At 41.9% G+C, this 72,089-nt stretch overlaps 2 long non-coding RNA genes across 3 annotated transcripts in view; both read left to right on the forward strand.

The window, feature by feature from the left end:
• Positions 1 to 20,721: 20,721 nt before the first annotated feature.
• On the forward strand, positions 20,722 to 44,085 carry LOC137859783 (uncharacterized). The gene is made up of 3 exons (XR_011098541.1): positions 20,722 to 21,741; positions 23,026 to 25,045; positions 42,763 to 44,085. It is a non-coding gene; the product is annotated as an uncharacterized lncRNA (long non-coding RNA).
• An 18,465-nt stretch (positions 44,086 to 62,550) lies between these two features.
• The window catches only part of LOC137859784 (uncharacterized), a 20,998-nt gene continuing 11,459 nt past the window's right edge, over positions 62,551 to 72,089 (forward strand). Inside the window, exons 1-3 of one of the 2 annotated variants that reach the window (XR_011098543.1) lie at positions 62,551 to 62,689; positions 62,988 to 63,350; positions 64,155 to 64,628. This is a non-coding gene — a long non-coding RNA (uncharacterized lncRNA). The remainder of the gene's footprint in view (positions 62,690 to 62,987; positions 63,351 to 64,154; positions 64,629 to 72,089) is intronic. The other variant, XR_011098542.1, reaches the window with a different exon arrangement.

Raw genomic sequence — 72,089 nt, forward strand, 5'->3', positions numbered from 1 at the left:
CGTGTTTTCTCTCCCCAAAATAAGGCAACTTAGTGAAGGCTGATTAGCCAAGGGAGCTATGTGACTTGAAGCAATGAACTTCGAGGAATGGCAGTTGATGTTGTTTCTGGGCCATAATTTGCATAATAGAAAAAAAAAATAGAAGATTTGGTTTAAATTTCTTCTTGGAAATATTTTTTTTTCCTGTTAGATTTCACAAAGAGCCATGCACTGGATGCTGACACGAGAGTAATGCCTTTCCTGGCAATGCGCTTGCCTTCTATTAGATAATCAATTAGTCTCAGAACATTAAAAAGCAAAATGCTGCAACAGGATTTTCCACCAAATTCAAAAATATTTGCTAAAGGATTTCACCGCTCGGGTTTATTTCCATCTAAGTGCACCGGCCACGGCCATACAACATAACCGCCGTTGTTTTGGCACCAAGACAGCTTTGCAGCCCAGGCCCTGGAGGACATCTGGAGTCTTCTGGGTCACGGTGGTTCCTTTTCGCAGAAATTTGCTTGCCTCAAATAATGAATGAGCCCATTTTCACTTTGACTGTGGCCTGCAGTCTACAAGAGACATTAGGAGCAATTTGTAGTCAACGTGCAGGTCTGTTCCATCTAAAATATTATCAATGAGCTTGTCAACCCGAGCCTTAACCTTCTTTGTTATTTTCATCTGCTCCTCTCTCAGATGTCTCTCCTCGTACCCATAACCTCTGAAGACTAGCAACAGGATGTCATACACCTGTTTTGCTCAAGGCTGGGACTTGGAGCCCTGCGCGATATTGTGTAGGCATTGGCTCGCTTGCTGCTTTGCTCAACGTATATGTCAGAATGTCAGATGATAGTTGTTGTATCTGCAGCTGTTGCATGAGCAGAGTGCCAGGGGCACAACTTTCCTGCAGTGAGCTTTAATTTGCTCTCCCCTCCCCGAAGAGCTCCCGCGCTTCACCTTGCTGCTGCCGCTGCAGCTGGAGCAGCGCCGCCCGCGTGCGGTGGGGCTCGCCCGCGGCCGGGACGCTGCCCGCGAGCACGTGGGGCACGGGCTGGGGTGCTGCAGGCTGCTCTCGCATCCTTGCTCAATGAGGCATTTTAGTAATTGTTTGCGGGAAGGTATTGTAAACGCTGAGGGATTTATATTCGTGCGAGTCAATCTGCAGTATATTTGGATGCTGTTCCAGGAGAGCTACTTGTAGCCTAAATAAGCCATAACCTGCCAAGATATTCATGGGAGATCTGACTAGGTTTTTGACTGCTCTCAGAATTAGGTTGACAATCAAAACAGATGTAGAATGAGACTGCAACTGGATTGCCAAAGGCAAAAAACTCCTGTCAAATTCTTTAAAGGAGGAAGCTGATAAACCACTGTAATACACGGGAATAGTGGACATTAGTAACTAGACAAGGACACATATGTCCACCTTCGGATTTGTTCGGGACTGCGGATTTGTTTTATAAATTAGGTAGCAAGGGCATTGGAAATAATGCTTTAAAATACACAGTCAGGGCAACTTTAAAAAGACAGCATTACTGCATGAATATTACAAGATGTTTCTCAGGGTTTTTTTTTTAAATACGTGCTCTTGCAGAACTGCTGCATTTCGACGTGACATATTGGGATAGCACACATCATCTGTAATTTAAAATAAGAAGCAATAGAGAGTTTGATTTAAAAGTAACGCAGTTCTCTATTACTGGAAATTGCTTTGGTTGTATCTATTATTTAAGAAGACATGAGGCATTTTGTCTTTCACTTGAAATTTTAACTAAATCAAGGCTAAATATGTACAATGGGGCTTCATCTTTCATAAGGAGGACAGGTGCAGTGGCCTAACGTACATCTGTATCTTGTCTAAGAGTTGCAACTCATAATTCTTGCATCTAGGTCTTCATAGCAGACAGAAAAGGAGGGGTTTTGTGGGATGAGGCACAAGCGTGAAAGACACTGGTGGGAGAAAAATCTGACAACTGGATTACAGCTGCCTGCTGGGCAAATTGCTGGCTGAAAGGACATCGCTGGCTATACAGATGCATCAGCATCTACACGTGCTGTGTGGTAGGTCTTCATAGGTTTCAGGTTAAATCTGACTGACAAATATTTAATGAAACCTTCACTTGGGGAAAATGCTGATTCATTCAAAAGGGAACGGCGCACGGGGAAGGGTTGGTTTCAATGAGCATCCTAATTTGAAAAATCTTAGGAGAGAAAGTCATCATCATTTTCACATACTTTTTACTAATTGAAGAAAAGAAAAGCTTATTGAAATGACTTTTGCTCTTATAATATTTGTAGTTTTTTTTCTTTTTTTCTTTTTTTTTTTTTTTCTTTCCAAAAATAGGTACAATCTTCAGAATTATAGCAATTCAATAACATTTTAACCTGTTTATTTTTAAATGATATTTGCTTTCCGGAAGGGTGCTTGCTCTGTCTTCTGTCTGGAACAGCTGCAAAGGGGGCAGAATGGCAAAAGAAACATACTGCAGCGCCCCCAAAGACACCTCCTAAATACTTCCACCCTCCCAACAGAAGACACAAATATTCAAAACACAACCTGGATGGTGCTGGCTGTCCTTGCGGTGCCAGAAATGGGTTTCAGCAGGGGCTGTGTGCCGGCAGGGAAGCCGCACGGTGGTGCCTGGAAGCCGTGGAGCTGCTGGCTGCTAGCGGCTGCCTGCGAGTTGGCTTGGGGGTCACTTGGCACGCGCGGCCCATGGCACCGAATTCAACAGCGCCGCGCAGTTGAGCGTTGGAGGACCCGGTCCCTGCTGGCAAAATTGTTCTCCCCGCTCCGTCGATGAAGATGGATTGGTCCAAGCGGAACATCAGGTCTTTGAGCCCAAAATAAGCTGGGAATGTGAGCTCCGGCTCCTTTGGCACCCACGCCAAGGGCTCCTTGGGTGGGGCAGGATGTGCTCTGGCCCGCGGGGACCTCAGAGCACCTCTGGGCATGCAGAGCACAGAAGCCCCCAGAACAAAACAGCCGTGCTGCTTTTTTTGGCTTGGCTCCCCTTTCTCTTCTTTCCAGGAGGATGCCCTCCGATATTAATACTTCTCTAATCTTTTTAATTAAAATTAAATCTATTTTGATACCTTTCCATCAGACCCAACACTGTAATCCCGAGCAAAGGACAGATTCTCTTCGCTGCAATGCAAGGAAATGCCATTTCTTGCACCATATTTCCAGGCAAGTTAGGCAATGTTTACTTTTTTTTTTTTTTTTTTTTTTTTTTTTTTTTAATCTTCTTACTCAGAATTCAATGCTTTCATATCCTGGTTAGATCTTGATAGGAAAATATAAAAACATGTCAGGAGAGTGGTTCAGTTACAAATGGAGTGCAAAAATTATTTTGGAGAAAGCCCATTTGTGTGTGATTTCTAGCCTAATTCTGCAAACCCTGGTGGTTTGGAGAGTTTAGCATCCAGAGGTTTTGGTTACGTGCCCAAACTAACCCTAAAATGCAAACCTTTGGAAGCTTGCCTTTCAGTTCAGCGCGCGATATAAATAGCTCTGCTAGGAGCAAAACAAAGGAGGTATTGCATCGAGCAGCCAAGAGAGACTACATGAAGCACTTGATCAGGCCGCGTGTTGGTCTTCTGCCGTAGCAGCACCGCAGCTGGAGGCACGCCGCTGCTGCTGCTCACTGTGAATGCTGCCGTGCCAGGGTGGCACAGGGCGGTGGAGCTCCAGCACCTTTATTCTCACCAGGTATCTGCGCGGTGAGGACTGACCACTGACCCCCAGAAATCTAATTTAGAAAATACTCAGTGAAGTCCTTCTTGTGGTGGCGTTGGTGGCTTCGCTGCAGCCGCAGGTGGTGGATTATTGATCGCCTTGCTCAGCCTTGCGAGGAGCAGACAGGTTGGGAGCCCCCTCACCTCCACACCCTGCTTCAGGTGCAGTGAGGTTTGCTAAGCCACATTTCACAGCATCCTTCTTTTTTTTTCTTAGATCAGTTCCCAGGATTGCCCGAATTGTTAAATGTATCTATCCAGACACATTTTCAGTCCTGAACAGGTTAACAGCCTGGAACAAATCAGCTGCCTGATGAATTAAAAGAATACGGTCTTGCTACGGCACCCTTAGCACCTGCTGCTGTAGCTTGGGCTACTTTGTTCTTCTAAAAGTCAGATCTTTGCATGAGGAAGCAATTCTAAGGATGGAGGCTGAAACAAGGCAGAAACACCAGTTTTTGATTGAAAGGCAGAACTTCCAGGGAAGCCAAGCAAAATCTCATAACCCCAGGGAAACCCTAGAGCCTCCTCGCAGCTCAGCTGACATCCAGATATTTATGGGCCATGTAAGAAGAATCAGGCCACCATCCCCATTCCCATATTCCTCTTCCTTTTATTTTTGGTGGCTGCTCATCTTTGATGACAATTTGCTGTAAAACTGCCACTCACTCAGCCCTTTTTTTTTTTTTTTATCCCCGTATGCCTCCTCTGACCCCCTCTCTTCACGTTTGGCAGAGCTGAGCCACCAGAGCACGAAATCCCGTAGCCTGCAGGAGGCTGGGGCACAGTGCCTCGCCTGGCCTCCGGCTGCTGGGCGTCCTCAGCTCCTGTTTTTCTTCTTCCTGCAGAGATGGGGCTGCCTCGTGCTGCCCAGAGCCAAGGACTGGGCTGCTAACAGAGAGCGCTGATGGATGGCAGAAGGGCTTTTCCATAACTCTCTATTACTAATCAATGAGCGTGTTTGACATCCCAGCAGCGCAGCGTTTCGGAACAGCTGTCAATAGAGCTTTCCTGTGACAAAGGGAAATGGGAAATTGTAATACTGGCATTACATCACGGGCGGTGGTTGGTTATTGATGTCATCGTTGCTGTCACTCACCTGATATATACAGCCCGCAGTGACTTACCTCTAATCTACGGGGGCATGGGTTTGAAAATAAACATCACTAACTTTAAAATCACGGCACAATTGAGATGATGCGAACTCAAAGGGGTGATGAATCTGGGATTTTCTCTTGCCTATTTCTATATTTCACTCCTATAAAGGGTACGTGTGGTCACTTGTCTTTGCCGTTGAGATATATTAGAAACTCAATCTGCAGTGAGAGTCTGAATAACTCGTGCGTTACTCTCGATTTGTCATATGGATGAATGTATGTTTTGTGTGCATAAAAAAAGCCCCTAATTGTATGTTGTCTGTTTACTTCAATGAAACTCTTATACCTGATTGCATCAAGCTTAAGTATAGCACAGAGCATCTTTCAGGAGACGATTCTGCCTTGCAATCCTTTATTCCGTGCATGTGCGTGGCTTGATCTGAAAACTGAGAGCTGGAGCCGCGGACGGCGTCCCTTGTCTTTTCTTCGAGGCTGGCTCCTGGAGGTCTGGCTTCCAGTTAGCAGCGGAGGCGAGCAGCAGCACCTGTGTCCCCGCGCCAGACAGCTGGCACGCTCTCTGCGTGCCACCGCGCGCCATCTGTGCCGCGCGCCACGTGCCAGTTACGTGACCGGGGAAGTCGGGAGGAAGAAAGCAAGTTCGTACCATGGCAGAGGTGGGGTTGGGTTTGTGTGCTGCAGCCTGCGCTAGGCTCGAGCCTTTCCTTTCTTTCCCCGCTCTTTCGCTGTCGGTCGTACAAGGATGGTGAAATCACGGCAGCCGTTTTGGGTGAATTTAAGCTCATAATGTGCAGGGGCATCAAGCACAGAGGGGATTTTGTTTCTATAGGGTCTGTAAGGAATTGTTGGGGGGGGTTGAAAGCAGTAGGTATTTTTCAGCACATAAAGAGATTATTTTTCCAATAGAGACTGTACTCAACTGAAGAAAGAGACCATTCACAAATAAAATGGTCCCTTACATTGTGTGGAAGAGCTCACGCCCCCACGAAAGGAGGAACCCCCCATCCCCAGCGATGCTGCAAGCCGGCAGCCTGCCAGGTCACAGCCAGCCACGTCTTCTGCTCCAAGCTGGAGTCCTGGGAGCACCTCATCGTGCCGAAGGGGAGCCCAGACATGACTCAAAGTGGTCATTTCTCACGGGGTGCTGTTATTCCTGCAAAAACAGACTTTACTGATGGGGGGAGACACCACTGAGCCCTCGTTGTTTCCTGTGGGTACGCACTGTGCCTTGAGACGACCAAGGGGAGAAGCTCTCTGGCACAGTCCAAAGGTGGGAAAAAGGAACTTTTTTCTCCACTCTTTCCTGTGCCTTTCGTTCAGATACAGTGGGCTGGGGCTGTGGGGCACCAGAAGGACGTTTCGAAGCTGCTCCCGGGCCTGTGTGGTGAATGCTATTGCTGTCAGTCCCCACGGGGACGAAGGGAAACGAGCTCCAAACAAATGCTTCCGCATAGGTGCAATGCACATAAGTGCATTTTTGGATCATAGTCCAAAGTCTGCATCCTTTGTGAGACGGTGAATGTGCCAGGATGACTTGCCTTTTCTCAGTCCGGCACTTCTCCGTCGAGCACAGGCAGAGTTGGGAGCGCTGCACATCAAGGAAAGGGGAATTAATGAATGAGAAAACCTTGACATTTACACAATTTAGGCATGTTACTTTTATTTAAGTTTTTTGTATGTGTGTGGAAAGGGTGCAGAACCCTTAGTGAATAGACCTGTTAATGCCTCTTGCTTTTTGTGTTTATATGTGCCAGTTCTAATAATTGTCACGTCGACCTAAGTGAGAAACATCCAGACATGTTTATGGAGGAAGCCGTAGGGCTTTAGTTCAAGTGACTTCTGTTACTCCTGGGTGGGGAAGGAGGGGAGGGCGATAAACAACAGAAGTTTGTTGGTTTCCCAGCACTAGGATTTATCACGTGTAAATATGTAGGACTTTGGAAGCCATTCATTATACATAAAGTCAATAACCTATCTTAATAGAACTTAAAGGGACAAAAGCGATGACATTTAAGAAATAAGCCTCCCCTTACTGTAGGTCCATGACCATCAGGGAAAGGAAAAAGGTAGGAAACATGTTCTGGGTATGCAGGAATTGGCACTGCCGTTTTCTGATTTCATTAGAGAAAACAGCTTTCCGTGTAGTTATATCTGGAAAGGGAGAAATTTTGGATCACAGAGGTCAGGTCTGTGTCCGCATTGCCAGTTAGCAGCAGAGGAAGTCTAGGGAAAAAAAAAAAAAAAGAAGAAAAAAGTGGGAGAATTTGCTTTGTGATATCAACCAATTTTTAAAAATACTTAAAAGTTCATGTTGTATCTGCAGTTTCATTTCTCCCCCAGGTAACTCAAGCAGAAACATAGTGGATCATTAGGAGAATAAGAATGCTAATAGTAATAATAATTCCACGGCACTGCTGCTGATTTCCAGAGACTGCAATCCAATCAAATCTGGCAATACATTAGTCATCTGAATTTGGACTTGAATTTTACTTTAGTAAAAATTATTAAAAAAAATACATATCCATGAAAATCCAATCTTTAAAAGAAGTTTTAGTGCCCCGTTTTGAAATTTATTCTAATGTGATGATCTCATGCAAATCAGGAAGGTTGCTATGAAATCATCACTATTTTATGCTGGTACAGCACAGTTTATCCCCTTTACTTTGTACCTTATTTTTCTTGTGGAAGATCAAGAATCAATTCTTGGCCATTATTCTTGACAGAAACCATTTGAAATGAGCCAGACATGTGAGGGAAGCAAGGCAAGGCCCACACATGAATAAGGGATGCCAGGTTCTGGCCATTTTTTTCAACTGCCTAATTGAGGAAATATATTTTTTTCTTTTTTTTTCCTTCTTTTTTTTTTTTTTTGCTCTTTGTTTGGAGGGGTGGGTTGGTTTGTTTGCTTGTTTCCTCAGGAGCGGGATTTTTGTCAGTTCTTGCCCTTGTTCCAGTTTGCAGGAGCAGGCGTTTGGGTTGTTAGCAAGTGACATGCCCAGGAATATAAAAGAGCACTACATCTTTGGAGCTGTTTTGTGGTATTCCCCAGCACACTTGTTTGTTACAATTTGAAAGAAGCTATTGAACTGAAAGGAGGGACAAACAATCTACAGGCGGACAAAGCCAGTGAGAGCTAGGAGCGTCCAAATTTCCATGAAACACTCTTGTTTCAATTCATATTTAAATGGGCTCCAAGCAGCTGGACAACCTTTCTGCGGCCGGCCACAGCTGATATTTTCAGCCAATGAGAAATCAAATGCAGTTTGCTGACAGCACATGAAAAATGTGTATTTTAGTCTTTTCAATGTAAGAGAATAAACACTAAACTACCCGAGCATGTCAAGATGTTGAGGGGAGTTTAGGCACAATGGAGCAGATTCTCAGCACTGTGAATTGGCGCAATCTTTTTGAAGGCATTCAGTTTGTGCTGGGTTCTTACAACAGTCAAAGACGGGTGTTTCTGCAACTAACTTTGGCGTTTTTTTTTTGATTTTTGATTTCTTTGGTTTATGGTCAAAGAAATGATCATATGACCAAAGGAAATGATTGTTTGATGATTCGCGGGAAATTATTATTTCTTACAAATGTGCTTAGGCAACAATAACTACTTAATTTTGAAGGGCCAAATCGTACAGCCCTGAGTAAATTAAAATTGCTATGGTAGACCTAAAGAAAGAGAAAGACTAGGTCAAAACTGCCTTTTGCATAACTTGTCCTGATCTCAGGCAACTTCAGTCCTTAGTCAATCTTGAGTTAAGGTAAATAGCCCCAATTCTCTCTGTCTTGCACACTGGCCATAAGGGCCTTGAAGGTGCTTTTGCAGTCCCCTTTCCCCACTCTTTGCTCTGCTTGAGGTGCGAGGGGTCTGCACCTCCTTTGTCCCAGGGTTTGCTCTTCCAGGGGCTGTGCTGACAGCTTTGAGGACATTTGGTTTGGAACCGCCTGGCAGAGAGCAGCCCTCCCGCAGAGAGAAATGGCTTTCTCAGGCTCCAAAAGAAGTTTTCTATAGTACAAATAGCCTCTGGCTATAATTTGTCAAGTGGTGCTTCTTCAGGTTTACTGTGAATTTTTATTATTATTTGCTTTAAATATGGCTTAACGTGCTAGTTGCTTTACGGGCACAATGTATTCTATCTCCTTGAGTAAAGGAAAACAGAAATTACCAAGAACTTTTAAAAACAACTTCTTACAGGAGCTCTCTCAGATTAAAGATGTGTTTTTCTTCCATAACCTTCTTCATTTATTGCCATTTTGTTTCATGGATATATTGGCTATAGAAAGTGAGCAGGATTTGGTTAGTTTTCTTTCCCCCCAACTGGATCTTTTCTAAACCTTCTCTCCCCCATTTGAGTTTCTTTTCAAGTCATATTTGCAGAAGCACATGCATTTATTGGGCAGGAGATTGGCACTTCCCTCTGCTTTTTGCTCAGCCTGGAGGATGATGTCTGTGGTGGCAGAAAGAGCAGCTGGATGCTGATAGTTCCCATGGCACTAGAAATAACAAAAGAAGAATCAAATACTGGAAATGCTTGACTTGCAGCAGTTTTACACCCCTGTACCATGTACAAAGCAGAAGTTTTCCTGGATTTTCTTTTGTCGCTGTGAGAGGCAGGACAAGGTGCGAGCTTCCAGCTCAGTCCCCATGCTCCCTGCAGCCATCACCTGCCTGAGGCTCTGCAATAAAGACAAGGAAGGCAGATGTATTGGGCCTTACAAATTACTCAGAAATGCATTTTTTCCTTACCTAGGTTAAATCAGATGGATAAATCAGCCGATTTCATTGTCCAAGATGTTAAGTGCTTATACGTAACTTCTATATTCACTGTTTTCACTGAAAAAGCACTGCTACAGACTCTTAATTATCAGCCCATAAAACATTTCCATGTATGATTATCAGACATTCACTCTAAATCTTCTCCCTTTCTATTGACAAATTATATTTTGTTGACTTCCCTTCTACTAATTGTGATACTAAAAGACTTGAGAGTTATTCAAGTAATGACTAAGAAAGTAAAATTTCCTCTGCTAATTTTGAAGTTCAGCTGGCACATTTATAGATCTGTGGTGAGCGGAACAATCTGAAGTAACTGTTCTTCAATATAATGCTTGAAGATAAAATTAGATAAATGAGCTGTTGCCTTCTGCATACATGAAAAGGTGTTTACGTAACCAAGTCAACACTGCTGATGCTTTTTGACTGGTGATAATGATCATCAGAAAACATCCAGTTCTCAGTGGATCACAACCCCAAATTCCAGTCTTTGGGAACGAAATCTGATCAGCTGTTTCATTGCATAATGTCTATTTCTCCAGCAGGAGCACAACTCTGCTAAGTGTGGGCCATGCATGCTCTGGGCAATGAGGTTAGCACCTACTCGTGGAAGTGATGGCAGCACGCAATGGGCAGAGTGGAGCTGCGGGGAAAAAGGCAAAAACTCAGCCTGTGCCTCACAAAGCAGAATTTGGCTCCCCCAGCTGCAGCAGTAGTTAAATGGACCCTGATGCCTACAGCTGTTTTCTGTTGCTAATATTTTATCTTGATTTTCTTTGGAGAGTGAAGTAGAACTGAAGTGGCAAGTTGTCTCTGCAGAATTCTGATGAGGTTAAAATGCAGTATCTCAAGTTTTAAGCTTTATTAATGACCAGTTCTGTAGCCAGAAACATATCTGTAGAGAAAAATAAAAGAAGTAAAAAAAAAAAAAAAAGCCAAGCCAGACTATGAGGAATAAAAAAAAAAAAAAAAAAAAAAAAAAAAAAAAAAAGATGCAAAAGGCTTTTTGAGAATGTGTTCTTCCAAGGTCCAAATCAGTAAAAACTACCATTGGCTTCCACAGCTTTCCAGAGACTTCCACGGAGAAAACTGACTTCAGGGAATGCATATTGAGTCAATTTAATTTGGTTTTACACAAGAAAGATATTGTGTGAATGTCAGCTTACGAGAATTGGACCAAATGGCTGAATGGAAAACAAAACTCTTCACATTTTTTTAATATTTTTAATAAATAAAATTCTTTACATGAGAAAGGAAGTGATCTGGATTTGTGCAAATAATTAAACAAAAGAGAGAAATTACTAAGCAAGGCCTTCTTTTTTTTTTCTTTTTTTTTTCTTTTTTTTTCTTTTTTTTCTTTTTTTTTTTTCTTTTGATAGACAAATGAAGAACAAACATCTGAGCAAGATGGCGAACTTGCATAGAATTTCATATTTAAATACTTCCTAGTTTCATATTGAGGAAATATAGCATTTACTGCATTTCCAGCATAAGCAATTGCATGATGGAAATAACGTCACTGAAATTGGCACAATTTACTTTATAAAGCCACTATAAATACTGCATTGCCTGAATTGCCTAAGGGGTTTTCCTTAAAAGATGCATTTGCTAAACTTTGAACATCACCAAAAAGTCAACTTTAGACCAGAGCTCATCTAAATGTATGCTGGGAACAAACATCAATACCACAGGAACTTGTCAGTGATTAATGTGACACTGTTATCCAGCTATGTTACTTCCCAGTAACACATATTAGTGTGGTTTCACTGGTGTCACCAATGCTAAGACAATTTACACCAGCTGAAGGTCTGACCTGAGGAAAAATCGGTGCTAAGCCTTGGACTTCAATGAGGTTTTAAAAGAGATAGTCGCTGTGGGCATCTGAATTTTTACAGTGGAAAAAATATGGGGAAGTATTACAGCATCAAGCAAATTTCTGTTCTTGTTCTGTTCTGTCTCTAACCTTACTTAGATGCCCTTGCAACTGCATCTCGGCCGCATCTGACAGGACAATAACTCACGCCAGGTGACCTTGTCCAAACAGGTGGCCATAACTTCAAGGAACTGTACTTTTTCCATAATGGATGTTTGATTCAAATCTTGCAAAGAAGCCTTTTGAGGACACACTGGTGAAGTGCTCACTTAGCAGTGGGAACGCTCCACACTGAATCCAGCAGGGATAAGTAATTTGATAGATGAGTTCACCTAAACAATACTAACGTGTTGTTTATCTTCCTAGCCATCAGGTTAAGAGCTGTTGTGCATAACTTTCTTAACCTTAACCTCATCTGTTCATCTCCTGGGACTTCAGACGAGTGCAAGGGATAAAGGAAAATCAATGCTGAGTTTGGTTCTGGTAAATGTTTATGTCTGTATGCAAAGGAAGAAGGGGGGAGAGCTTGGAACTATCCCTTCCCAACGAAAGCTTTTAATTAAATGAGGTCTTAGAAATGTGGAGTGTGATCTTTGCTGTGTTTTGATTTCACTGAAGATTATGACTAGACTTGCCAAAACCAACTGCAAAGCCTTACATTTGTAAACTCCGCGCACAACACTCGCGAATTCGATACATCCCAAAGAAAGAGCCCAAGCGCTGCTGTTTACATTCCTGAAGTCTTTACAAACAAGGAGAACAATATCTGCTCTTTACAGATTACTGTGGTCAGGTTCCTGTGTACAGCACGGAGTGACCTTTCCAAGTTGAGCAATCTATATATACTCAACCCCGAGTGTTGTAAAAAGCTCAGGTGTATCAGCTTACTGTGAGTTAATATGAGATACAAGAAGAATGATTTTTACAGTATCCAGCTGCTGAATATCAAATGATTGAATTTTCCACTATAAATGAGGACCTTTCTCTTATGTAAATAGATTCTTCATACTGCTGGGAAACAGAATACTATACACAATCCAGCTTAACGTCATGCCATCTCTTCTCTAAACCCACATTATCTGTGTTTAGCCTGCTCGGTGTGTCCCTTACCTCATCCAAGGGAATCTTCATATTGGTGAGCTGGCAGGTGTAGCACCTCCTGCTCTGTGCTCTCCCCTGCCCAGGTGGTAATGGGAGAAATAGTAAAGCACAACCAACCATCCCTTTTGCCCTCCACAGGACTTGGAAATGTGAGTCTCTTGGGCCCCAGTGAGGATGGAGGGGATGGTCTGGCAGATACACAGCACCCAGTGAGGCTCCTTGAGAGTGAGAAGTGCAGGAGAGAGCTGCGGGTGGTTTGGGCTCCCTGGAGACCTTTGGTCATATGCTGGAAAGTTTCCACCTTTTGCATTTGGAGAAAGTGGCCTCATTAGCTTGTTCATGGGATAACATATCGTCTTCCAAACATGTAGAACAGTGTCAGCTTCCACTGCAATGGTTTCTGTACTGAAGGCTGTATCGAAGGTCTTTCACGCACATAAGAATCAAATTCTCATTTTTCTCAGACCACAGCGTATTGGGCTTTTTCCCTCTATTCTTGCAAGACATCTGAAAGAGAGAGGTTTTGCTGTGTAAGCTTCATTTTAGTGTATCGATGAGTCTTCTGGAAATAAAAGTCTGAGCAATGTCAAGGTTGGGTAAGTTCATAAACTCATCCTATCTGTGCAGCTAGGCTCAGACTTTATTTTCAGATAAAATAAATATGGAAACGAATATGGAAAGTGTACAATTCAGTTTGTACTACAGTATTCATATATGCAGATATAATAGAAAAAATAATTAGTGTCTCAGGCTGTCAGTGAGTGCTATTCTGCTTCTAAAACCCTGAGTGTTATTGGTTAGGGGGAGCGAGATAATGATAGAAACATCCTGTGAGATTGTAACCCAAGCGTTTTGGTGGTTGAACTTGAGGAAAGGGCACATATTATCAGCCGTATTCCATTCTCAATTCACTACAGGAGACTGTAAGAGAAATGGTCTAAAAACGGGCAATCAATAATTTGTATAGTGAACACAGTGTGCTGTTAAGTGGTCTAATCTTCAGATCTCTTCAAACATAAGGTGATACAGAAGAGGAATAACTACCAAGGAGAAAGCAACCTGAAGTGTAATTCATAAGAACAAAGACTGAAAGGGAAGTAGTACTACATTATTTTTGCATTAGAAAACTCGATATGTCACAGAGCTTAGCTGGTCATTCACAAAGCATTTGCTGCAGTAAAAGCTTGTGCAGGAACGTATTTGATTCAGCCACAAAACCACTGATGTCTTCAGCAGAACATTTGCTGTCATGCATCCTCCTACTGAATAAAGTTTTGTTTTGCAAAGCAGAAGTAGACTTTTCCAGTTACTGAGGATGTTACCGACTGCCTTTCCTAGCTTGCTTAAGTCCCCACATTGCTGGAAAGAGCTATTTAGGTGACATTCTACTATCAAGTGATCAGAATCACCCAACAAGAGAATGAGTACATGTGACAGTGTTAAAGAGCTAAGTAACCGTCTCCAGAAACTCTTTAGAAGCATATATTTAAAATGGAGACACAACCTGGTAATTCCTCTATCAGTGTTTTTACAACAGTAACGATATAAAATCTCATTGGTGTTATAAAGAACACAAGCAAAAATACACCCGCTCAGTTTTGAAGGCTGAATTAAGCTTTACCATTCTGACATCATCAATCTGTAAAGTAAATTTCCCACAGATGCTGTGGATATCCCATGCCTGGAAGTGTTCAAGGCCAGTTTGGGCAAGGCCAGTTTGAGCAACCTGTTTGAGTGGGAGGTGTTTCTACCCACGGCAGGGGGGCTGGAATTAGATATCTATAAGATGCCTTCCAACCCAAACCATTCTGTGTTTCTATGAATTTAACAGAATCTTAAAGTCACCGAGATCCATCAGGCCAGAAAGGGCAGTTGTAAAGTTGCAACCACTTAAGCTGAGCTGGGTAACGTGGACCATAACATTTCTCAGAATTAATTTGAATTAAAATTGTATTTCACTTAATTAAATTCATCTTTTAGGGGGAAAATCTGATCTCAGTTTCAAGCCATTGGGTTCACACATGTGAGGGAATAGTCCAGGGAAGAATTTTTCTTGGGGAAAGGGCTAAGTAACCTGAATAACAATGATATTGCTTTTGTCTCCTTGTACTGGCCAAGTGGTGATTAGGTCTGAACCTGATTTTTAAGGCAATCACACATTTCCAGGGGTGACTCACTGAGTGAAAAGAGAGTTTTCAGTACTGTGGGTCTGAGTAGCTTAGCAGACTGTCTATAAAGTGAGGGAAGAAAATAAGAAGGGAACGAAGAAAAAGCCAAAGAGAGAGTAGAAGTTGGAATTGGAAAAGCAATTCCAGTTCCAGATAAAACATTTCATTACATCTGATGGTTTTAAAAGCAGTTTGCCCAATGATTTTTTATTTAACAAGGCATTGTGTGAAACATGGCATAGCTCCTTACAGGAAATAAAGAACAAGAAATCTACTTATTTCTCGCATACTTGTATTGACAGTGGTATGAAGTTGTAATGTGGAAGTAATAGCTCCGAAGCACAGCAACCTTGTGGTATTTCCTTCTGGAGCTGCACAACATTATCTAAAAATGAGAAAATGAGACTGCTCAGACTGGAAGGATGTTGCTGACTCCTAGAAGTTATGCCTGCTTTTTTTTTTTTTTTTTGGTCTTTTTTTTTTTTTTTTAATGCAAGTTTTTATTAAATGTCTTTAGTGTACTGACATAATTCAGACCTTTGCTCACAGGGAGATATTAAGGTCCCTCTGGGGAGAGCTGGGGCCAAAGCACAAAGTGTTGAGCATCTGCTACCACATCCGAATTCAGCACTTCTCAATTTCTCTCCTTTTCATTTTCCACAAATGCTGTGAAGAAAATGAAGTCCAAGATGTGCATTCCATGTGTTTTCTATTTGAGATGAGGAGACAAGACTGAAATGAAGTTCCAACAAGGCAAGAGAATGTTCTGTTTTCTTTTCTCTAGAGGTTTATGCTTGACCTTATTGTTGTTTTATGCTATTGCTAACTCACCTGGGCTGATGCAGAAAACAAAATCCTGAAAGCCCCATAAACCAGCAGAGGATGCCTTGGCATTGACTGAGCAGAACCACACCAAGTCCGTCCTAAGGTTTGCTCTCTTGGGTTGAGGATGGACAGTGCAACAAGCCAGCGGGTACCTGGAGATGTTTCATGTCCTGAATGTGACTTCTGCTGTGAGGTGTCTGTACACCGATACATCTGGGGAAGCACTCGATCGCCAGGTTTAATGAACATCTCCCCTAGAATGATGTTTTTGTTGACAAAGAGAATTCCTTATTTGAATTTGGTTTAATTAAAACTTGAGTAGTTTTTCAGTAATTCTGCCCTTTACAGGTGGGTTGGAGGCCTACTCCTGAGACGCTCTTTGTTGCACGAGTCAAGGTGACGAAGTGATTTTCAAAAAGTGCATTTTCACTTTTCTTTTTCTGTATTCTTCTCCTATTACTGAAGTCCAGTTTACTTTACCCCTTTTTTCCCCTCCTCAGTCACTGATAAGATTTTTCTGCAGTTTCTCTCTGTTTCTTGTGGGGTCAAAGACTGATCTTCTGTCCCGCAGCACTGTGCTTCACCGGAGAGCTCTGTGCAGCCCCATGCACACCAGAGAAGCAAAGTATGCTGAGGAGCTGCCAGAGGCTGACAACTGAAAGGCACAAGTGGGGACAAAGCAGAGCAGGGAGAGTGATATGGGAACATTAACACTTGTAAGGTATCCTCTTCTTCCCTCCCCTTGTTTTGAAGAAGGGAAAGAAGCTGGGCCTTTGTCCAAAAAAGCACTTAAGTGTGTGCTTCACCTTAAAACATGTGAGAAGTCCCTTTACCATCTTCGTCTACTCCTATGGTTTTCTGTTACCTGGATGTTCGTTTAATAGAATACATTTTCATGTCTTTCACCCAATACTTAGGGAAGATGATCCATATATTTTACTTTCTGAAAATATGAAAATATATTTGTTAAATCACAGCTGTGCAAATAAGCTTCCAGGAAACTTAACACGGGGCTTTTATCGTTTGGTAGGTTGCTCCACCCCTTGATTAACAGGGGAAAGTTATCACATGGAAAAAAATATAGAGAGATTGTTTTGATCTGATCTTGTATGGGATTGAGAAAGGCAAAGGATTAAAGAGTCTTATACATAAAGCTTGGCAGCAACTGTCGAGAACAAAAATGGAAATAGTTTAAGAGAACAGTGCAGGCAATAACTCACTTGGGGGGTCGGCAGAGGACCAGAAGAAGTGGCCAGACTGACATTGCTTGGTTTTATTAACTCATCCATAATTAGCCCATAGCTTAGATACAATTTAGCTTGTGCCATATGGGCTAATATAGTGCTGAAAGTTACCCCCCATGCAGGTGACAGTCTGTCACACTGAAGGAAGATTAGCATAAAACAAACAACAATGCACTCTTAATTATAGCAGCACCATTTGCAACGCCATACTTAAGGATGTATAAGCACTTCCATAATAACCTGATCTTCAAGATTTTATTAAGTAGACATAAAAAGCATGTGCAAGGCACCCAAACACCTCATATAGCCCAGCAAATCTTTGCTTCAGTTCTCTGAGAAACTCTTGTTTATTTGATTGTTTATTATTTTTATTACTTTCTCTTTCTTTCTATTTTCTTTTTTTTTTTTCTTTTTCTTTTTCTTTATTTTTTCTCCAAATGGTGTCAATGCCCGATGCAGGTATTTCTTTGCAGCCCTGCTCGTTTTCCTTGGAAAAATGTGTGGAATGAGTTGATGTAGATAAAACACATTGGGCAAATAGATGCGGGTGTTTTCTGCTTTGATAAAGGCACAACATTGTGACTGTTAAGCTCAAATAAAAATGAGAAAGCTACACTGTATGTGTGTATCAACTTGATTAGAACTCTTTATAGTATGTATGAATCTAACCAAATAGCAATGGTGTAACTATGTAGGCAGTGGATGCTCTGTGAGCGTAATTTATACTGGGAAGAAAGTAAGCCACTCTCTTTATTGATTCCTCTTTATTGAATAGAAATTGCACTATTAAAATGATACCCATGTGTTGTTGATACGTCCTGCATTTATGTTAATTTGGCTACATATTGCCAATATTTTCATTTTAAAATCAAGAAGGAAATTCTGTGCCAAAGCCTTTTCCAAATTGTACTGAGCTTTTGACACAAAGCAGCAGAAGCCATTAGCATTCTCAGTTAAGGCTGATCAGTCATGCTGTTGAACCATTTCTTCTCTTCCCCCCAACATATTTGCTTTCCTGTGTTTTCCAGATAAAAGGGAAGCTCTCCCTCCAATAAGTTTTACAGACTTTTCTTTTGAAAGGCAGCCTAACCATTTTCAATGTTTTAAATGAAGTGAGTTTTGTTATGCAGACAGGAGCTAATTTTTTTTTTTTCTAGCTCTCATCGGCTATTTATGTGACTCTATGGTTTTCAAATGGTATAATGCTAGACGATGCCAAATGTCCTGCCATTTAATAACCAGTAGCATACAGAGCTCTTTTCAAAATGCCACCACTTTGAGCATCTGTTGTTATTAAGTAAGATGATCAAATTTTGTACAGGACTTCAATTTTGCTTTTCACATCACTTATAGAGCAAGAATAATATGCAGTCTGTGTATAAAACTAATGTGCTGGGATCATTGAGCCAATTGCTGGTTTTTGTGTTCTGCTTTATTGCAGATTGTAAAATAAACTTTGGCCTTTTTTTAATAAATGTTATAAAAATGCTCTGTGAATCAGGAGAGTGTCAGCAATTAAAGCAATTTAACATCATAATAATTAAAAATGCAATACTCCAGTGTAGTCGGTACTGGTTCCCATAAAAAGCCACATTGTTGGTCCTTAATAATTACATTATTTGACAGACATGCTAAAGAAGAGGAAAAGGTGCACGTTGTTAGTATCAGATGAGCAACTAATTCTTATTGTTTCTGGAAATTGCTCTAAAATCCTTTACTGTTGCTGTCTTTCAGCTAACAGATGTGCAGGAATGTCCTCGGCTCACCATTGCTTTTCTCTCCAGCAGAATATGACTGACAACACAACAACACAAGGGAACAGCTGGGTCGAAACGCATAATATTTTCCTGGTAGAGAAAGAAGCTGATTAGGCTGTGGAGTACCTAATTGGGTAAGATGCCCCTCATTTTCAAACTATAAAATTCAGAGAGTGTGTAGCAGCGAAGAGAGGATGGGCTGGCAAGAGCCGTATGTTTGTCCTGCAGCACAACTGGACCTTTACAATGTGCGATGCTTTTACAGCTGTGTTGTGGGAACGTTCCTGAGCCTGATGTTGTGGAGGGCCAAATTCTTGAGAGGGAACTCAACTGAGCTGTAGTAGCACTGAAATTACACCTCTGTATCTCAGTCCATTCTCCATTCTCTTCCTAAGTTTGCAGAGACAGAAGGGCAGAGTTCCTCGTGAGGTTCATTTTTGTCAGGGAAAAATAAAATGAAATAAAGCACAAATTTGTGATGCAGGTACATATGCAGATATTTCTTTCTTGAATATCATCACCAGAGCACGATTCTTCCCTGGCTTCATTGACTTCTATGGTAGCTGCAGACAAGCAGTGCTGTGGGAGCTGTGTTGTCTCCTGTCTGGGAAGAGATGGAGAAGTTCTGGTGGCAGGACTGTGGCACAGGTAGAGCTGGCATCCTCACATCCCCTGAAAGAGATGGAGTCCTGTGAGATTTTTAAGGAGAGTTAAGTCCATCCTTGATCCTGCCTCTGGAAATATCAGAAAATAGGGAATGAAAACGGACTTAAAATGTGCTGATGAGACTTTCTTTGTCTTCCTGGAGAGTCTGGGAGCTTTCTCTGTTCTCACATCTGTCTGTGGAAACATTCCCGGACTTTGGCAAACTGATCTTTTTCATTTACTCCAGCTTCTTTATTGCTATTAAATCCTGGAATTTTATTTTTCTGTTATTCTAAAGTTTAGCTTTGAAAGTCCAAGTCTGCTATCCCACAGCCAGCCACCCTGCCAGCAGGCTCTAGGAGTGCGCTGCATGAGCAGAGGAAAATACGGTCATGAGAAAGTTGCCACCAGTCCTGCATGCAGTACATATTTACCCATAAGACAGCCTGAGTTGAAAATGTACATTTTTTTTTTTTTTTGTACTTTCACAAATGTTCAAGCAAGTGAAGAGCTCCTCAAAACAGAGCATTGTGTGAGAGGAGAGCTGCTCAACATTTGGTGTGTTCAGCAGGGCAAGGAGGCAGCTTGGCAGATGCACTTTGCACACCCAACAGCAGCTCTTGGCCATGGTGGTGCTTCTGGGCACCCCGAGCCCATGCCTTGGCATCAGCCACTCTGAAAGTGGAGTGCCCTTTTGGAAAAAAGATGCAATATAAATTTCAAACCAGGTCTTGTAAAGTCCCACATCATATCTCAGCAAGACTGGAAATCTATCTAAGGGAAGGAAAAATCAGTTGGCCTGAAAATCTCATTGCTCTGCTTTCTCTTAGCTTTGCCTTGTGCATTCTGTCACTAGTAGCATTTACTGTTCTTCAGGGAAACTAATGATTCACCAGCAGAAGCTAGATCTTGGGATAAAGGAATAATAAATATTCGTGAAGTTCTTGATACATAAGTTAAACCACATCAAAACTGACTTGAAGGTAAACAAATCAAAGTGTCCTTCAGAACATGGCCAGAAGGTGAGTTCCTGCAGAAGCATCTTGTCTACAACATCTCCGGCAAATGCTTTTTCTTCCTGAGGTCTTGGCCTTGAATGATGGAAAACTCCAGTCAGGAGGAGCACAGCCAGTGAAGAGCAGTAGCGTTACCCGTGCAGGTTTGGGTCCTGGGACGAGCAGCACACCCCGAAGACCAGATATGAGTGCTTAAAAACAGTGAAAGCATCTGAGAGGCCAGAGCCCCTCCTGAAGCCTTCCTATCTTAGATGCAATTCATATGTGTGCAATTATTTCAGTTCAAATATTAACCTTAGATTTTAAACAGATTATCATTTTGTAGGAAAATACCAATAATTGCATGACAGAAAGGGATTTGATTTGCAGCTATGGAAAACAATCTGCTTCTCGAAGTGTCTTTAGGTGGAAGTATAAAAGAACAACATTATCTCGTGATTAACCTGAATCAAATAATGGAAATACAATTCCATCTGCCCTAGAAATCATAAATAATAAATACATTATTAAATCAATAAACTGCGTACAACAATGAATTTTAAATTTTATGGTGTGATTAGAGCCAGTTCTTTCTTTGGGATGTATTAAGCTATATTCACAGCACATTCCACTCTTTTTTTTATTATTATTATTATTATTTTTTTAATAGGTGATCTGTTTCTTTTTCAGGAAGTTCATACGAAGTTTCTGAACCTCCACTTTGCCCCTTGGGGAGAAGCAGCCCGGAAATAAGGTGAAAGTGTTCTGAAAGAAACAAGGAAATCTCAAAAGGAAAAAAAAAAAATAGCACATTATAGAAATACTGGTAAATAAAATATAACCAACGAGCAGCATGGGAAGCAGGTTTAACCCACGGCACACCAGTTTTCCTGTAGTGCCAGCCAACTCAATGTTGAATGTAGAATATCAAGTAATATGGTTTATATGTATTAGTGACATTAAATATGATATAAACATGACTGGATTAAATTAGAAGAAAATATAGTGTACAAAGGACAAGAGTATGAAATCGGTGCTATTTGAGCCTTTTGTGATAGCTGACAGCAAAAACAAAAATAAAAAAAAAAAAGGAAGAAAAAGCTGAGATTCAATAAGAAAAATAATATCAATATTTTAAAAAGTTAGATTTTTGAAATCTGTCGTGGTTCAAGAGGCTTTTGTTGTATGGTTCTGCATTTGTTTGGCAGATACATTTGCCAGACCTTCCACTGCTCTATAGAAAACTTGAAAGAAATCAATATTTTATTGTTACATTAATTTACCTATTGCTTTAAAACACCTGTAGGAACAAATACAGAAGTGCTTAGGAAATCTAGGCTTATGCAACTAAACTGGACCTTGTGTCTTCTGAGTTTTTGCAAAGGGTGTTTTACAAAATCTGAGTTCTTTGTCCCAGATCTGGACAAAGACACTTCCAACACAGCCCACAACCTCTGCCTTGAAACACGGTTGGTCATCCGGGAGGTGAGGAGGTGAAGTAAAGCCAAAGGAGTAAAGCAAGAAAGGGTAAGCAGGAATTCAAACCTCGTATTGCTATATAACTTTACCCTGGGTTGCCTCCACAGATATGGGGTTGTCCTGTTGTGTTCAGCACCAAGGAGACCTCAGCATCCTCCATCCCTAATGTATTTTTAACAATGTGCACAAAACTCCCAAGTATTCATTCATTTTCTCCACGAAATGTGGAGAAAGATTGCTTTTTTCCTAGATTGCTTTTTTTTTTTTTTTTTTTTTTTTTTTCCATTGTCAAGATCTGTGAAGGAATTATTTGTTCACTTTTTCCAGCAGGATTGTAACTTCTTTGGTTTCTCTAGATATTAGTTCTAGATCTCATACAGGCAGCCTTGGTCAGCACAAAACCTTTAATTATAACTCTTGTCATTTCTACCACATCTGGGTATCCACTGACTACTACCACAGTGTTGACTTTTTCTTTTTTTTTTTTTTTCCATGCCTTTTCCTCGACAGACGTAGCTACTGAAATGTTTTAAAATTGTGGGTACACTTTTCTTGTAAATAAGCTACAGAGGGGATAAGAATGGCTTTGCCAGCATGGTTCATCATGATGGATCTTGCAGGCTTATGAAGGGATTTTGAAGGGATGCTTGTCCTTGAGCATCCCTTAGCTGCAGGTACCTCCCTCCATCGTTGTTCTGTAGCCAGGTCAACCCTCCACAACATCAATTTCTGCCATCTCTTCAGTGCTGGGCACTAACCCTTCGCCTCTCCGGTCCTGTCCACAGCCAGCACACCAGCATCACCCAACCCATGGGTTTCAAAAGTCTGACTGGATTTAGAGGATGTGAGAAATCTTGACATTCAACTTGACAACGTTTCCGCTGTCAAGCTTGTGCTCCCACAACTTATTTTTTAATGCAAATCAGAAGATGATTAGCTGTTTTCTCTCTTCATTGTGTTTATTTTCTCTTGTTGTCTCGGCTGTTTTTCACGCCTCATCTTGGCTGAATTCTCTCCCATTTTTCTCCCTTCCTGTGTCTTTCTGCTCTTGCTCTGTTCTCTGCCCTTTGTTCTCAGTTGCTGTTTTCCCCCTTCTTTCCTTTTGTGCCTCTCTTGCATATTTTCTGGTGCTCTATCATCTTTGTTCTTTGTCTCTTCTTTTCTTTGTCTTTTCATTTTGCGTATCTTTGTTCTGTGTCCTCTTTGGTGTCTCCCTGTTCTTTGTCTTCTCTTTTTCCTTGTTCTTTCTTTTCCTCTGTCTGTCTCTTTTTATGATTCCCTTTTATCTTCGTTGTGTTCTGAGTAGGTTTGTCTTGATCTTTGTCTTTGCAGAGAACGTGCTCAAATGAAGACAAAACACACCATTCAAACGGAAATTGCTTATTAATTATAACATGGACACACTGCTGAAACCCAAGCCTCCCACAAAGCCTGCAATCCAGCTCAGAGGTGTTCACAGGCCAGCGTGGGATGTTCTGGTCATCTGAGCTCTGCATAGGGCCCAGGCTTTGCCGTGGGCCCTATGGGATTGAGCACCCAAGATTTAAACCACATCCTACCCCATTGCTCTCTGTGTGGCTGTCAGGTGATAAATCCATCCTAACCTTCACCACTGACCCATCGATACTGGGCTGAAAATATCCCAACTTGAATTACACAGCAGCTAGAAGTAAAAATGGGTATTTTGGTCTCCAGTATGGAATCCACATGATCTTCATGTCCCAATCGTACTAATTCCTCCTGTGGTGGGGCCTGTAATTTACTGAAGATGTCTTTGACCTACATCATCAGTGTGAAGTTATCAGTTGCTTCTAGAAGGAATGTTTTAATTTACTAACCTGCTCTACTTGGAATGAGTATAAGCTACAGCCATGCAAAAAGCAGGATTTCTTGGTACACATTCACGAGTTATTTGTTCAGATTTGAAAACAAACAAACAAAAAGTCTTAAAAGTGTGACAGTAAAATCACAAGCAGAGTTATTTTGTTAAAGGAACTTCTATTCAGTCCTCCCCAAATCTTTGGGGATTTCTTTCAGATTAGTAAAGATTGGTATGATTTCAAAATTTAAGCTCAAACCATAATAGTTCACATAAATAAACTTTAGCTTTCTGTTCATTTTCCCTCTCATTTCTCCCTTGTAATAATCCAGTGAAATCTCTCTGTGCATGATAGTTGATTAATTCTCATTAAGGTCTTGTCTGAGAAACAGAGCCCAGATCTTTGAGCTTGCCCTATTGCTGCTGTTCATCTCCTTTATTTTTTCTTTCTTTTTTATTTTTTTTTTGGTCTGTAGGAGGGCTGCGAGAGCCATGTTATGTTGTCAAGCCACAAAATCAATGAGCTGGGAGAAGCTTCTCAAGGCAGAGGGGCCAGGTGCTTGTGGGGATCTGCTGCGGCCTGTGGTGGGCCATGGCACCCCATCTGCACCAACATCTTTCTAGGCACATTCACACTCCATTCCCTTACCTTTGCTGTGAAATTGTCACTTCCTTGGCTGGGCTGCAGTATATAAATAGAAATCTCATATCTTCTACCTGCTGTGCTCTGGGGAAGCCCAAGAACACCCGGCACATTGCATTTCTCTGCAAGCTGGCTGTAGGACCCGGCCACAATATTGCAGCAAATAACCTGGGTCTTATGTGAATTGCCCTGAATCTGGGAAACACGGCAGGTTCCCCCGGGACTGCAAATCGAGTTGAGGTCAGCTTGGGCTGTTCCTGCTGCTGGCACCTTTATGCTGGTGTTACTGGCCACCATTGGCATCCCTCACTGCAGTGACAGAGTGGGACACAGGGCAGAGGCCCTTCCCTGTCTGGTCCCTGTATGTGTACTTTTGAGGGAGGACAGGTGATTTCCCATTCTGCATAAATATGCTCTGATTACACATTTCCCCAGATAGATATTTTTTTGTCTTAATAACATTGATTTAAATTATGCTTAAATATTAATAAAGTGATTTAAGACCAGGCCGCTTAGGCCAAATGCACATTAAAATTCCCCTTCTATTTTCCCTCTTTTTAAATCCTCCTTCTTCAGTTTATTCCCTGTGGGAGGGTTTGGGTCCTGAACTCATTGTGCGATCTTCAAACACATAATAAGAATTAATCACCATTAGTCCTCTATTTTAACAGCTGCTTCCTACCCCCCGAACCAGTACAGCTGCAAACTTCCCTCCCTCTGCCGACACCGTAATCCCATTACAGCTGCAAACTTCCACACGTAAAACGCAGATTTAAGCTTCTTCTGAAACAACTCACATCTTGTGATGGTGCAGGTCCGTGGCAGAAGCAAACCACTTCTTGGTATTCACAGGGACATCACCGCGATTTATTTGTCAACAGGGAGAGGAGGTTTGCCTGCTCGGGGAAATTTCCCTTTTTCACTCTGGGTTGTGGGCTTTCTTCTACTTTCTCCGTTCTAATATCTGCCCTTAGATCGTAATTATTTTATTTTTTTACTTTTTAGCATTAAGGTTTGAGATAGATAATTATTTTGCTTAATAGTAAATTTCACTGCAACGTGCCCAGAGGGATATGAAATAAAAGGTATTTAAAAATCTACCATGTTAGAAAAGTAAAATAATTTCAGCTAATGAGATTATCAAGGATAATCGGTTTACAAAAGCCCATTATGCGACAGATTCATTGATGTCTTAAAACAGAAAAGGAGAATCCTATTTATTTTTTGAAATGGTGTAGAATAAATTGCTTTTCAGAATGTAAAAGGCTGTTTTTCATTTTATTTTATTTTTTAAATGTGATGATTTCTGTAGCCCCATCTGCTGTTCACTGTCGGAAGTATCCAGAGGAAGATTTGGTAAAACACATATTTTTCTGCTGAAAATTTGAATAGGTGAGAAATGAGCTGTGGGTTTGACTCAGGACAGTAAGGAAGGAGCTCCTCTCCTCCGGGCCTGGTGGTGAAGGAGTTACAGAGCAGTGGTGATCCCTGCCACATCCAGCCATGATGGAGGGCATATTTTGGGGACACAGCTCACTCCTGCTGCCAATTCTCCAGGGATACAGGAGGAGGAGGAAGAAGAACAGAGAAATAGAAGAGAAAAGGAGAAGAGGGGGAGGAGGAGGAGGAACAGGAAGAGGAGAAGCAGGAAGAGGTTGCTGCAGCCTATGTGGAGTTCCTGTTAATCTGACAACTTCCTTACCTTAGAAAACCCAAATTGGTCTCACAGGAGAACCGGGGTGGGATAGGCCAGGAGAAGACAGATGACTGCAGTGGCTGCAGCTCTGCAGAATACACAATAGGGTCACTTTTTATGTTGTGAGAGTTGATGGGGAAATTTTCTGCTGGGCCCAAGCTGTTAAGAATACTTCCTTTTCCCCCCAAACATCTATGAGACTGGTGTTAGATTTGGGCTATGTCTCCCCATAGAAGTGGAAGGGTTGACTTCCCAAGGAGAGCTTCAAAAATACTCCAGGGCTACCATGGCCTTATAATGTCCCAGACAGACTGTAGGGCTAAATTACAAATAAGCAACAACAAAATCACTGATTTGTGCATTACATGAATTGAAATACACGCCCATAAATCTGCAGACTTGAACAATACTATAGCAGTGTCTATTTTATTTGTTTTATGTAGTTTATTGCTTCAACCATGCATTTGGGGCCACCTGGAGTGTGCCTGCTGGGTCTGGTGCAGTCTCCTCCAGGACTTCCCTTCTGCTTGGCGATGATGCAGAAGGTGACTCTTCAGTAACTAACACAAAATGATTTCAGACTTGTATAAATAATATACGTGTTCTGTCTTCCTTTGATTGAATGATGAATAGCATTTAGAGTGATTGATTTGCCGGCTTGAGCACACGGTGGCGGCTGGAGCAGTTTGTGATGTCCTTGGGTCTCCTGAAGTGGTCCTGCGTCTCCTGTGGCTTGGTCTTGTGGTGGCAGCGTGCTCCTCCGGCAGCCCCTTAGCACCACACGAAGGCCTGGCCTTGGTTTGGCCACCAAAGGGGACATGGGGCCAGGCAGCCCCCAGCACACCCACGCTGCTGCGTCCTGTGGCTGCACCCACTTTGAAATGCAGCTCCCGCACGGGGCCTTATGCTGCAGCTCAGCCTGCTGCTCCGGTGGCTCCCTCTCATTTCCTCTGATATTTAGCAGAAAATAATTCTGCAATGAGCTTTACTTAAGCAGCAGGGTAGATTAAAAAATGAAATATGTTTAGCAAGATTTGGGGGGAAGGCTGGAGTAATTAATTTTCAATAATACCTGGCATTTCTAGAACTCCTTTCATCCCAAGATCACCAAACAGTTTACAGACATTAATTAATTAAAGCATTATGATGCCCCAGTGTGGGGCCATTGCCTGCGTGTCTAACTCAGACAAACTCCCTCCAATTCCCTGGATGGGCGAGTGCTGCACGCAGCAGTGTCTGCACCAGGGCTATTCCTATGAGTAAATACTGCTCAGCTTTCCTAAGGTTTGCACTCCGTGGCCCTATGCAAATATTTCCCAGTAAGTTTGATTATTTGTCTTTTATTCTCTATCAGGAAAACCCCAAATATCTCAGCAATAAGATTTCCAGCCTGTGTGTGTGCAGGAGGGCAGTTCTGATGATTCGTTTTTGATTCAGTTTCCCATCCCCGCTCCTGAAACTCCTTTTGCAGGCTCCGAGCCGGGCATACATTTTAAGCTTCACTTTTGGGGTGAGCTCGCTGTGGATTTTTGACAGGACGGTAAATTCCGTGGGAAGGAAGGAGGTGATCTGTGCACGCCCCAGAGGGGTCCACATAACGTCACACTCCTGGAAATCCCCCCGAAGTACAAGTTCAGTGAAATCTTATGAAAGCTATAGATTATACAAACTTTCTCCACTCCGATGATTTGATTCATGAACGTGTAAATAGATAGATAGATAGATCCATCATGGAAATCCCTGGGGAACAATGCAATGGTGTTTGTGATTGGAAAAATATTATAAAAGAGCTCACGTAGAGCCAATAGTTAGGCAGTTTTGTAGTGCTGAGATAAATAGAGAAGAAATGATATTTCATGATCATATTTTTAAAGGACATTGGAAGTTACCAAAGCAGGAGAAATAGATGTCCTGCAGGGACTGTCTGCACTCAGGGCCATTCCTATGCGGTGCTGCCACCGGCTGGGCACCTGGGGCCCAGTACCCTCACCCTGGCTGCCCTGGGACTTTGGGATAGCGGGTTCACACCGTGTTCATTAACAGTGCCCTCACCTGAAGTGTCTGACTCCATCTCTTGGCCACCTCGGCCATGGGATGATGCTTTCACTTGCCATAAGGCCTTCCAGTTTGGCTGAGATATTCAGCAGCTGTCACCTGGACCAGTCCTGAAGCACGTGTATCTAAGGGAAGAGTGGGAAAAAATAAACTGATTTTTGTTGTTGTTGTTTAAATGAACAACATTCCCTTGGACTGGCTTTCCCCTTGGATTGGCTCCTTTCAGATAAACCAAATGAAAATCATCATCAAATGCGAAGTCCATTGCAGTATCAGTGGTCAGGCCAGCATCTAGCTGGAGCCCTGGCTGGCTAGGTGGGCCAGCTCCAACTTTTCATTTATTCCAACTTAAAACCAGGGTTGAAAGGTGAGGCCACGCTTGGGCAGGAGGCACCACCTGTGCTCACGCCGGGGCAGAGACGAGCATTTGGGAAAACCTTTGGCAAGTGCCTCCGTACCTTGGTGTCACAGCAGGTTCCCCCCAGGAGGACGTCAATGGTGCTGAGCAGCGTGGAAGCCGACAGAAATGCTCATGGATGTTGGGGAAGATGCTGTGCCAAGCAGGAGGCTCCAACCGATAGCGGGGAGCTGCCCTCCTACCGGCTGGTTTACCGTATGGAAAGTGCATCATCGGGGAGTGCCGCGACCGGGAGATATGAGCAGAAATTCTTAAGTAAACACAAGTGACATTTGGCATATAAATAAGTTAGGGAATACTCTTGCACAAGCAGCGCAGGTCAACAGTGATCTTTTATCTCCCATTGTAAAATAGGCAGCTTTAGAAATGTAAAAGCGCCAAGTGTTTGCGGAAGGGGCGGCGGAGGGGAGCGGGGCCCCGGGCGGTGCTGCTGTGGGAGCTGCCCGTGCTGGCAGAACCTGTGCCCCACGGATGGCAGGGAGCCTCTGCAACTTTCTTTTTTTTTTTTTTTTTTTTTTCCTTGCATATGATTAATGCATAACAAGTCCCTTCAGAGGGTAAATACTGATCTGAAATAGCACAGTAAACAAATAACACGGGAACAGGCTTAGAGTGTCTACACGCACACATCTATAAAATGCATCGCATCCACACCCGCGCACCCGCGCTGTTATTGTGTAGGTTAGCTAAGGGGATTTACCTCCTTTTTAATATTTTTGAAGACTGCTTTATGATCCTGTTGACCTGCTATTAGCAAAAGCTTAGCTTTCAACAAAGGTAATTAAATTATAAAATCACTGCTGCAATCATCAAACTACTCATAAAACAAGAAATGAAAAAAAAAAATACCCTGAAATAAAAATCTTGCAGGCTTCTCCTCATGTAATATTGCTCCCTGATGTTAATTACATTTAAATGGGAGAGTACTATTTTGGTATCATTCATACGCCTCCAAAAGTACTTTCCAGTTTATCATACCTGTCAACCCCAGTGCATCACAGGCTAATACTTTATTAAGAAAAAAATCATTAGGGAGCTGCTGATCCCATTTAAGTACATTGGGCAGAATGTAAGACTAATTAAAAAGCATATTTTTACATTATTAATTTCTGAGTTTCACACTTAATGAATGTGAAATGACAGGGCTACTATTTTTATATTCAGGCTCTCTGGGCTCTTCAGCCAGGGGAATTAAATTCTGGGGATTTTTGCAAAGATGCTTCTTGGGAGATTTGTTTTCAAGAACAGCTAAGCTTTTTTAGCTATGCCTTTTTCTGGGAAATTATACCAAAGCATATTACAGCCACTTAAAAAGAGTAGTTAAATAGATGTTGTGTTGGGTTTTTTTTCATCACACTGCTATAAAAGTATTTTAGATGAGGTATAAAATATGGTTTTTAAATGATATTATGATTTGCAAACACTAAAAAATAATTGCGGTGGAGTTGAGAGAGAGCGAAAACATCTAATCTTTATTGTGTAAGACAATGTGATAAAATATTTTACAGCCAAAAGCTCATTTTGCATCTGGAAAATTGTGTAAACTGATGGGGGGAAAAAATCTCATTAAAACTAAAGGTTATTTTTAATATTCTTCAAACAAAGCAACACATTATAACTGCATTTTTCCTCCTCGTATTTATTAAATTAGACAATTGTACGAATGTCTGACATTCTATTTAAATAAAGACATAAAATGACAGAGACCGTGTGATTAGGCAGGCTAATCTGAATTTATACTGGCTTTTAGAGAATACCGGAGTTAAAGCATGACGCCGGCGTTGTAAGGGGTTGTTTGTTTGTTATGTGCAATCGCAGCATTACAGTTGTTATTAAGCAGGAGGTGTTGCGTTACTTAAACCTTTGCTGGGTGAGGCTGGCACCACGGTCCCCGCGAGCACGGCACAGCACAGCTCACTTTTATAGGGCTGTGCAAGGAGGAGTGGAGAAAAGCTTTTTTTCCCCTCTCTCTCTCCTTTTTTTTTTTTTTTTTTTTCCCTCTCCAAATGTGCTTACAATTACCTCTCTGTATTTTTATTGTCTTTTTACTAACCACAAAACTCACACTGGAGGCAAAGCTTAACGGCTGAGGCTTTCCTCATGTAAATATTAGGAAATTACATTTGTACAAACTGCGCGGCTTTGTAAAGGGGGCTGGAGCCACTCCAACACAAATTAATCAGGATAAAGTTGCTCTATGTTCAACATGACCATAGTTTATTTTCTTAAAGTATTAATTTGTCAACAGCTTTCCTGCCTCGCTGTGACTCATGTGGATGGCATTGAGGGAAGACACAGATGCAATCTTGCTGCTATACCTTGCGGTTTTAGGAACCAGCTCCAGTTAATCAAAACATAATTGTGTTTAATTTCTCAATATTTGTTTTCATACAAAAGTCAAGTGACTGAAATATGAATGCAAACCTGTGTTTAAATATTGTCTTCCCTTTAAAAAAAAAAAAAAAAAAAAAAAAAAGCATGAAACTATTTTAACTGTTTGCTAAACAATTTGCCTTACTTCGTACTTTTAGGTCCTTGCCTCTTCTGCTGCCTCCCTTCTAAGCCCCCAAATAAACAAATAAATGCTGGCAAGAGCTTTTCAGCTGGTGTCCTTTGCTGTTCTCCCTCCGCAGTCATCCCCTGTGCTGAAAGCAATGCTTTCCAGCACGTCTCTTCTCTTTCTTCTGCCTTCGCTCACTCCTTATTGTATCACACTATTTTTAATTATATCTTGATTTTCGTAAAATTATTGTTCATTGTTATGTTTCTAGAATGCAAACGTGAGCGTAATGGGATCTATTTTTCAGAGTTGCCAAAACAAATTAAGGAAAATGTTCAGCTCTTCCTTTGCCAAATGTTTTAGTGCTTTTCCATGAAAGCAAATCTTATTTCTAACTGTATATTAAACCTTAAGTAAATAATGCAGTCTGTCAGAAGCAAATTCTATTGTAAAAGCAGTAACTGTTCCCAGGCTTTGCTTGTGATGCCCGCACGCTGCTCTGCCCGGAAAGGACTGGGCTAGCAATGAATTACTGCTCATTTCAATCTGCCTTTCGCAGAAATGCCTAACTTTTTCGTTTACACTGGACGCAGCCCCCATAAATATGGAGTATTTGTTGCAGCTGCTCCACGTCTGCCCAGGTAGGTGAGGAGATGTGGAATAAAAATATCATGGAAAAAAGACCGGTTTTAGGCTCTGCTTTTTGTTAATTGTGAGGATCAGGGCTTTCCTGATCTTTAGCATCTTTTATTAACACACATCCCCAAATAATATTGACACTCTTCGTGTTTTATTAGTACACATTTACCTTGTTCATGGTTTTATTATTCAAGAATGCAGTTGTTGCCAAGTATTAATCAATATATTATGCTGCTCAGTTGGGCAAGCTTTACAAAAACATAGTGCCCCTAGGGTTAATACAGTCAAGAACTAGAAAAGTGTTTCAGACATGTACACAACATGTGGTTTACTATTATCATTAAATGAGGTGAACTGGGACTCTATACATATGGATTTTGAATTGCATAAATTTTGATTGATATCATTTGAAGACTGAGACCCTGAAAGGCTAGATTTTGTGAAAGACGATACACAGGCCAGCTATTACCACATACAATAATACCAGGAAAAATATCTGAAATGAGCAAGGCAGCTGGCTTTTAAATAGCTAAAACATAACATCAATACTTATTTTGAATAATGGAAAAAAGAGGTAAAAGATGTTGACCTCTGCCTGACAATAACATGTTCCAAAAGTAGAACTGGTCCCAGGAGAAAACCCCCTGCTCAACAGTAGCGACTAAGACATTTTTTTTCCCCTCTCTCTCTTTCTCTTTCCCTCTTGTTTTCTCTTTCTTTTCTCTTATTTTTTCATATATATATATTTTTTTTAAATTCAAACTTTTTTTCTTTTTTTTTTTTCCCTTCCCTCTCCCTCCCTGGGAAAGCCAAATGAGCTTTCGCACACGAAGCCGCCGCAGACAACCCCCAGAAAAAAAAAAAAAAAAAAAAAAAAGAAGAAAAAAGAAGGATTTTCGCAAATTCAGGAAACACTTGAGAGGTAAAACCAACATCCTGGCGCAGGAGACGAGGCTGGCTCCTGACAGCGGACCGGCCCGCTAGGCCAAGGGAGGCCTGCAGCCAGGAAGCGGCCGCTGTGGGGTCAGGCCGCTGGGGACCCTGTGCCCGGGCGGGCCCCGCACCCCTCGCCACGCACCGGCGAAACCGACGGGCCCCTTCATGGGAAATTTGCTGAAAATGCGCTGATCTGCGTTAAACATTTATGGGAGGTGGGGGGGGGGGAGCGAGAGCCGGCGCTTTGCTTCTGCCGGGCTGTGGTTGGCGCAGTTTTGCTGGGGAATGATCCCACACGCAGGGACGGGGCAGGTCTCGGAGGCCCTACATCCATTTCTCCTGACGTGCGATGCACATGGAAAATTATCAATACCTCGCCCTGCCAGATTCATTCAATTTGCTCGTATTTGTTAAAACTTTTTAGAGAGCACTGGATACTTAACGCTTCATTTATGATTTATGCTCCATAAATGTATTAAAACATTAACCGTGTTTCTGCAGCGGCATACTTGAATCCCCCTGGGAAAGGCCCAACCGTTTCTCAGGCTGCCACTTGGGTTTCCCCGAGGAGGGAGATTATTTGTGTTGTGCTACACCTCCGAGTGTTGATTAGGCCACGGTGTTACCCCGACAGACGCGCCGTGCGGGGCTGCTCTTTAATGGGGTAATAAGCTGCGCCAACCACATGAAGGAAATGTCCCTTTTCAAGTCCGAAATGGCAAAAAGTTCCTGGGTAAACACCGTGAAGGCTCAGCTGCGGGGCTCAGCCCCTCGTCGAAAACTGTTGGCCGTAGCACTTGGGTGGCTCAGGCAAATTTATAATCCGGGGCTGAACTCTCTAATATATTAAATTGTTACAGCACCCTTTGCGGAGCCCTGCTTTTAACTGTCTCACAGCCCGGATGCTGTGCAGGCTCCGAAATGCAGAAATGTGGCTGTTAATTGGAAAGAGGGAAGGTTAAAAAATAGACAAACTAGTTTTCTGGATTGTGCTTGCCAGCGTGGGTTATTTATGCGGGGATTTTTTTTAGTAGGGTGGTTTTTTTTTCTTTCTTTTTTTTTTTTTTTTTTTCTTCTCCCCCCCCCTCCTTTCTTTTTGTATGTGCATGTGATGGGGTGGAGGGGTGGGGGTGGTCTGGAGGGTTTCTTAGTGGTTGGGAAGCTTCACATTTTTCAGTAAGCATTATTGGGTAACAATTGGTGCAAACATTATGGAGGGGGAAAGGCACATAAATCAAGAAATAAAAAAATAGTTTCTGCACATTTTCAAAAAACACGTTGTGCTCTCTGAGGTCCTTTTCATTTTAACCAAATCAGGGGGAACTTGTCCTCACAGCGGCAAGGCAGATGGAACAATAAATCACAGGAACCATTGACTGCCTGCAGTGTACTCTCCGCAGCTGTCACTTTTTTGTCTCTTTGGTTTTAGCTGACATGGTTTGAGGTCCACTGTGAACCAATCTGGACTTTTTTTTTACCGTCATATCCATCAAAACGACCAGTAGCCATCAACCTACTGCAGCGATCGATTCGTTTGCTTATTCTCACGCATAAGCCAATACTCAGCTCACTAGGTGAGGCTTGGGAGAAGCACCTCATTTTAGCTTTTTTTTTTTTTTTCCCCCTCTTTCTTTCTTTCCTTTTTTTTTTTTTTTTTTTTTTTTTTTTTCCTTTTGCCTCCAGCTACAGCTGTGATTTTCTGAGCAGTCTTGGCTAACGTTATTAAAGTTGCATCATGATAGATATAGAGCGGAGCAGATAACAGTCTCCACGCACAACAACAGAAAAATAATAACAACCGTGGGTTTTGCTGTTGTTGTCAGTGTTGCTTTTCAGGTGTACCGAGACGCTTGCTAAGCTCGGAGTTTCCAACTCATTGCTTATTTTGCAAAGTAAACAAGCAAATGTTATGTGCATAACCTTAGCTGTCTCTGCAAAGGTCAGTGTGTGGCTGCTAATTTCTTCTCCTGCCTTTTGGTGGCACTCTGATGCCAGCGATTACTTCTGGCGTGTTTTGGAAACAAGACGTCCTTTCTTAACAAAAGACTCAATCTACAAAGGCTGCAAAACAAAAAAATTGATTAAATTTGAACCATAGTATGAAAGTTTACTTCGGTGTATAAAATAGCCCGGTAAGCACTAAATAGCAGCTCATCTGTAACGGGGGCCAAAGGGTGTCATTAGGCGCAGCTGGGACTGCACGGACAGGTTGGGTAAATGGGGGGATTTCTTCACAATCAAACAATACATGTGTCTCCTCCACCCACGTACATATGTGTGCATATGCATGGGCAGAGCTCTCTATCAGATGTTGTGGTTTGGCCTCAGTTTATCACCTGAAATGTTGCAAAGTATCCCTTGCATTTTATAAAAATTTATTCTTTGAAGCACCCTACGTTGCAGATATTATCAGGGACTGAACTTCAGACCTCATTTTGGAAAGGATTTTTTTTTTTTTCTTTTTCCCAGCATAAATAGAAGTGAGGAGATAAGTGTATAATACAGTTGTAGTATTTTTTTTCTAATGTCAAAAATACCTGCTTGCTTTAAAAACCTTCAATTAGGTCAAGTTAAATTTATTATATATATATATATTTTAATAGCTGAACTCCATGATTTTGACTTGAGGTGACAGCTGAAAAGCACCAGAAACCCTTGGAATTTCAGATCTATATATTACTATAAAGGAAGAAAATAAAGCACTGCTAGTATAATGTATGTAATTGCATCCACCAAATATGCATAGTTTAAAAAACACAAACTCTTGAACATTTGCCTTTAAAAAGTCAGGACAGCAGAAGTTCCCTTTGTATCTATAGAAAAAACATCTCTGGGATTTGTAATAAAAACCCAGTTATGAGATACGGGGTCCCTCCTGTTAACAAGGATCTTTTAACAGAATATTGAAATATTACCATGTTGGAGAGAAGTTATTTAAGGACCCTACAGGAGCTGATGTGAAGGCAGATTCTGCAGACTGTTTTCCTCTTTACAAACCTTTGAAGGGTGTGTGTCCTGAACATATTCCATTGTAAAGAAATGCAACAAATAGCAAACTGCAGTCAAAGCCAGCCCCGCTCCATGATGAATTTTAAGGAGCGTGACCAATAATCCTTCCACTTATCTTAAAAATCCTATGGAAGTACTAGAGCAGTTCCAATACAAGTGAGAGCAAACTGTGGGAAAAAAAGAAAATCACAAAAAAGCCATCTGTCTGAGAGCAACCCAAGAATCCTAAGTCCGCCCAAGTAGTCATTGCATGTTTTTCTGTACTGCTAATGGATTGCATATTGTTGAAAATATGAATTACAGAATAAATCAGGAGAGAGTGGCAGCTACGGGTCCAATTCTGCTCTTGGCTACGGTGACATTGTCGGCCTGATTCTGTTCCCGGCTATTAGGGTGCACATCAGAATAACTGTTCAATTTCATAGTAACTCCAGACTGGCACCGGTGAAGGGGTAAATCTGAGCTCTGTGAACGCAGCAATTGCCAGAGGAGAGAGGCTGACAGTTGGTGAGGGTCAGAGCACTTTGGGCTGTGGATTTTCCCAAACCTTTATACGCTGCTGTTAGCTCTGCCACATACACTCCGCAGTATGATATACATGTCTTAAATATACCTTTAAAAATGTCTTGTGCTGGGGATATGCCAAACATCACTTGCTCCCTTTAGGGGAAACATGAAAAGTTACAAACCGTGAGCCCTGCTCCAGAGCTGCTGCCTCAAAAAATTCCTTTTTGAAGTGAGGAAGAGTTTTGGCTGAAGAGGGAGAGCAGGGTAAGAGGGCCCTTCATTATAACGATTATGTAGGAATAAGGAATTTCGCTATGATTACTGTGCCAGAAAAAAAGAAATATTTATATATAATATCAGATAACATCATCCTGCATGTGAAAGGAAAGCCACTAATTCGGCAGTATTCTTATTTTCAGATGAATTCCAGTGCTGAGACAAGCGAACAGCTTTGTTAAAAGGGACAGTCATTAACATGCCTAATGGGGACTTTTTTTTCCCCGTTTCTACCAAACGGGATGTAATACAATTCACATTAAAAACAGGAAGCAGTTCTGCATATTTCGTAATTAGCCTTGCATGGAAATCTTGCAGCAGTAGATGCCTAATAAAAGAAGGAAAGGAAAGAAAAAAAGAGGCGATGTGAACCTGAAACTTTGTGCATCGCTTGCATACTAAACAGAGCAGCTTTAACATCCTATACACTGCAAAAAAAAAAAAAAAAAAAAAAAGAAAAAAAAAAAGAAAAAAAAAAAGACAAGTAGCGTTGCTCCTTCTGAAAAAAAAAAAGGTGATATGCATGCTTAAATTTAAGCCCTCGGCTGACCTCGCAGCCGTTCTCGGGCTGCTCATGCGCCCAGTGCCCAGCACATGCACTCGGCGTGGCAGGATCGAGCCCGCAGGCGCTGCTGCCACCGCCGCGGTTGTTTTCCAAGAGGAAGCATTTCGGGTCTGCCCTAACATTAGTGCAACATATCACTGCAGCTGCATTCCCCGCTGACTGGAGGCTGTTTGATGAGTAATTAGGAGACCTTCTCTTTAGTTTGTTTGACATATTTTACAAAACATGTAAATCTGTTTAAAAATTGCTTGTTCATTTAAAAGACAGAGTTCCTAAATGAAGCAGGGTATCTGCTAAGTGGATATAATTTTAGGATTTTTTCTTTTTTCATCACAACTTCAAACACAATGGGCTCTCTTTTACTTAAAAAGGATTTTTTTTTGTTGTTGTTGTTTCTGTTGAGAAGTAATTATTCTGTTTCTGCATCTGTGTAGCTTCACCCAGAGCTAATACAGGGAAAATCTCTGTAATACTTAGAGATAAACATATCTAGACATACAGATATCCATGTGCATATTTAAGTTTGTTTGTATTTTACACCCACATGTCAAAACCGGTATAATTAACTACTTACTGGAAAGCAACAAACATAGCCTCTCTCTCTACCCAGATCAGAGGTGGATATTTTTTCTTTATTTTACATTAAGACATCTTTAGCAAAGAAATGTCACTGAAAATGTTAAATAGCCCTCAAATATTCCAACACCCATTTTGCTTCTTTTGTGATATACACTTCAAAGATCAGCTGCCACTGCAGATTATATGATTTAAGATAGTGATTTAAGTTTCCTAAGTATTGCAGCATTGTGTAATTAAAGAGTTTAATTTGACTTGGTTTAAAACCATTTGGAGTTTTTAAAATGTAAATATGATTTCCTTTCCTTCAGCTCTTTAGCTGTGGCAAACTGAAGGGACACCTCTCAGCACCCTTGATTTCAGTCAAACTTGCTACTTGCAACATTATTCTTTTTAAATAAAAATTATTATTATTATTATTATTATTATTATTATTATTATTATTATTATTATTATTATTATTATTATTATTATTATTATTAAATGCCAGATACAAACTCTGGTATTTAAAACAAAGGTTAAAGTTGCCTTAAAAAAACAACACTATAATGGGGCTGCGCTAGCTCAGATTAAAATCCTCCTATACTTTAAAATGAAAATGCAGGGATGATTTAAAAGCCCTGTACTTTCCCAGTCAGCTATACTGACTATTATTGCTTCAGGCTGAGCATTTTGTTTTTCTTTTTTTTTTTTTTTCCTTTTTATTCTTTCCTTTTTTTCTTTTTTTCTTTTTTTTTTCCTTGTGAAAACCGAGTTGCTTATTTTGGGGAAGCATCTCATTTATGTGAGCCTGCTTCTTCCTGAGACTTTTTTCCTGCTGGAGAATTACTGCATGGCACATCAATAGGTTGCAAATTGTGTAAGGGCTGTGTTTAACTTGCAGCCGAATTGCCATTTTCATAAGGGTCCGCATCTTTTAGCTAAACTGCCTTTTCCTGAGGAATTTCAGATGTCTGTAATTGCTGCTCCTTTCAGCACAGCTTAAGGTATCAATATCAACTATATTTGAATATCATAAGTGGTAAGTTGCTCTAAGCAAAACACAAACATGTCAGTTGCCCAGGTGACATTTTGTAGCAAACAAGGAAATCACAACTCCAGGAAGTGTTGTATTTTATGCCAACAACAATATGACAGTTTTCTCTGTAAAGAAAACATGACACTTTTCCAAATATCAGAGGATGCCTCCGCTGCTCAAGGGATTCCTGTACTGTCACTGAAATGGAAGGTCACAGGCTGGTTTCATGATTTCTATAGTTTCAAAATGTTGTGGTGGAGCGTTTGCACGCTAAATGCTGTAGGCTAAGGGAAATCTTTCCCTTCATCTCTGAAAGAAGTGACAGGAAGAAAAAGGTCCTACTCTGACAGCAGTAACCTCTAGGTCTAGAGGTTCTGCCCCAAGCAACTCTGAAGTAAAATTACCTATGTTAATGTGTTGTCCTCGCTGTCACACGTGGGTGTGCGAAGCAGAAAGCACCGAGAAGTGCAAGGGTGCGAGCGTGTGCCCCGAGGTCCCCGTTGCCCGCAGGAGGCTCTGGCCACAGGAACCATCTCAAAACAGCCCTAAAAGCAGCGTGCTTTTTCTTTAATTGTCCAGGAACTGCAGCAAATGCTCCTGTCCCGTTTTTACCTGGCCTTGACTGTAATAAAGACGGAAAAGTTTCTGCAAACAATTTCTTTTAAGAGGTGGGGTTTCCAGTTTAACTTCAAGAAGGTAGGGACCTACTTGCTATGCTGGTACCCGATTCCTGAAGTTTAAATAAACAGACTGTTGCTTTAAGCCAGAAAAAGTATTAACTTCAAGGCTGTGGCCAGGATCAAAACACATTTGTTTCCAGCCTTCCTCCTTTTTTTATTCTTCCCTCTCCCCCTTAAAAAAAACACACCTTAGTCTATAGATTATATACTTCCTGCTGCCCTTTTTATAAGCAATAAGAATTTAATAACTGAGGGCAACTCTATAGTAATATTTATATGGGTCAAGTGGCTTAAAAGTATGCAATAAATGTAAAGTTATGAACCACATTGCCCCTTTTTAAATAATGCAGCTAGCACTAAGATATTATGTTTCATATTCTGGAAAAAGGTGTTTTAGCCTAGGCTTTAGGAGTACACCAGACATGAAAAGTTATACTGATCCCATAATAAAGTCACTGCCTGCTTAATATGGTGTGTTATGTAGAGCTCCAGATCTTAATAGCAGACCACAGCAAGAACGTCCCAGATGATATCAACAAAACCTTAGCTTTCTCATTAGCAATCAGCAAATTCTCCTGGTGTCTGCTAGTTTCAAATAAGGGCAAGTGCCTCTATTCCTAGTGTGAAGCCCAATAGGATAATAGAAATAATGCAGTCTAATCAGCGGCGAACGCAGGCGATCCCCCAGCCGGAGCAGGCTGCCATGGGTTCGGTGGCGGCCGTTCAGCTTTTCACAGCTCTCACAGTCCCGACCAGCAGGATCGGAGGAATGGCAAGAGGGGGGAGCAGAGAAACCAAGCCCTCCGCCTCTCACAGCTTGTCCTGCCTCTCCCCGTGACCTCTTTGTGAAGGAACAGCTACTTCGTTACAGATGAGGGTTTTTTGAGGATATTTGTAAAAAAAAATCTTACAGTGAGTGCTTTCACTATATGATGAAATGCTGTGTGTGGTTTGTGTGTCTCTAGGAAAATACCTACATATATCCATGCACAGGGAGGGGGAGATCGCAGGCTGGTTTGGTTTGGCCTCATCAAGCTGGCTACTTCTTTGATAAATCAAATCAAATATTTGTCATCACGGCACAAATGACCATTCCTTTGTTGGCCGGCACACTGCTGACATCTCCACACTGCCTGCACCTGATCTGTTACCTGCATTTTGTTTTTTTTTTCCCTTATTGCTGTTAGATTTTAACATATTTTAGTTTTGGACATTGCAGCGTGTATTTACAGCACAACATTATTAAGCACTGGGACAACCACTGCTGTTAGCAATTATGAGAGAAGTGTGAAGGACACGAGAGCATACTCTCATCATTTACTGCCATATTTTCTTTCAGCTCTTGCAGCTTAAGTAATCTATGGCAATGCTTGGAGAAATGCAGAACTGGTTTAGGTTTTTGCTGATTTTGTGATTTAAAGTTTTTTGTTTTTTTTTTTTCCTCAGTTTTCCCCTGTGATTTCTGCATGCTCTTATGACATCATTAATTTGTATTTAAGAGCAATTTTTGCACTCTTACTTGATCCTGGTTAAAAATTAAGAATCAAAATGTGGCTAATGCCATGCAAGGAAATGCAAGCCTAAGCTGCAGCAGTGTAAACAAAAAAGTGTTTTAAGAGGTGCTGAACTGTGTTTTGAACCCTGATTAAGCCTAAGGTTACCCAGTGTTTATATGTGCATTTGCAGTGCACTGGGAAAATTCAGCATTTAATGGTTCCTGTGCTGATCTTTTGTTAGTGCACTGGGCTGTGCTGCCTAAGAGCGGTGATTACTGGCCAGATTAAAAACCACAGAAATGATTTCTTATTCTGAGTTTTGTCCAACTTTATTAATTTTGATGGGAAGCAGGGGTCCGTATATCTCATATAGTTAAGATTTTAAAAACTGACACTACGACTCAGGCCCCCGAGCTCTTGTTTAGCTACCAGGATAATCAGTTAGGCAGTGCAATTTTCTATGCATCCAGCAAATTGAATATAGTTTGTGTCTAAGTGTCCCATTATGATTCAGGAGCCAAGCCTGAGATTCTCGGGTATGAATTTTGTTTTAATAAATGTGTGGTGGTGGGGGTACAAGGATGGTACCCGCAAAGCTCAAATGGCTCTGGTGATGCTGGGCACCTGGGGAGCTCCAGGAAAGATCCCCATTGATCCCGTACGGCTTCCCCTCTGTGCTTTCCCTCCACTCGGGATAGGGACAGGCATTTTTTGGCAGAAGTGCCACACACTTTGGCTTGGCACCCAGTGCTGGGGAAGGCAGCACAGCCCCGGCCTCTTCGCTGGGGGCTGCTGGCAGTGGCTGTGCCCACCTGGGAGTCTCACGTGTGCCGAGCCAGGGCCAGGCATGCAAGCAGTAACAGCAAGCGGTGAGGCAACGGAGCAGAGCCTCTTGCTTCCAGCCTTGCTGGACTATTTTTAATTCTGTGGATGACCTTGAGGAGTATTTATTCTCCTAAAATAACAAGCCAGTCAATACCAGTCCTGCTTGTGCGATTAAATGCAGTAAGTGCTTGCCAGGACATCTCCTCAAGGAGCCCGGAGAGCTGAGCTGTGGGAGAGGGGATGCTTCCACCAGCAGGGTCAGAAAAGCCTGGTAGGCTGGGGTAGCCCGTGGCAAAGAAAGCCCAAGCATGCTGAAAAAAATAACTGGTGGATGAGGGTGATGTTAGCAAAAGGAAGGCAGTGCTGGGCAGACAAATGCATATTTAGAAAGAGAAAAACTCTTGTTTATGGGAAACGAGAGGTGAAAATGTAGACTGCTGATGCTAATGTACATGATTATTGTGCTCAAGTGAGAGGGAAAAAGGACTGCGGGATAAAGCTTGCTCCGCAACAAATAGGCATCAACTACCTGCAACTACTCAAAGGCCAGAAATTTAGGAGAAGGTTTCTGATATCAAAGCCACGAGGCTGTGGAGCAGCCTCCATATGTGGGTAACGATGTGAAAAACCACTAACGGCTCTTAAAGCAGAGCCCGATGACAGGGGATTACAGGGCGTGTTGTCTGCAACAGAAAGGGCCCAGACACGAAGACCCAAACAGCCTCATCCAGCCCCGTTTAGTGGAAATGCTCCAGAAATGGGCAATAGTGAAGCACGCCATGCCCAGATAGTCTAAACTTCTATTTTAAGCTACTTTTATTGTTATGGCTTTAATCTGTGTGGTTTCCAGCGATGGGGAGTGCCTGGGCTCAGCTCTGCGCCGTGGGAGGGCACCCACAAGATGTACCACAAAGCCGGGAGCAGGGTTTGAGCTCATGTTTTACCAAAGGAAGAGGCTTTAGAGTTGTTTCAACAGAGGTTGGTGAGTGAGGGGAACAGGGCAGGGGAAGGGAAGGATTTCCCTTTGCAGGGACAGCAGACCCCCTCCTGCATAGCCTTGTATCTAAGTTGTGTAGGGGCAAAGCCAACAAAAAAATGCACATCGCCCAAGCTTTCAAGACATCAAAGTTGTCTTTCTCCAACCTGGGATGGTGCTGAATTGATGCTTCTATGGGCTGAGCCTTGGCAGCTTCATGAGCATCATGGCTTTCATCGCATCCCATGTGTGGAAGCACGAACCTTGGAGCTTTAAACCCATGTGTGGCTATGCTGCCAGCCGGGAGGGCATTGCTGGTAACATGCCAATGCATCTCTATACTACTTGCGCTTCCCCAAATAATTTAAAGCAGAGCTTGATGTTTGCTTCATTTCACAAAATGACTTTTTTTTTTTTTTTTTTCCCCTTTCCAAGACGGTTGCAAAGGCTCAAGAAGGAATATTTCCATAAACAAGTTCAAACTTAATAAAGAGCAGACAGAGAAAGAAGAAGTCAGAGCGGAAGGGCAATAAAGCAGGGTGTAAGAAGAAGCAGTCTTTACCTTGGGGCTATGAACGCTGGGGAGAGCGGCTGTGAGCGCTGGAAGGGCTGGCGCAGCCCTGCACGGAGCCGCATGGTTGCTGAACCACCATAAAGCTCAAGGTGAAAGCAAAGCAGAGCTGCTGGGGAGCAGTGAGGGAGCACAAACCCTGCTGCCTGGCTGCAGTACGAGGCAGGGAAACGTTCCCACGAAGCTCATGAAAGTTTTTGAGAAGCAGCGGGCTATGGAGAAGGACTGTCATAAACGTGGAACATGCCATCTGATGCAATTCGTGTGTTCCTGCAACTTCGGATGGCAACTTTGCCCTGAATGCCTTTGAAGCCTACAAACTATGAAATTTTAATGCTTAGCAGCCTCCCGGGGACCTCACGATAATACCTACAGGACATCTCTCAGCATCCCTGCTGGAAGAAGGACAGACATCTCGGGGCGAGCACCACCGATGGCTCCTCGCCGCCACCACAGGCACCAAGGGGCACGCTGCCCGGGGACGGGAAAAGCACGAGTTCGTGGAAAGTGGATGGGTACAGTATGGAAATAAAAGCGGATCGCATCCTCATTATGTGGGCTCTTTTGAATAAATGTTAGCCTTTAAGTGCCAGCTGTCACTCTATGCATGGCCTCCCTTCTTACAACTAACCTCTCCGTCACCTCGCCTTGTCTCCCGAACTTGTCCTATTATGCAGTACCAAGCTGAGTCATTGTTTCAAGCAGGAGGTGACATGTTAATAGCTTAATAATAGTATAATCTCGCAAATAATAATATGCTGTCACACTGTCTGAAGCACAATGTTTACAGGAGAAGTGGTAATGTATGATGACAGTAATTTGAATAAAAATGAATTTACTGCTCTTGTCTCATTTGCAGTAAATTTTCGCATCTTTCATGCACAACTGGTGCTCCATGACCTCTTTCATTATTGTGTTCTCAGTGGCTGCTGCTTGCTTTAAAGTGAAAGGCAGGCAAATGAAACAGAAACCTGCAGCTTAATAACTGATCTCCAGAAAAAGAGTTCGCACCGCGGCTTCTGAAAATCTCACTTGGTTTGTTTACCAAGACGATACGGTGTCAGGCAGGCTGTTTAATTAATGCAAGCTGGAGGTGCCGATTGAAAAGCAGGCATGAGCTGATATGATTATGTATTGACAATTTACAAAATTATTGTCATTAAAATGTGTCAGAGAGAAAAAAAAAACACGCTTGAAATACAGAGAAGATCATTTGGTTTGAAATTAAAGTTTGTGCAGCCTAAGAGGAAACTGTTTTAAATGCTCTTGGTATTGTCTGACGTGGGGGAAAGCAATGCTGTACTTTCTGTTTGGTATGGGGAAAGTGTTGGAAGCTACCCGCTTTATTGGCTTTAGTTAATTATAAATGTATGCAGCTATGATAATAGCCAGTAAAACTTAAAAACGCTCCCGGAAGGTATAAATTATTTGTGGTTCATGCTGTGGGCTCACTCGTCCTGACCCGTGTGCTGGTTTGGTGTCATGAAATTCTGCCATTTCGATGTATGAGGTGGACCAGGACTTGTGTATTATTCTGGCAAATAAATAGAAAATCTATGCTAGATCAAAACAGCCTTTGGAAAATCTGAATTCCTAGGACAGTTCTGTGTCTGTAAAAGAAAAAAGAAGTTATGAAATGATTTTGTGCATTTGATGAAAAAAGAAGAAAGTTTACAACTCACAACTGATATGCCTGGACTAAATTTGGTTTGATGGAATGAGGACAACTAATTGAAACTTACTGGGACTCAAAACACTGCACAGGACAAATTCTCAAAAAAATGGTGTGTTTTATGTAAGTTTAACTGAACATACAGAATAAAGAAATGACATCTGCATGACCTAGTTCATGGGTTGAAGTCATTAGGACCACAGGTTACCTCCTCATCTGTGTATATACGCATGCACATATGCATTTTTTCTTTACTTATATTTTGCATCTAATAAATATGATATTTTTCATCTGAATTGGAAGTTAAGCACTATTAATTTTTCAGGAAGAGCTTGATGCTTGGTATGTAGCAGGTTTTTGAGTGTCAGTTAGATTCTCGGTTTTAAAACAAAGCTTTTAAACTTGCAGTAGGTATGGCAGAACACTTATTTGCCCTCACAAAATTAAAGGCAGGGTTTCTGCCATGAGAACCTTTGTCCTGCTCCCTTTTAGTGACTTTCTGAGAACTGGAATTGGCAAAATTTGGTTGTGAAGCCTTCGATCCAGCTCAGGTGGGGACAAACCTGCCTTACACACACCATGTGTGTGCACGTGTGGAGCTGGTGGAGAAGGGGCAGCTCAGGCCGGTCTGTGGTCTGTCTTGGTGAATCATCATAAAACCCAGTTTGTCGTATTTTTGAAGCTGAATTTTTATGACATGAAAATTTGTCTTCTTCTCCCAGCATTACTTTAAGCAAAGTGCAGGTTTGTGCTAAAGGCTGAACACTTTCTGTTTGGCTGTTTTTAAAATAAGGCATTAATGTTTTTTTTTTGTTTGTTTGCTTGTTTTTTTTTTTTTTTTTTTTTTTTTTTTTCCCAAACCAACATTGGTTTAAGCAATTCAAAACAGCTTTCAAATCTAACTCCAATTTTAATTTTCAAGGTGCAGGAGTGTCAGGAAATGCTCGTGTCTGCAGGCGCGAGCAGGAGCTGGCAGCCACTCTGTGGCTGTGCTAGGTGGGAGTGGGAATGGCCATTGGTGCCTCTTGGTTTTGCAGCTCCCTTGCACGCAGGGCACACTTTTTTTTTTTTTTTTTTTTTTTTTCATGTGTGGGTGTGTGTGCTGTATATGGTAGAGTGCAAAATGTCATGGGCAGTGTGTGGCCATGGTAGGCTGGGACATGGTACCCAGCTCCACACAGGGGCAAGGATGGGCTGCAAGAGCCACCCCCTGTTTTTTCCCAGTATCTTTGGAGACTTTGTGTATGGGAGGGAATCTCCTACCCTTATGCCAATATTTACCTTTCAGTGATGACATTCTAAAAAAAAAAATCAGTAAAAGTGCATTGCACAGAAATCATGTTACCAGCTGTAGGAATCTGCAGCGAGGCTATGGAGAGTGGATACAGTCCTAGATAGGCATCTATAGGGATGGCAGAAAACAGCTCTGAGGCTGTCACTCTGATACCGTTCCCTTTGAATCTAGAGGAAAATATGCTGTCCCCATTAGGAAGATGCCGGGGTTGGTGGTGTGATGTATTCAAATATGTGCTTGGCTTCAAGCATCTCAGTAATTTCACCAAAGTAAGCCCAGTGCTCTTTGCATGCCTTGAATCAAGTGTGGGGCTGATGGGTTTCATAAGCACCTTGCGAGGCTGGACAGGGTTTTAGATTGAGTTTTCAATTTTTGTTTACATGAAATTTCCAAGGGGCTTCAGTGGGATTACTCAGAGTAGCAGGAGCTGGGTGACCCCCGCCAGTTCACTGCAGTAAAAGAAACAGTTTTGCTGAAAAGCTTTTTCCATTTTCCACTGGAAAAAAGATTTTCTGTTTAAAAATAATTTCTGTTTTCCCAGTGTGAATTTAACACTTTCATCCGAGAGTATTTAATATCACTTTGAAAATCCCAGTCGTGTGAATTAAAAATAAAAATATTTATGTCATCACAAAACTAAATAATGATTAACAGAGATCACGTGCAAGGGGAAAGAAAAGATCAGAGCAGCAAGGTCTCACTTTGCCTGATGGAGTTTCTTTCATGTGTATAAAAGGTGTCTTTTCCCCGAGTCACTGATGTTCAAGGGGATATCTAGTCTTCTATTGTTGTGCTTGAAACCGAAAGGTCCTTTTTGTTGCTCAGTGCTATCTTTTAATTATTTAAATGTAGAAGTGTTTGATTAAAGGATTTAATTGGATGTATTTTTGATTGGTAAAAATATCACCATTCTGAATAGTCAGCGTTGGCCCACGGATATACGAGTGTGCAAGTTATCTAACAAAATGGAAGAAAGTTTCACAGGAAAAAAAAAAAAAAAAAGTAGTGGGTGGAGATGATTTTCCTGGTATAGAAGTCAAGTGGAGTTTTTAATTGACTCCAACAGGCGCTGGATCAGGCCTGTGGGGTGTTTGGTGCTCAGTTACAAGTTAGTGCTCTCCCTAATCACCTTGCTCTCTAAAGGAAATAGATACTAAACAGGAACCATCTGGTAATACATTCTGTACCTCTTAATTACAATGTTTTGAGTGGCACCTAAATAAATTTCATTTACAAGCACATGACTGCTTGTCAAAAGCTCTGTTGATAATTTTATTATTGTAGTATACCTTCTCGCTTAATGACCCCGGCCCAGTAAAATCAGGAATATTTAGCTCTACAGAAAAAATATATATATAAATAAAAAGTGATTGTCTTAAGAAAGGAAAGACACAAGCTCAATCTTTCATGTCATGTTTTTAATTACTGGCAAATACATTTATTCCTGTTTTGTAGGTTGGCCTATATTCACAACAGCATGGTGATATGTCTGCAGTAAAACGTTACCAGTCCTGTAATTTCTTGGTAAGCAGGAGAAGTTCACGCAGCTCTGCAGAGAGCCCTGGTATTGTTGTAATGTGTCTGTGTTATTTTATGATCTCTGTGTTTCTGCGTAGATGTACTGTAGCATTTAGACAATTTTCTCTTTGTTAGCTGCAGGAAAAGATCAATATTATAAAGAGGTCGAGTGACTCCGTGAATTAGTCTCCTGCGTTTTCACCCCTGGAAGCAGAGGTTTAATCCTGTGCCTGGGCAGGAGGTGAGACGAGGCTGAGCCACCAGCCCTGCTCTAGGTCCGTGTCGGAGCCTCCCCCAAAACTGGAGGCTTTCACTTGGGGTTGCAGCCTATCCGTCACTGCAGCTGAAAATGACCTTCCTAATTTCGTAGTAATCTCTGGTGGAAATCAGTCTCTATTGCAAAATCAACATATAATCTGTCATGATGTGGCGTGATTGACAGCCCCCGTAGAGGAAAACTGGGGGCAGTGTTCAGTGAGAGCTGGAAGGTGTGCATGGGTGAGAGGATGTGCCACCACTGTCCTCTCCCAGGAAGCTTTTTTGGGAACAAGGGAAGGTTTTCTTATGCCATGACATTAAAGGACAGCACATTTCTTGCTGTCAGGGAACAATGTCCTGCACAGGAAGACCTTGGTCCACCCAAGTGCAACGTGTGCTGGGCATGAAAATATTACCAGTCACATGTAGCTTCCACTAAGTTGTGGCAGCAAAGAGATAATTCATCCTTGTGTTTGAATGTCCTTTTAAAATAACAAGTTGGAGGAGAAAAAAAATACTACAAGGGAGGGCAGAGGGGAGATTTCTGGGAAAACAGGAGGAATATGACACCTGGAGGGCTTTTGGCCCCTTCTTTGGGATGAGCTGCCCGTGGGAAAACAGAGATGCATGAAAAGTAAAATAGCCTTATTTCTAAATTCGTGGCAAATTAAAAAAAAAAAAAAAAAAAAAAAAAAAAAAGGAATTCTACTGCTCTCAGCAGGATACTTTATTCCTTTCTAGTGGCAGTTGATGTTATTTTTTTGTTGTTTGTTTGTTTTTTTTTCTTAAAATAATTTTGTCTCTAGGTCTCAGTCTAGATGTGGGAACTTTGGGAAACAGAGAAGCATTCAAATTCATTTATTTTTTTTATTATCAATGCTTTAGCAACCTGGCATTGAAATAACGTATAAATTCAGAGAGGTGCTGGTAAAATGGAAGACACAATCATCGCCATGTGGGTTTGTTCGGCTGGGTTTGTGGAGCCTGAGCTGTCGGAGCAAGGGACGGGGAATTCGCCATACACAGCAAACTATTATGCCGTACAATATAATATCTGGATTTGCAGCTGATATTTAAAGAGGGCACTTGCTTTACTTATGAGATTAAAGGCAAATGCTCTCTTTTAAAAATGAAGTCATGCTGTGTTTTGCACCTTTTGACACTTATTAACTCAGGTCATTAAAAAGAGGCTAATTAAAAAAGAATGTAAAACAAAAGAGTCATTTGTCTATCGCCGAGCTGGGTTCTTCATGTACGCTGACTGGAGGCAGTCTCTGTTTAAACCTTGGGTACAGAAAGCACTGACGGCCACTGGGGCATGCTTGGAGCTTGTCATGGCTTTTGGCTAGACTGTGGTCCGGCTCATTATGCACCTCATAAAGAAGAGAAGTCATTGTCATCAAAATTAGCTGAAGCTGGAATTTACATTCATGGAAATTTTGGTTTCACCACTGTCCTCTGGGGCTGGACAATAAAGGAAACCTTTTACCAGCTGCAGTTAAAGTAAGTGAAGTTCAATAAATGCTTAGTGCTTCATTAAGGCATTTCCGAACGTACTGCGCTATATGCAAGTGATATTTTACAGCCGATGAGGATTTTGTACAACCAGCTTGTGAAGTTCACTAGTTCCTGGTGCGCGATGTGCACCGCGCATCGAGTCCAGCCTGTAAAAGGGCCAGCCCTTTGTAACTGCTGCTTGTCCCCAAAGAGGTCTCTCTCCTTCAAAATGGACGCTTTCCTAGCAGGCCCGTTCTCGTTCATAAGGTTAAAAAAGTGTCTTGTCATAGGGATAAGCACTTCCGATGCAATTGAGGGCGTGGGGCTGATTTTTTAGCCCTGTTGAGTATGTGGAGTGTTGCGCTTGCCTGCGGAGCTCCGTGTGGGCAGGCTTGAATCCTGCACGATCATTGCAAGGCCAGGGGCTGACTGAAGGCCCGTTCACCTTCCCGGTAAATCCTCCCAAGGACTTCCACGAGGACACGGACAGATTTGTGGTTTATGACTAAGAGCACGTCAGATCGGCAGGGGGAGCAGGGCTCACCCAGGCTGAGATGCCGTGGAGGCGTTTGGAGGACAGGGGTCCTACAAGGATGGTTTTATGTCCTCTTGTACTCCAAAAAGTAAACCGAACGGCCAGCTCACCAATGTGGGTGCCCACCTGTCCTCCTGCACATTCAGATGACAGCACTCGGTGTGTTTTATTTTTTTTTTTTTTTTCCGTGCCGCTGAACTTCCAAGGCCATGAAGATATTTATGGAAATATCTTCAGCAGGATTTCAATCACTTTCCGTAGCTCTGCGCCCTGCTGGCCTACAGAGAATCGGGTCAATTGCCAAACGTTTCTAGAAAGGGTTCTCCAAACAGAAGTGCGCTTCTCCGAAAATCCAAGATTTGTGAGTTGGAATCGATTTTGATCGTTGTTTTTTAAAGCCTCCCCACTCTCTCCCCACGCAGATGACCGTAAATTCAGTCCAGAGCTTTGATTCATAAGGTATTTAAACAGATGCTCTTATTTAAACATAAATCCTATCATAAACTTCAAATTTATGCTTACATGATATCCTGACTTAGGGTCTTAGAGCTGGAAAACACAAAGGGATTAATGAACTTAAGGAAAAGGTTAGGAATGTCATTCAAATGCTGATTGAGGCAATGGCCTTTCGCAGACAAGATCTCTCCAGCGCTGGAGTCAAGCCCAAGCCTGGGAGAGGGTAGGAAGCAGACGGGGCAGATCCTGCCCCAATTTCAGGCCTGTCCCCAGTCGTGGTGGCAGCGGGGACCCCGACCATCTCTGCCACTGTGCTGGCAAAGCCAGCCAAGCCCTGGCACCTGCCCGGCTCCTCGCAGCCCTCTCAGCCAAGGACACGCTGGGGGGGCAGCCAGCGGAGAGAGGGTGAGAAGGCTGAAATGGAAAAATAATATATATATATATTGAAAATATGCACATACCGACTTCAAAACCAGGCACGTGCAGGACAAAAGGGTTAATAAATGTCTGCAGCAGAGCGCCTGGCGCTGGCAGGGGCTTCGCTCATCACGGGAGGGAGCGGGACCTGCTTTGTGCTGGAATCTGGCTGTAACCAGAATATCCTGCAGGAAGCAGTCGTTTCAAACAAGCCATTTTTTGTTCTGGAATATAATTAATACATCAGGTCATGTTTTGTACTGCCAGTGGCGTGTTTATTACATTATTACTTCACAGACATTTTTAGCTGTAGTCCAGGAGTTAGGAGTCACTGGCTTTCTCGCAGAGCTATCCCATTTAAGCAGGGTAGGTTTATACCTAGTCTGTGAATATTCATGTCTCCTGAAAATAATAACAGTATTATTGTTGCTGAAATCTTCAGGGAAGCTAGCTGCCAGTGAGAGATTATTTAAAGCAGGTTCTCCCATCACCCCTCCCCAATGAAAATGCTCAGAAAAATCCTTATAGACAGATAGGCACTTTTTTTTTTTTTTTTTTTTTTTTTTTTTCTAAAGCCGTGTTTCCAAGGATAAAATCTTACTTGCAAAGATCCTTATTACATGTGTGTACCCTTAAGCTGCTGAGATGACACCACCGCTTACAGGTGGTGGAGTGAAAGCAAGCAAAAGCACCAAACCCCTAAAGTCTCAAGTCACTGCAATCATCTTCAACTCCCAAATTGTCCTGGAAGGAGAATAGCATCGGATTTGTCTTAGGCTGTTTGGCCAAACTGGGGCACAGATGGGATAATGACTTTTACAAACAGCATTTTGATGAGAGGAGGGGAGAAGGAATCATATGTAAAATGCACAAAGGCTGCATAAACACACTGATGCCTGCAGCTGGAACAAACTAAAAAGATGTTTAATAATTTAGAACCAAGCAGGCAGGGCCTGTGCAGCTGTTGTGTGCAGGGGACCATGAAAGTCTTCCATTTGACAGCTGGCTCCATCTTTCCCCAGTTGCTACGTGAAGAAGCGAATGCAGATTTGGGATTAGCCAATCCCTGTTACCCCTGCCCATCTGCCACCAAGACCCCCGGCTCCGGCTCCTCTCGCCGGAGAAGCGCGCACATAAAAAAGTCCACACTCTCCCAAACATATGTATGCATCAGTATCAGCCGTCAGCCGTTCCGAGGATCTGTTGACATGCCGCCAGTACATGGCTGCTGTCGTTTTTGCTGCAGGGCACATTTTGCATTTCACACATTTGCAGAAATACAAAATGCTGTTGGATGCAAACAATTCAGGGCCTAATTGGCTGAATTACTTCAATGTTACCTTGTGTCCCCCACCTGATTAACATAGCTCAGCTGGGAGGGCTGGGAAAGAAGGAGCAGAGAGGGATTTGGAGGGCAGGTGAAGCTGTGTTTGCCCATGAAAGCGAGATCCTTAGCGAAGTCCCAGCTGAGCCGGCGCGGGGCCGTGCCAGGCAGAGAGCTGCGAGCGGAGGGGAGCCGCCGCGGGGCTGCGGCTCCGGCAGGGATCTGCTCACGGTGGCTTTCCCCTTTCCAGAAAACAGCCCCCAAAACAGGGAGCCCCGGCATTTGGACAGTGGCAGGGGGTCGTCCTGGTGCTGCCCCCGCGAGGGGTGGCTTCTCGCAGGGTGGAAAAATGTATCTGAAAAATTTAGAGGCTGGCTAATCCCGACCCCGTGTTAATGCCAGAATAGCAAAACCCACAAAGGAACTAATAATCATTATTAGAGCCTATTCCAAAATTGCATTCTATTATTATTAATGAGGCAGATTAGCATTTTCTCTTATTTGAGAGAACGTAAAGAGCTCGGGAAAGATGCAACAATTACAAAGCGGAGATTTTTTTTATTTTTTATTTTTAATGACAAAACACTCCAAAATGGATAAGGCCTTAGTGTTTATTTTTTTTTTTTCTGTTTTGCTGATAAATCATTTTATTTCTGTTGAATTTTGCACATAAATATTTACATGTGATTTGCATTTTCTCACAGCCTATTCATAATAATGTTCTGTACTGGGAATCTTCTTTTCTGGCTTTTTTTTTTTTCCTTTTACATAATACAGCTTATGGGGAAAAGATGAACCGGTTTGTTAAATGAGGCAATTGTCTCTCATGCTGATAGGACCAGAGAAACAGGGAAAATCCACACTGTGATTTTTAAAAATGGGATTGCTAACCAAAGGGTGTGCCTGTAAATCTTTTGATAATAAGGTGTCTATGTTTGCTTGTGCTCAGGTTGGTTTTCCATCCATCCCTTGCAGGAGGAAGGAGGAAAACAAGGTTCCCCCTTGCCAGCACTGCCTGCTGTCCCCCCGATGGAGCAGGCTGAGCAGCCCACAGCAGTGCCAGGCTGCCCCAGCGTCCCCCACCACCACCGCTCGTGTGCAGCTGGCCCCGTAACACCAAGAGGATTTCTTTCCCCTCTGCCTCTGATTACTATGACCATAGTAAAAAGTCTAGACAAAACGGATGAAATCATCACCTTCTGAAAGCTCTAATTACATCATACGCTTTAAATTCCAAAATTCATCTCGCCAGTGGAATTGCCTTTCGTATCTCCCAGTTCTGGGGCAAAACAGCAGCAAGCACATGCCAGGAACGAGGGCTCCTCGACGCAGGGAGAGGGAGCGAGATGGATCTGGAGTCAGGAGTGGGATGCCCAGGTAACTGGCCAGATGTTTTATGTGCTACCAGTTCTGCCCATCCTCATCCCACCCTGCTCACCTCCACGCCGCGCTCCTGCCCACACCAGCCTCTCCCACCCCGGCGAGGAGGTGGGGGATGAGGAGCCATCGATTAGGGTGACCTCTCCTCACCTCCCCTTCCCTCCTCAAATACTTAAAAGAGCGCTGCGGGGAGCTAATCAGCAGGGCTCGGACCTCCTCTGCCTGGCGCTGCCTCGCAGGGGGGTTGAGCTGCTCTGATGTGGACGGCTGCTTTACGGGGCTGAATATTCAGCTGCCATAGAAATGCTCTTTAGCTGACCCGAAATTTGTACCGTAATGGCCCTTGGTGGCTAGACAGTTAATGCCAGAGGTGCAGTCCCTCGGGCGGACTTTTATTTATGTTTTAGACCAGCTCCTTTTCTTTAAAGTGTGCACTTGTAAAATCCATTTTCCTTTCCCACCCCTCCTGATTGTGCTATAATTTTTATTCTTGCTTCATCAGCAGCCCTGAGATTTACAATTAAGTGCAAAAAACTGTGTTAAGGTTGCGACACGCACAAAAGCAAAGAGATTCAAAGTTAAGGGTGAAACTCTATCCTTAATTCATTTTTTTTTTTTTTTTTTTCTCCTTTTTTTTTTTCCTTTTCTAGGGGAAAGGAGAAGAAACGTGAAGGCACGAGAAGGGGCTCGCGCTGGCCGGAGGCAGGCTCAGGGCAGCAAGCCACCGCGCGCTGCCGCTCTGAGCTGGGCTGCCAAATTCCGACGCAGTCGCAGGATGACCTGCAGCAACCCCATTTCAGGCTTGGGTGTCTCTTCGGCAGCGGCTGCCAATTAGAGCGGCCGGTGCCAAATTATTTGGCAGATTGGTGCCATGGACAGACAGCCAGTCATGGATTTGCGCTGCTTTCCTTGAAGTAATTACCATGACAATAACACTGACTTGAATAAAGAAAACATTTTTATGGTGGAGGAGAGGGGCGTGAGAAGACGTGGATGGGGAGCTTGAGACACCCGATCCTGTTTCGCTGGCGAAGCGTCCCATTTGGCCCGTGACGCCAACCCCGATGCCACTGTTGCATCTGCCACCACGCTTGCATCCCTGGTGCTGGTGGTGCGGTGTGTGGTGTCCCAGGGCATGGTCACCATGGGTCAGTGCCACCCAACCCTGTGTTGGTCCCCAGGGAAGCACTAATGGAGGACCTTGGGTGATGGTGATGGGTGATGTGTGCCTGTGCCCCCCATGAGATCCAGCCTGGGGGACTGCATCCCACCCTTCTGTCTCTCTGCAGCTCAGAGAGGACACCCCTGCAATCCCCTTTTTGTGCTTTCTTCCATAAATAGCAAAAACGGGAAATCTGCTGTAATGGAGAGCTCTGTTAGGAGAATTGAGTGAATCCAGGCTGAGCCTTTAGGGTGTAATGACCCAGAAATGGCCAAAAGGGGACCCACCACAGCTGCCCCTACAAAAAAAAACAGACAGCACTTTTGGCGATGCTGGTCTTACAGCAATGGGAAGGTAACTACGTACTGGCCACGGCTCCTGGGGCTCTGCAGGACCTCCACCATCCATGAGGATTGCTCAGGCACCAACCCCATCCCTGTGAAGGTGGATGTGGGTCCCGCAGGTGGGACGTGGCAGAATTCTCCTCCCGTGTCTGTCCCTGCCCAGACACCAGCTCTTGCATGCACGGCTTCACAAGGGTATTTAATTCCAACCCGAAACAAAGGCAGTTGCTGCACGGCTGGGAAAAATGGACTGTCAGGGGGAGTTTACTTCCTTTGTTAATAAAAAAGAAGAAAAAGAGTTTATGGATCTTTTCCTGGATATGAATATTAAGTAGACCAGTTGTGGGAACCCTGATTTTAATTTCCTATGTCTTTATTTGGAATTCTACTCCCTCTTGGAAAGGTGTCTACTTAAATATAGGGGGAAAGGGAATTTAATGAATTACAAAAAGGGTTATTTTACATGGAAAATGTGTATTCCTGGCTATTTCCATTTAAAGAACATGACATTAGTGTGGAAATTGCCCCTTATGAACAGGTCATTAATGTCAACTCTACTAAAACTGACATCACCTGCTACTATTTTAATTGTGTGTTTTACTAATGCTAACCATTTTCCTGACAATAGAACCCCCATAAGCTTAATGAATCTTTGCAGAATACATAAACCAAGGTCAATATGTAAGAAATGCTTCAAATGTTAGGAAACTCTCTCTGCAAAGCTGAAAGAAAAGTTTATTATTCTTCTACATTCATAAGAATAGGAGCAAAAATAGAAATCCTACACAATATGTTTTCCAGACCATAGTATATAAAAAGCTTTGATGCTTTTGGGAAATCTTTTCGATTAGCTACTATTTTATATGAAGAATAGGGCTTATTTAACCAGGTTACATTTCCAAGATTTATTCTTTATTTTCCAATACAAGTGGCATATTAAAAAAAATAAAACTCCTGAATTCTTCCGTAGTGTCATATGTAACAGTCACATTTTTTTCCCATGGTTTGGGGGGGAAAAGAGAGAAAATGAAATCCAGATTTGTAATTCCTAACAGGAGAAATTCGATCCTTTCCAATGTTTAAGTAATATTTCCTGTAAAACATACGAGGCCATCTGCAGAGCTGTTTCCAGACACATTTTGAAGTGGCAAGGGCAACTGAAAGAGACCCGAATGGAGGCTGGCATTTCACCTCTGGGAGATGGAGCATTAAAGGTTTCTAAAAGCTGGTTCTACAATTTTACAAAGTATTCAACCACCGCATAGTTCATAATTTGTTTAATTTACCTACCTTTTATAGATGCAGGGAGGGGGAAATCCGCTCGGTAAGAGACAGTATAAAAACCAAGACAGCTGTAAAAAGCTAATGTACAGCTATCAAGAATGCTTCATGATTTTAGCTGATTGAAATTGTGTTTTATTCTTTACAGGCCACGTACAAAGATTATAGGGAAATATTCACCTAGAACAACCATACAGATTGAAACATATTTGGGTAGACAACAGAAACACCGAACCCTTTTTGCTATTTAAGTCTATTATGGAATTTTGTTTTATTGTTGATCTCCAGGGTCACCTTATGAATTCGTGTTAGTAAAATGTTACGGCCTCACTATAATATTCACTTTGTGGAAGGGCCTGCATTTACCAAATCTCATCCGAGATCGAATATAAATGAGAAACTTGCATCTCTCTTCAAGGAATATATTTTACACTGTTTTCTCCCCCTTTTGAATTACAGACAGATTCTAAAATTGATTTTTTTTTTCTTATGCCAGGATTCAGTAAAATGACTGAGCAGTTAGGCTTACCTTCTGATATATGTCTGAAATTTAAAATTTGCATTGTTCAAATAGTTAAAGTCAGGGCCAGATTCTGCCCTTAGACATGCGTATCTGGGAACCCTATTAACTTCTGTGGAAAATGCACTTTATGAGGTTTGGATGCACTCGAACGATGTACATTATCGTGCTAGGTTCCTTCATTCCCCAGTAAAACTCAGTATTTGCTGCAATTTTTATGGTGCAGGCCAATGTAGGCATCTCTATTCTGTCAGCACCAACTGGTCTGCAGGATGCTCATACCTGTTCCTCTGCTGTCTCTTGCCGTGCTGTTGAGATTAAACAAGACAAGCAGGATGGAGGCTGTAATGCCTGTGATATTTTACAATTGTCACCCACCTTTTGGACCAGGATCACAGTGTTTCAACATGATGTGCACCTGGAGGGGCTTCTGTGGTCCTCTGCCCCACATGCTCAGAGCCCCCCATCTCCAGCAGCTTATGTCAAGATGTTGAGCAAAATATTTGGAAAATTCATTGAACCAACTGCTCCAGTGTTTGTTTACTTGTACTAATAAAGTGAAGTTAGATTCAGTTTCCATGCTTTTCGTCTGCAGGATTGAAGAGCCTTTTATCATCAGTTTCCTTGGCTTCATGCAGGTGCTTTTGGATCTTCTCTGTGCAGCCACCAGAGGCAGCAGGACCCCACTGGGAGCCCAGTCACGCATCCAGTGGCCTAAATCTCAAGGGTTAATTCAGGGATTAGAGGTCTTCAGCATCACATGAAACACCACTGAGTGAGTTGTTGCAGCCTCTCCCTGGCACCCGCGTGCTGCTCAGCGCCTTCACACCTCCCCTACATGCAGGTGGGTTTGCTTCTACCCCTGCTGTCAGCTTGCTCCGTTTCCTCTTGTTCTCCCAGAAGTTCTGACATTGAATTTCAAAGCTAGCACAAATCGAGCGGAAGGGTATACATGAAGCCACTTTCCAGATTAGGGCTTCTGTCAGAGCACCTTGCCCGTCCCATCAGCTGCTTTCAGCACGCGGTGCCGCAGCGGTGCGGCGGCGCGCTCTGATCCTGTGTGAAGTCAGAAAGAGCCTTCACAGCTGTCACTTCCAGTTCCTACCAAAGCAAAACACTTCCTACAAGGAAAGCGCACATTACAGCTGAATTATAAATGAGGACTGGTATTTTTGCGAGGTACAAATCGGAGGCATTCTCCATATTGTTAGAATACCAATTTTATTTTCCTGGTATGTAGTACCCAGTGCAGCGCGGCGTCCCCGGAGATGCGGGCATTCTCCGGAGATTACTTCAGCATTGCATTACTGCTATCACATATCCATTATATATACTCTTTCAGACAAGTGGAAATGTTTTCACAAAAACAATCTGGAATCTTGGCTTAAAACCCAAGTTTGCTGTCAAGGCAAACAGAGTAGCCTCAAAGAGGACTTATTTTTATTTTGTTCAGACAAGTATGTTGTTTCTGGATTATAATAAGGGAAAATATAGCAGCTATCACTCTTCAGTTTATTTGACAAGCTTCCTCTGACAAACCTACAGGAATAAGCCCTGGCCTTGCGAACTTGTTCTCATTCAGGTATTCCCTTTGGCTTCAGCACTTTTATTAGTGTGATTAAGGGCCACACACATGCTTACAGGACAGGAGCCGTAGGATGGGATGATATATTTGTTCGGCTGTTACTTATTTTGCAAAGTTTTAAAACCCTTTGCTGTTTCCAGTGTTTGTCAGTCTCAGTCAGAGCTCTTGTCCCACCACCTATCCAGCAAGGTCAATGAGCAGGTTATAATCAGGTGCCAAATAAACAAATGCAAACTTGAAATCAAGTGATTTACTGTCCATTTTCATTAAGCTCTTCCCAAGGATGCAAACACTTTACGCTGCACAAGGGACCTTTGGAGAGGGTCAGCCGCCGTGCTGAAGTGAGACGCAGCGTGATGGTTTTCACCCAAATGGAGTTTAACGATACTGAGCGAAAAGGGAAGGCTGCCTTGCTCGGGGAACAGTGCGCGGTAAACAGAGTGGCATCTTTTCACCTTGCAGCAAATTCTCTGTTGTAAAGTGCATGGAGTTTTAATATTCATGTGTTTACATTACTCTGAGTTTTCTAGTCTTTAGACCAGAATTTTCCATGTATTATCAGCTAAATAAATAAATAAATAAAAAGTAAAAATAAAAATAAAAAAAAGTATGGGGACCTGGAAGGTTCTAGCTTCATTGTAAATCACAGTCCATTTTTTAAATTAAAATTTCAGTTTGCTTAAGATTCCCAGCATGAAGCTGGGTTGCTCTAAGGTAGCAGAACTCCTTTGCATAGTGAGATCTGGCCTCGATGGAAAATAAAGAGGCCTGCTTAAGCTCCAGGGCTTAGCCCATTAAATCCAGAACTAGGTGATTCTGGTGAGACTCTGAAAGGCCACCTTTGTTTTCTGCAGACCCCTGGTCTCCTTCCAGCTGGTTGTATGTAAGCGTTTTAGGCTTGTAGCATTGGACTGAGCAGGGTTGGAGCTGCGCGTTTGGATGCAGTAGGAAGATGCTCATCAGCCCAGTGCGGCAGCACAGTGGCTCAATTCTCTGCCCTGCTACACATAAAGAAGACACTCCAGGTTCTGGCTGTATAAATCAGATTGAGACTGTGCTGGAGCACTACTTAGGAAAGACATGTCACTTGGAGAACGCAAAATATTGAGCAACTTGAATTGTTTTTCCATGAAGCTTATCCCTTGATAGCACTTTACTCTCTTATATCTCCTTAATACAGCATAATTTAAATGTTTTCTAGGCAGAGTTATGCTTATAATGCTTCTTTTCCAACATAATATTGGCTGTAATGTAGATGCATTGGCGAGAAGTCACGGTTTGCTTCTTTGCCATTTTGTGAGTCTCCTAATTCAAAATAAGAATGTCGAAGTTAACCTGTTCTGAAATTTTGCAAATACTTTTTACAAACAAATGGTTTGTCCACAGTTTTTCCATATTTGTTTTATAAATTGTTCCATTTCTGTATCTCAGAAAATTTCCCAAATGAGGCTGAGCAAATTTTTTCTCTCTCTCTTTTTTCCTAAAGGTTGCATAAATATTTCACATGTATCTCCCTTTAATTAGATTAAAACATTGTAAAGTGGCAAAGAATTTTCTCTTTCCCCAAATTAGACATGAGAACCACAAACAAATTAATTTGTGTCTCAGGGTTTTGACTGGGCCTCTTGGCCTCCTCCAGCACTAACACAGGCACTCGTGACCCTCTGGATTTCAAACGCCTGAGGGTAAAAAGCAATTATAAAAACATGACTCTCCCAGATCAGCTTTCGAATCTGCCTTGTCTGTGTTTTATTGATGGGAGATTGAAGGAAGATTCAAATCAGCTCTCCTTCAATTCTTTACCAGCAGCAAAATACAGAAATCATTAGCTCTTTCTATATAAATGACTTTGTCCCGCTTTATTATTCAAAACTGGCTGGGCATTTGACTTAAAAAGGCTATCTTGAATATTTATTTCTAGTTCCTGTATTTGTAAATATACATTGCTTTGCTCCTTGTTTTCTTTTTATTTTTCAGAATAATTTTTCATGGCAATTAGAGCAAGAACTAATTAATATGGGTATTTTTTAATAGCTAAGGAACACTCACTGACTTGAATTAGGATGATCGCTCTCTCATAGGTCTGTTGTTGTTAGGGAACCCTACTGCACAACCATGTTAAAAAAATAAGGAAAATAATTTAATATCTGCTTGATTTCACTTCTTTGTATGATTACAGATGATCATTTACTGATATGTGTGGGGTGAGAACAAAATATTCACTTTAAATCCCAGTGCAGTTATGTGCACTCACACTGGTGAGTCCAAGCTGTTCCCCGAAGAGGAAAGAAGAGTGTTTGGTGCGGAGCCTGGGAGAGGAATAACAGGCATGGGGAGCAGTCGGGCTTGGGTAGGAAATGAGGCTGAGGTGGGATTAATGTTTTGTAGTGAGTTTGAATGGATTGATACAGCAACACTAACAGGATGTACTGAGAGATGAAAGGAGTCTCAAAGGGAGTATGGGATCCTCAGACCTGGGTGCCCAGAAAGGATGGTCTATCTGAATTGAAACTACACCTACAAACATCAGATGAGGCGTGTGCAGCTCCAGAAGGCAGCATGGGATGCCAGAATGTGCTTTGCTTGGCAGCAGCTGCTTGTGAGGGCCTGGGATAAAGAAAATCATTGTTTTGCACCCAACATGATGTGATGGGTGATGATGTCTGAGCATGGGAGGAGGCTGTGTGCACGTGCCATCCAGAGCATTTCCCCTTCGGATTTCCCCTCCTTTTTGGAATAACACGTGGGCTTGACTTTGATTTAAGTCCAAATGAGGGCATGATCCAAGTTGTGACTGGGTCATGTTACAGAGGCGTCAGATATGTATCAAGGACTCTTAAAGGTGGAGCTTAACAATTTGTGTGCAAGCGAGCATACCCTTCGGCCAGTGTGTCGTCTTTCTAAACCCTGCCAGGGTGGTTTTGCAGATAAAAATGCCTTGTAGCTCAGATGGTGTCTTGCTTAAATGATACAACACAGATATTCAATTTTAAGAAGCTGGAGCTTTATTTTTGGAATCCTACAATGTGTACAGAATTTAAAAAGCCTAAAGCTATAATGTTTTACTGCTCCTTTGATAAAATTTATATTTAATCATATCTTAAAAACTGTTCTCATTCTGCCACTTGATGTTACCAACCAAGCGGAACCCATCAATGCAACACTATCTATCAACCCTTCTTATATTTCATTCTCCTACAACTCCTCTTTAATGGTACATACGTTAATGAATTACAGTGGTGTTTCTGTGAAGTACAAATGAAAACTGTGCTCAAACCAAGGGCGGGACTGTTACCCAGAAGCTCCGTGTTACCCAGTTGGAGCCAAAATGCTGGATCTGACCCATTTACATCACTGAATCTCCAATTTGCAGATAATTATCTGTGTCATTTCTTTTGAAGCTCAGTTTTCCAAAAGTTGTAATGAGTGGCCATTCTCAGTTGCTTTTAGATCTTCATCTAAAACTTTTCTTTAACATATTTTAGGAAACCTTTCCAGAAGAGGTGGGAGTATTATGTGTGCAACTGTTGTCAGCCAGGGCTGATAAGGATGAGCAACCACTGGTAGCTTGGCTGAACTTTCAGTGGTGCCCCTTTGCTGCTGGCAGTTATAGGATTACGTACAGATTTGTGTAGTGAGATACATGTCTCTTTATCAAATTTGTCTCTTTAAAATGGTAGTTAGACTAATTAAAGTCTCTGCTAAACTCTCCCTGCAGCTACACCTGTTAAATCTGCCGCTGTAATGTTGTTGGATGTGTGTCTGGAGGTAGACAATGGCCTTTGGCAATGTGTTGTTCGTGTTCCTTGTGGCATGAATGAGTTAAACACATTTCTCTCCATTTTTTTTCAGAACTGAAACATGTCCAGCAAAGTTGGTGGTCTCCTTAAGAAATCCAAACTCTCTGCTGACCAAGTGAAAACACACATGTGCATGTATCAGGCATATACATAATCTTGGCTGAAAATCAGCATCAGTGACAATTTCACTCAGTGAAATCTTAATTTTGATCCCCACTCTTAAAAATCATGTTTGTGTCAGGAATTTTACTCAGAAGACCTTTTAGCTTCTTAGTATCAGGCTGACTTCACAAGTTGTTAGTAATTTTCCTTTACAATATGAAGACACTCTATTTTTATTCCCATATAATTTTGAATTAAGATTCACATTTATTCACAGTCATATGCCAGAAGGATTTTTTTCTGTTTCCTTCCCTTTTTCTCAGAGGTATCCGGCATGGACCACTGCTCCACTGCTGCTAAAAAGACACCAGACTAAATGAACCATCGGCAATTGCAGATGCCAATATCATTCCTTTAAATAGAAATGATTTGTTCTTACTCTAGATAAACACATAAGTAGAAGTCTAGTCATTTCATTTCTGCCTCTTTTCCTGGAGGGCCGGGGGATCTCCCAGTGCTGTCTGTTCTTTTCCTCTGAGTTTTGCAGGCAGGGGAATCTCATGCAAGCTTCAGCTCCACATCCTCTGAAGAGAAAACATTAAAGTCAGCACTTGACTGCACTGAATTTTACAGGATTTTCTCCCAAGTATGATATTGATATCTTTTAAGTGAATGGAGTAATTGAGGAATCTTTCTCTAAATTATTGACTGGGTGTCTGGAGAAGAAATGAATGAGAAATATCTTTATCCCCAATAAAGATTTAGGTGCACTGAATTAATCTTGTTTCTGATGTGACCCTTTTGAGTATTATTTAGGACGAGCTTTTCCATGCTAAGCCTGTGGGGAGATTGTGTGCGTGTGAGGGAGGAAGGATAGCCTAAATTTTGGTGCGAGGCACCTGAGAGATTTTCCATGTTTCTAAATCTTTCCTCTCTTAAAACAGGAGACAGAAGCAGGAGGAGGGAGATGAAGAAAAGACATCATAACTTGACATCGCCATGCTTTTCTGTTTGTGGTCTGCTAGGATTTGGCAATAACATTTATGCTGTTTCGGAGAAAAGATAGGGGGTGAACAGCTGGAGGAGAAGTCTACTCAAAGGCTTTAACATCAGCAGGAGCAGAGCCCCAGGAGGGTCCTGGACAGGCCAACAGTGTCAGTGTGTCGGCTCGGGGACATCTCTGGTCTGAACACACCCGTCGGGGATGTGTGTGCTGCTTGGAGGGGCTGGGAAAGCCACAAAGCATCTCAGCTCACTTCCAGACTTATTTTTTAGACAGCCTGGATTTGTTTTGGAGGGAAAAAAAGGTAAGGGGAAACATATAAATAGTTCTGTGTGAAGAATGTTTGAAGTCACATATGCTGTGATGGCTTTTCTTCCAGTAATGTCTCTTTGCATCGTTTAAGAAAAAGAAGGGGACTTAAAGTATCTGCTTTTCTGTAAATGCAAAAATGTCTTTGATACAAATTTGATCACTTTTGTAAGGTTTAAATGATTTGGTCTGCAGAATATGTTCCCTTTCTAAGAACAACAAATGGAAATAATTTGCTGATAGCTTTTGAATATTTTCCTGAAATAATTTTCCTGTTTTGTTTTGTTTTGCCCCTCATGTGCCACTAGAGATCAGCATATTTTTAGATATTTAAGCAATCATTATGTCAACAGAGGGGCTTAAAAAGGGATACAGCATGACTATCGAGTAGGCAAATTACTCATGACTGGTAAAACAAAACAAATAAAAGTCAGGCCTGAAGGCATTCAGAGAGCAACTTTTTTTGCATTTAGTCTTCATATTCCGCTGTTTTTTCAGAGGTCTGGGGCATCTCTTTCTTTCCATCATATTAGTTTTATTTGCCCCCAAAACCTAGGGGCAAAATGGCACCAAAATTAGTGTGAATGAGAGTGAACACACCTAAATTCATTATTGTTTTAATATAGCAATGATTTAGTATACACATCTTCAAGACCAGAAAATCAGTAGGATCTTCTCAAGCTTCCAGATTGTTACATGAAAATAAAATAAATATAGGGTTTAAAATTTTATCAGTTTCTGGTTATGTGAAGCCTGTCCCCTTTTCCAAAGCATCTAAGCTTTCTTTTTCATATCTAAGAGAGCCTGGGAGATTTGCAGACGAGGCACCTACCTTTGAAGTTCTCCCTTCTTTAAGGGTGTGCAGAGCGTGCGCACATGCTCACTCCACTGGTCAGCCTTCAAGGTCATTAACTGTCAGTCGAAGAAGAGCTAATCACTTGCTCCAATTTTGGGACGTTTCTCACACTGAAAAGTTTATTGATTGTGCATTCTACTCTTGCACAGGATTTTACTGGTTTTGTGCACATAGGATGATGGTGGCCACTACTTTTCATCTGTCCCCCTACCCTGAGGCAAGCATGACATGACCCATGAAGTGCTTGCTTACACTTCACAGTCCCAAATATGCCACGGCTTTGCCAACTTTTCAGCTTAAATTTTACAGGCACTGAACTATTTCTGCAAACCCCAGGGGGACAGCCTCATCCCATGCTGAAGGTCAAATTTGTCATGGCTGCGAGAAGGGGAGCAGGAATGAGGTGGCCAAACCACGGTGAGGATGCGGCATGGACGTGGGGTGCAGGCAGTCCCACCTGGTCTTGGGAAGCAATTCCCAGCCATCTGTGTTTCTACAAATTTCAGTCACACTGTCCTTGTCTGAGGTTTCTACCTCAGTATGAATGAAACATGATAAATGAGCATTTGCACATTCCAATAATTGCGTTTTTCTTAAGAGTATTCTGAGAAAGGCTGATTTTGTCAGCACAGCCTAAAGTGGGTTTCTTGCTTAAAAACAACAGCACCAATGTCAGAGGTTAGAGAGATTTGCACTGCTTTGAAATATGCAGTTTTGAGATGAAATTAGTGCATTAAATTTCAAAGTTAGTTGTAAATTCTTGCATAAATATTTTTATTTTTTCTCAAGACCAAACGTAGTTATATTTTCAAAAGTTTCACGGTGAGGCTTTTCTCTAATATCCACAGCACTAATTTACTGGGAACTTTAAGTAGAAAAAGCTATTAGTATTTGATTTAGGATTTTATCAATGAGATTATGATCCAAATCCTGAATCCATGGATACCCTGCAAATAAACCTTGGAGTTTCAGTGATTATTCATAAAAGCAAATGTAAGCAAGGGACAGATAAAAATGTTAACATGTAGATATTCAGAAAAATCTTTATTCCCCTCTACTTTTTTAACTAATTGAAGAAGTTAATTTCAAGCAAAGACATTCAATGCTCATTTGAATAAAAAAATTTCTTATACTAACAAGAAAATTCAAGTAAAGGTAATGGTTGTAACTTGTTCTGAGTCCTTGTAAAAAGAAGTGGAAAGGAAATATTGATTGTTCAATACTAATGAAAAAGAAAAAAAACAGAAGGAGGAGTTTTCACAAAGATCTGTTTACCCAATTTTTGGTGTTATTAGAGAAATAGCTCACAAGGTGGGGAAAACTGCCTGGCTGAGTGAACAGAACTCAGTTCTGTCGAAGTCCAGGCAGGTCCCATGTCAAGCACAATGATGCAACAGGGCCTGTAAAAAAAGTGTGTGCACATGGAGGGAGAAAAGGGGATTGCCTGGGTGATGGAAAGCTTTGGCAAATGTCTTTTCAGCAGCTAGACAGTTGCTTGTAAATCTGGCTTGTCTTAAGCTGAATTTTTTGTCACAGAAGGGAAGAAACCAACACCCTTCATTAGCCTTGTAAATCCTGGCCTAGAAAACCCCAGGGAGCTTGCTCCCAAGAAAAGGAAGCCTCTGCACAATAACTGCACGTTTTCAATCAGTCCTCTTGATCCCTGCTCTTGCTTATTCCCAAGAATCTGCCAAGTCTGTTGAACTTCCTCATAGTGACCCTCCCATTTAATTCATGGGCCATTTTGTATTTACAGAGAGGTCAATAAAAGCTTTCCAGAGCTGCAAGCCTCTCTGTAATGGTTGTCCTGAGCAATACAGCCTGAAGAGCCCCAACAGGAAATTGGTAAAGCAGCAGCCAATTTCCTCTTGCTCTTTTACTGCCTTTTGGTCTTCCTGCTCTGTTCATATCCCCACTGCTGAATTATTCTAGAAATGGTGGGATATTTCTAGCACCACATATGGAAGAGAGCTCATATCATTTGCAGAATTTTATGCGAGGTTAATCAAATATCAGGTTTGTTTAATTAATAGTAGTTCTTAGGTTAAAGCTCATGACCTGTCATGAAATTCAGTTTCTGTTCTGATTTTGTTTCTGGCATGCTGTGTGACTTTGGAAAAGATGTTTTACTGATCTTTTGTTAAATTTTAAGTTAAAAAAACCTTGCTTAAAATGTGGACAATGTCTGTATATGTTCCAGACTGTGGTTTATAGGCTCTTTGAAATCTTTGGGTGAAGAGAGTGATGCAGTGTGGTGACAGCCCTGAACCTCTGCTCCCATGTCTGAACACAGAAAAAAATACTGGCTTTTTTAGAGAGTGGGAGGATGGTATTGGGAAACATTTTAGGTTCGTAAAGCTGTTTCACAAAGGCTGCATCTACATCACAACAACTTATTGCAGCAGATCTGTATCATGAAATTGTTGGCCTTGAGTACCAGATGTCCACAATAAAAGCATTTCCAGGGTGCTCACTTCAGATGATGGTGAGCCTGGTCCTGCAAAATCCAATCTGGACTGGCTGGAACATATCTTCTGGTTTAGTTTCACCCTGAAGAGATTTAGTCTGTGTGTTCCATGATGTCTGTGTGATGCTAACCCAGTCAGGGAAGTGGCACACCTGGGAGGTGGCCTTCAAAAGCACGCTTCCAACCCAAACTCCATCAATTGCATCGATGCACAAAGGGACTTTCTGTGCTGTGCTCTGTGGCACAGCAACTGCCGCGCCCTGTGTCCCGGGAGAAGAACGCAGAGCACTAATTTAGATGCCTGAGCTACCTCTGCAGTGCCTGGGGAGTGTTTAGCATCTCGGAAAGCCCTGGTTACCCGTGACAGCAAAGGTCCTGAGTGCCCAAACTAATCAATGGGAAATGCGGATGCTAGAGGCACCTAAATCCCACACCTCCCCGAGCCTTACTTGTGACTCACAGCCTTAGCCCTTTGTCTGAGCTAGCTATCTACATACCATCTCCCCCCAGAAAAGCCAAATACAGGAAGAGAAGACTAAAGAGCTGGTAGTGGCTGTGTGCTCCTTCCTATGATAATATAATGCTCACAGTGCAAATTTTGATTGCAGCTCTTGTAACTTTTCTGTATTTTCTTCAATGACATGTTAATGTAAAATAAGTAAGTCCTTGAATTTACTAAAGGTCTCCTTTCTCTCAAGAAAATTCCCTAATTGCTTATAAGCTAGTATTTCTAGCTCTAAGAATATTATTATTTTTGGATAAGCAGAGCATTTACAGCAAAAGGCACTTGTTTTTATCCCAAATAACAGAAACAATCAGTCCAGAAGTTAGAGAGAAATAGACTCTGCTTTTTCCCTAGTTGATGTGAACCCTTCGCATACCAGGAGGTGTTCTTCCCTACATGGGCTTGGGAAGGATAATTCTGCCATTTTGTGTTTTCCAGCCTTCTGGCTTTGCTACCATTGCTTCCCAGATATAGACATGGATGGGGGCTTCCAGTTCAGGGCACCTTGATATGATGTAGGGACTTAGTGTGAGTTCAAAGCTATACTCAAAACCAGAAATGACCAAAATTAGAATTTTGAAGACCGCAGTATCCATTCAGGATTAAGCAGGTAGACAGAAAGTTTAAAATCCACAATTAGACTTGGTGATAGCAAACACCCTGCTACAACCACGTCCATGTTGTGTCCTATTAGTCAAAATACTATCCTTGCAGTTGCTCAGGACATAGACATTGCTGTAGAGACAATGTTGGAAGAAAGGATGTCACAGATAATGACTTGTCCTCAGATTTTTTACACTGTTTTCTCAGTATTTTCAGTTTCTTTTTAGACTATGACATTTTTCATTTAATATAGGAATAATAATTGTTAAAAAATTAGATTAAATTACGACTATCAAAGAAAAATATATTGTGGGAGCAGTGCCGTTTATATTAATTATGCTTTGTGTATGGATATAATACAGGCTTATGTACGAAGGTTTTCCGCAGCATTTAAGGCCACTAGTCCTTTGGCTCTGACTTTTCAAGCCTGAGAAGAAAACAGAAATCTGAATAATTGTGCTTGTGATTCCCTGAATTTATTCACTTATGGAAAGAAACTAAGCACAATCAAGTCTCTCATGTGGAGAAGATTGCAGTCATAAACTCTAAAATGATAGGATTACCTGTCTTGTATCATATTATCTTTTGTGCTAGTTACGTATTGTTTCAAAGCTACAAAAATAACAGCTCCTCTGTCTGAAATATTTTTCTTAGCTTTGCCTCTTGGTCATAAAATGTAATCGGATACTTTTTTCTTGAAAGGTTTCTTGTAGGTTTTAGCTGTTCTTTAAGTTACACACTTCAGTCTTAAGTTTGATTTTTGTCAGTTAACCTCACACCTCAAATACAGATTTTTCTCTCCAGGCTACCACTTTGATTCTTCTAGTCAATCCCAAACTTAGCAAAACTATGGATGTGCATATTCTTTTTTTTTATTTATTTTTTTTCCCCTTCCATAATTGTCAAGTTTATTCTTTTTTTTTTTTTTTTTTCCCTTCTCCCCTTCAGGATCTTTCTGGCAAGCATTGCACTCTCCTGGGTTTCAATGCTGTGAGAATTACAATTCATCCAGAGTTCAAGCCTTTGGTTAAGACAATGTCCTCAGGGTTATGAGGTATGTTAAATGGCAGAAGAAAAAGCTACTGTTCTGGTTCTCATGTTCAGCAGCATTGTATCAGGTGTGTTGTGGAATATCTAATCCTGTCGTACTTAGACATCCAGATCTTGACTCCAAAGAGATCACTTCTGCCACCAGCTGGAGTTTGTGGGCTTTCCCTTTGGCCCTGGCCAGGCAGAAGCATCAGGACCTCACATGCAATCACAAACATGTTGTAGGAGTACCACAACTTGGTTTCAGGTCAATTATTTCATCTTTTTTCTCTTTAAGGAAATGATTGGAGCATGACTCAGTCTGCTGCTAATCCTGGCTCTACGTGAGATCAATCCCTCTGTAAAGGCAGGCCTAGCACCTCCCACAGCTCTGCTTCTTGACGTGGTGCATGCGGGTTTTAGTGGTCTCTAATGAAAGGATTTTTTTTTTCTTCTTTTTATTTTGTTCCTTGAGGCTGAAACATTTTACAGAAGCACCCCTTGATGCCTGGAAACAAAACAAAACCAAAAAAAAAAAAAAAGAAAAAAAGAAAAGCAATTTCTACTAAGCTAGCAGCTTGCTTACCTCATGGATTTCCAGGGAGACTAGAGAGATGAACAGATATTTGGAGGCCATGCCACACATTTTCCTCACCACCCACATCTCCCTACGTCAGTGTGGTACCACCAAGGACCCTTGGGACCCTGTTTGCAGTGACATCCCCCAAGACGTGAGGCCCCAGCTCCTGGGACCACCACAGCCTCTGGTCGAGGAAGCCCCTGAGGAGCTGAGGTTCAGCAAGCTTCGTGTCTCAGGTTTCCAGGCGGGACAGGCCTTTCCTACTGCTTTTTAAGGAAACATTCTGATATATTTTCTCCCTTTGTGGGAAATGTCAACATTTATGAAATGGGAGCAAAACGTTTCAATTTTTTATAGACTGAAAAGATTAAGCTTTTCCCCATAATCAAACGAATTTGAGTGAAAAAGAGCGGTTGTCTGTAGTGCTGCATGAAGAAAGCCATCAATGTGTTCCCTGCAGTCCTACCTTGTTATTAGAGTATGCATTGGAATCTGAGGTGTATCTTTATAGGTTCATATTTCCACGACCTCCAGTATCCTTTCTCTCATTTATTATTTTATGGTGTTACCTGGATACGACTACAATTCTAGTGGCACTTTAAAAAACTATTGCTTGTGTAGGCTCCAACTGCAGCTAAACCAGTGTTCTCAACTATGCGTCTCAGACACAATAAGGACAAATAAAGAAATGCAAAGAGCATCACAAAACACTGTTTATTGCTATTTTCAGTGGTGGTGAGTACTCCAAATGAATCCCTCTACAGCTGAACTTTTGCACAGGTGATACTGTTGGGACGTCAGCAGGCCACAGTCACTCAGCTCATTTTTGTATCTGAATCCCTAAAAAAAAAAGAACACCCAGACTTTTAAGGCGGAATTCATTTTAAACAAATATTTGTGTCTTATATTGCAGCTTTAAAATAATCACTGTCCAGTGGTAAGTGATACAACATGGCATACTGAAAAGCATTTCCAAATTCATTGGAATGTGATCACTAAGGAGTTCATTTTCTGCAAGCTCTTAAAATACAGCCATGTAGTAAAAAACGCTTTATTTCATTGTCTGGCTGTTCTGCCAAGTCCCTTCCTTCCTGGAATGTTTATTAAATTTAGTTTCATGTGGTCTGTAAATATATATATATATACACATACATATACACATACATATATGTTCTTTTACCTCAGAAGGCTGGGTGGGCTGCCAGTTACATCCTAGTTCAGGGGGAATTGGTACTTGTGCTAGAATTTTGTCTACATGCTAAGATGTGACAAAACAAGTTTGCTCTCCCTGTGGGAGTTTTGTCCTCCCTGTCAATGACTGAATCTAGATTATGTAGCTTGTGCTGATCAAAATACACCATTTTTTCCCCACTATTATTATTATTGTTTTTTTCTTTTTAGTATTATTATTATTATTTTTTAACCAAGAGCACACTATTGACTTGATGATTCCAACGCAGCTGTCTGGCAGTGTTAATGATCTCTGCTTGCTCACAACATACTACAAGCATTAGACCATGGTGAAAATAACAGTACAAGCTTGGTGCAACCTTTGAATAAATCGTCACTCTCTTAGTCACTGTGAACTGCATTTGGAGCAAATATTGTTTTCTGAATGTTAGAAACAAAATAATCATCTTCTTCTCTTCTCTTCTCTTCTCTTCTCTTCTCTTCTCTTCTCTTCTCTTCTCTTCTCTTCTCTTCTCTTCTCTTCTCTTCTCTTCTCTTCTCTTCTCTTCTCTTCTCTTCTCTTCTCTTCTCTTCTCTTCTCTTCTCTTCTCTTCTCTTCTCTTCTCTTCTCTTCTCTTCTCTTCTCTTCTCTTCTCTTCTCTTCTCTTCTCTTCTCTTCTCTTCTCTTCTCTTCTCTTCTCTTCTCTTCTCTTTTCTCTTCTCTTCTCTTCTCTTCTCTTCTTTCACAAACTTTCCATTTCTCTGAATATTGTGCCCATCAAGACCTTTTTTGTCTTCCATAGCTAGATAATTGATTCCCTATTGTTTCCATATGCTTAATGATGGTTCTGTAAGATCCTTGCTTGTTACATCAGAAAATTGAATAAAAAATTCCTTTGTGCTGACAGCTTCATTGTAGTCAGTGTTCAAAATATCAAAGGATGAATGCTAAATGTTCATAATGTAAAGTGTCAAGAGTGCAATCTGGGATAATAGAATACATGTCTTGCAAACTTGCACTTTAATATGGCAAACTACTTGGTCAGCAAGCAAATTAATTCATTTATGATTTGATATTATTGCAAGTAGTGGGTCAGCTTTTGCAGGCAGCTCTGTCTGCAGCTGAATTTTGCTACCACGCAGTCTCTTCTGTATTTGTAGATGCCTACCAGAAAATGAGTGTGTGGTCTTAGTGTAAGGATATGATTTCAGTGGCTTCTCTTGTATGTATCAGTTCACTGATTTATTTTTTTTTAATAAACTTTTTTTTTTTTTCCAGTACATGTTTACTGTTTAAAGAGAGAAAAAAAACTTGCTGTAATTATCTGCTTATCCCTTTTAAATACCAATTGTTGTACAGTCTGAATTGATTGTGCAGATGTTTAAAACATGAACAGATGAATACAGTGAAATGTTGTCAATGGTGTGTTGTCTCCCACAGTTCCACAAAGAAACTTGAACATATTTTCTGGCAGAGCTGCTCATTTTCCCAGGGCAGATATTTGCAAGCCTACCTCTGTAGCT

Source organism: Anas acuta, chromosome 7 (assembly GCF_963932015.1).
Source record: "Anas acuta chromosome 7, bAnaAcu1.1, whole genome shotgun sequence".
Lineage (NCBI taxonomy): Eukaryota > Metazoa > Chordata > Aves > Anseriformes > Anatidae > Anas > Anas acuta.